This window comes from Onthophagus taurus, chromosome 1 (genome assembly GCF_036711975.1).
Source record: "Onthophagus taurus isolate NC chromosome 1, IU_Otau_3.0, whole genome shotgun sequence".
Taxonomy (NCBI): Eukaryota; Metazoa; Arthropoda; class Insecta; order Coleoptera; family Scarabaeidae; genus Onthophagus; species Onthophagus taurus.
Genome location: NC_091966.1, coordinates 13,229,733 through 13,290,680, shown reverse-complemented (window position 1 = coordinate 13,290,680; position 60,948 = coordinate 13,229,733). Strand labels below are relative to the sequence as shown.

The window sequence follows — 60,948 nt, the reverse complement described above, 5'->3', positions numbered from 1 at the left end:
GTTCTTCGACAACGACTTCAAAATTAACAGACCAACAGATCTAAAAAAAAAAAGGAAGAAGTCATAATTACAAGCTTTTACAAGTCTTCATATTATGTACTTAAATCTTTATGATAAAAGTATGGTTGAAAATAAAGAACTGTATTGTTGGTTGCAGCCTTTTTATATTTCAACGATTTGAATGCAAATATGATCTACAAAGTAGTAATTTGGATTTAAACGTTAGCAGATCGTGTTTCTTTCGTGGTTGTGACTACCGACTATGTCTAAATTCATGTTAAAATTAGTGGCACCAAGTCAAGGTACAATACAATTGCACATAGTAATTCTGGACATGGCTCAAATTAATTCTCAGGTGACGATATGTTAAGTAATAATATATTTTAATTATTATTATATAATTCGATTATGTTAATTTATGTAATCGAATGTAGTTAATTAATGTATTAACTTGTTTTTGTATATCAATAATATTTGAACATAGATAAATCATAATTCAAATTAATTTTTGACACAATTAATTTTTAAAAATTCTTTATTATGATTAAAAATTAAATTAAAAAGGTTACACTATAAATTGATTTTCGATTTAAAATAATTCATTCATTAATCATCCTAAAGTACCTAATACAATTTCTTTCACATCATTCAAAAATTAAAAAACAATATAATTGGTTTTAAAACTACAAAAAAATCAGTACAAAACATTTTCTGATCAAAGTATTTTTGTAAAAAAAAACACAATGAGACTCACACACAAAAGAAGTGTTCTGACGGAAAATATGAATGGGGAAAAAGCGGTGTTGGGAAAAAGTGAAAGAGAAGGATATAGGAATGAAAATGTATTAGAGTGAGTACTGGAGTTACCTGAGCGATAGAATTGTTTACAGTGTGGCTTCGAAACAGAGCGCCTCAGTTCAAGCAAAAACCGAGAGCTGGAATAAAACAGTCTTCTTCGGTCAGGTGCGTTCGAACGTGCGCGCTCGTTTCATTTATAATTCATATTCTAGTTTTTTTTCTTAGTAAGTACACAATAAAATGTTCACGATATCGCGCGTTATCGTCGATAATCATTGAAAAAATTATGAGAAGAGCAGCGTTTGTACCGGTTACTGAAAAAGAAAAGCAGGCTTATTTTGGACGGAATGAAACATGTTTTATTCCAGGGTAAGTTATAAAAATTGAATAAGAAAAGTTTGTTTTAAAGTTTTGATGTGACTTCATCACAATAAGTTTTCTTATTCTTGTATGTTGTTATTTCACTTCGTACTTCTTTCAAATAATTCAATTGGATTTATTATATTATAATTTACTTAAAAACTTCTTCGTACTTAAAAATCTACTCTGATCTACTGGTGAAATTCAAAGTTCTATTTAAAAGTTTGCCCTTTTCTTTTATGCAATATTTAAATGTTAGTGGAGACCTATAAATAGATCTTTTGTAAAAGTTCCCTTTCTGTTTGGTTACATGGGGGTGTAAAGAAACCGAACTATTATTCATATTGATTTCTCTCAAATTTCATGAAGGGTAAAAGTTATTATTGACTTAACCCATTAGTGTGTAAGTGTAAGTGACACTCGAACTTCAAATTTTTATATAGAACAGGATGATTAAAATGAAATTTAAAGATAAATTGGACTATTTTTGATTTTAATTTGGGTAGACTTTGATAATTTTTTGATAATAAATGCAACAATTTTGTATGTTAAATATTTTTAAATTTGTTATTGTTTTAATTTTCATCAAAATTCTAACAAAAGAAATGTAAAACTAGTGTAACAAAATTGCAGGTTTAAAAAGGAACAAAAACTTCATGCTTTGTTGTAAAAAAAAACTATTAACTGTAAAATATACCTATATCAAAAGAAATACATCATTGTATCGATTTCTTTGACACAACTACATTGCATTTTCCGGCCTCTAAACTAAAATATTGTTGTAAAAGATTACACTCAGCAAACAATAAAATCTGTCTTCCATTAAAATTTTGCATTTTAGTTCTAAAATATTATCGTCACTCATAATATAACCTTTGGTATTATGTTCTTTCCCACTGTTCTATCATTAAGAAGTTTTGTTCGTTTGTCCGAAATATACGCAGTGACATGGAGGTCGCAAAATCAAAAAGGAATGCGAATGTTTGAAACGTAATTTTTATTAATAATGCACACTCTCCCACTCTCTTCGTGGCAACGATTCTAGCAGATGGTTGATTTGGTCTTGTTGCAATTCATGCTTTAGAGCTTCCAGCGTCTCCGGAGGATCCATCGAATTCGTCTGTGTTCTCCCTATAAGACCCTAAAAATGTTCGACAGGCGAAAGATCAGGAGATTAGGGTGGCCATGGCCAGAGAGTGAGATTATTCTCTGCAAATCGGTACTTAAAATAACTTGTTTTTTGGGGACGGCCTAAAAATGTGAGTCTTCCAACTGCTGAGAATATGAACGAATATTTTGCTACATCCCGGAGGAATATCAAACAAGACCTACTTTTATAAGTTATGATACCACACAATATAGTTCCAATAATTTGGCGCACGACTCGCAACAAAAAATTGCATTATTTTCCACGTTTTCGTCTAATCCTCATACCTCCATCATGTATTCTTAAACAGAATCGAGATTTATCACTGAATCACGCCCTAACCCTCTAGGTCCTAGGTTCTAATCTAGTCGCAACTTACACCAGTTCACACAATAAGCTGTCGATGTTATGCCATTACTTGCAAAATTGCAAGCGTAAAGATCAGATTCTGCGAAGATAACGAAGGTGGCTAGGTAACTAAGAACGTCCTGTAAGCTTCGCTACCTAGCCATTTACCAGCAATTGATTTGTTATTGGAGAATAAGTCTTCTATTAGCATAAGTCGAAAAGGCGCTTCTGCATCTCATTCTTCTAGCTCTCGGTTCCTCTTCTGTGACGTTCGTGTCCATGCCAAAAAATACTTTCGCGCAAACCAACAGTATAATGTCGAATACGTTTCTGTCAAATACGCTTCATTTGCAGATGTGTATACGTTATCGGATTTTACGCATGATCACCTCTTAAAACAAACGTTACAAGCAAAAACAAAGTCTCACAAAATATACACCTGATAAAATTGTTAGAAAAAACTCTCAGATAAACCATTATCACGTAAGCCATATGAATGGAATTTTAATCAAGTGTTATCGTTTAGTAATTTAACATTTCCACCAAGTTTTGTCAAAACATTCTCGCCCCTTCTTGGTATTGCGATTACGATCTCACTGAGTAGAATATCAACATTTATTTTCTCGATGTTGTTCTGGTGTTACGTAACTTACTTATTTTCTTGAAATTTTTTTTATTGTCGTTGCTACTTTAAACTAAATATTCTTACCTTTTCCAGATTAATATTATTACATTTTCTTCTTCCGCAAAGTTTGTTTAATCTATTTTTTTTGTTTTATTTCTTCCTCGTCAATAAATATGATGTCTTATTTTCAAATTCAATTTTCTATTAAATTTCTTTTTACATAGAATGTTACATACACTTTTATGATATGAATTTTGTAATTATTTCATACAAAATTTTGTTCAAGATCCTGTATTATAATATTCTTAATGTATTATCGATTTAATATACTACATTAGATACATTAGACAAAACATAACATACTAAAAAGTTCATAATTAGGAAAACTGTATTATCTCCCATGTTTTGTGTTTTGTTAATCTAATAAATGAATAAATAAATGAACACAATTTTTAATATAAAATTTAATATGGAGATCAACTGTTTGAAAATGAAACATAAAACTTAAATATAAAAACACAAAAAAAAATGTAACGCAAAACTTGCTGAACGCCATTTATTTTTTCTACTCAATTTTTCCTATTCGCAACTGAAGTTAATTCCTAAATAATACAGCCTTCTTTAAAAAAAATCAAAAAAAGGTACATTCAACTAAAACTTGAATTTAGTAAAGAGTTTCCTCTCCTAGAGTTTCCATACCTTACCTTTGGAGAAAAGAATGATTTTTTTATGTAGCTCGAATGCAATTAAAATGAAATAAGACATTGTTACGTGAAAGCCATGAGAAACTGAAGTAGTATAGCATAATTATACATTTTGTCACTCTCTATGTGGCTTTAAAGGCCGCTAACGGTGCGCTGATTAGTATTGAGACTTCTTTAGTAATAATAACTTTTTACATTTATGAACTTGTAGATTTTGTTTTAGGTTACTTGCGAGCATATCATTACAACGCTACAACTTTTATCGAGTGCATAATGTGGTCGCTCGTACTTATTTGTTTCTTCTGAACTAAAGCCAAATTTTAAATTGTTAGTATCGGATAATTTCTGTCACTCTGGAGCAAAGCGACCTCCTTAAAATTATACCACGAATATATTAGTTTATGTAAGAAGACAATCGAGTCAGACGCTTCTGTCGTGGACACCGAAAATTGTATATAAACGGACCCCAAACATTTCTAGTATTGTGTTAATTATATTCATGGTGTATGAACTTTGGTAGTCTAAGATCACGGATTGTCGACATACGACTATTAATGATAACAAACAAGATAACAGTCCTAGATTCTTCAATATGATTTCATTATCTGTCGATGAAGTAGAAACCTATATCAAACTATTAAAAAGCCGCGGACGGTTCATTCTTAGGAGATCTTTAAGCTTTGTTTTAAAATATTTCCAGAAATTTAAAAAAAAAACTCAAATAACGCATTTTCAAAAAGAGTGACCGATTTATATAGAAAACTATCGACAGATTTTGGACAATATATCGATGGTTTTGGTACAACTTGACTATTTTAGTACTCAAGAATGTGGTACTGTCTTCTATTTCTTCCTAACTCAACTGTCTCGGATTTACCAACTTTTTAGTAGCTTTAATTTCATCATATCTCTTCAATAGACTATGTTATAAAAGCTATATCGGTACTTTCTGGTTCTGGTGTTCCATGGGATTCTAACCTACGCGTGTTCCTTTTTAATGTTTTCTTTAACGACTTTTTAAGATGGATTGATTGTAATGTGCTTTCACTAATAACTTGAAGATATTTACTTGGGTAACATTTTATGCAAACTGTATGGTTTCACAGCGTATACTACCATTTTAAGTATTGTGGTGACTTGATGAAATACGTAGAGATTTGAGATCTGGGTGAATTTCACAATGAGACAAAGCAAAAAAAATTGATACTATAACTACTGGGTATCAATTTTCTATGTGGTTGTCCGAACAAAATTGGTGTTCAGTTCTCTAATCTGGTATATAAGTTACACCTCCCATCAGCTCATTCTGGACAGAGTGCAAAAGAAGGTTTTATAATATTTGTGTTTTAAAACCTTTGGTATCTACCCGGAGCATACTGTGTCAAGATACAGGTACCATGATTCAAGCGCTCCATTGGTAAATAAAACATTTTGAAAAAAAAAAGTTTATGATGAATTCTGTAATACCCCCCATGTGCATAAATATACTCTCAATCAATGATCCCTGGCATGCAGCGTTTGCATGCTGCATCGGCTGTAGATTTATACAAGTTGTATCTTCAAAGATATCTATAAACACAAGATTGGGTGTCACTCCTATTTTTTAACAACAAACGTGTACTTGTGTTAAGATTATTCTTGACATCCTCCAATAACTGTTTTCCCTTAGTTCATGAAAGTTTTCTAGGTCGATCGGCGTACAAAGTTTTGGAGCGATCCATTATAATTCTTTTTCACTCCAAATTAATTACGTTGATATTGGCACTTCACGTTGGCTAACTTGCTTCATATTTCAGAAGTGATTTTCATTATTCGACGTATAGATTTGATAATCGAGTACATCGTTTACGAGTTATAACCACCGAAAAAAGGTAATTTTTGTATTATTATTTATTTTCGCAATGTTTTGGCATTTTAGCGGAATTCAAAAGAAATTTCGAATCGGGCATTTCTTCTTTCTTATTGGCCTAGAGTTAAGCTTTCGAATTAGATATTGTTTGTCAAAATTCGGTAGACAAGTTTTCTTGTTATAATCAAAATAATATACATGTGAAATCTTGTTTAATTGGGAGCTAGAAAAATTGGGGGATAACTTCGCATAGGTTAATAATACAATTCAATTTTTTTTAGGATCTTTTTGAATTAATTCCGTTTTTTATAATTTCCCATAATTTAATTAAAGACGATTAAACTCGCAGTTAACATTACTTAAGCTTTATCAAAAGGAATTCATTACTTTACACATTTTATTATAAATTGAGTGACTAAGAAAGACTGCCTCAAAAAACTGCATGGGAACAATTACTAATTCGCAAAACTGTTGTGATTTGCAAACATTCAAATTCCAATCTTTATAACAATTTATAATTAATACAATAATTGCACTTTTTCAAATACAATTATTACTGTAATTTTAACAATAGGTGCACGTGGTGGTATTCGCAATATGTTATAGAGAAAGTCATAAAATTTTTTTATTATGACATGAGATAATTTAAAAATTATTACTTTCATCCAATTTTCTTTATAGAACATTAGAAAATTGAATTTTTAACCTTTAATTTTAAACGTCTGAAAATAACTTTAAATTACCATAATCGATATTATTTACCAATAGTAATCATCTACGTTGAGAATATGTCGTTTCTTGGTCTTATAAGTATATAAATTTTTAATGGCTTGTTACTTTCGTTTTGTTACCATTTTAAAAACAATAAAACAAACCTAATTATTTTTATAAAATTATGAAAGTAGATTTATAATAGGTCTCTGGCTATTATACTTTCGTTTCGCGCAAGTTTCTACAATAAGTTCTACACAATAAATAACATTTACAATATTATAAAGAAAACCGCTAAATGATTTATTTTCTTAATGTAAATAAGATATAATGGGACAATCTCTCATTAAAAGCTTTCGAAGTCGTTTTATGTTTCCGTTATTACACGATATTATTTTCATTATTTACTTTTTTCTCGACATCAATATTTTCAAAATTACCACTGTTTACAGCAACAATAAATTGACACAGATTTCAGTGAAAGAACACCAGTTTAGGTTAATAGAGCAAAACATAAAAGTTTACAATTTTTTTTGCACTGTTCGCATTTCTTAATAAGATAAAATTGATGAAACAATAATTTCTTTATAGAGATAATGCAAAATAACGGTGAGTACAATGCGGATTAAAAACAAAAATAAACACAGGAAATAACTCTCTCAATGACAATGAGATAAAAATACAACTATTGTGGTTGTTTAAGGCCATTTGAAGTAATTAAATAAAGATTTTATTTAAAATGTTAATGCAAAAAATTAAGTAAATTTGTAGGAGTGACACCTATTTAGTATTTTGCACCACTCTAAGCGGTCATTAATCTATTTCCATGCTCGGTTATCCAATTTCGAAATTACGACTAATTCCGTCCGTTGAATGATGCAAGTCTGTATTTAGTTCTATCACGGGATATGTCATGTTATGTAAGGACTTGTTACGGTTTCACTGAACAAATTAAATTTTCTGAATCAATTTAAGTAAATGGGATAAAAAATTATTACATATTTCATACTTTGCTAAAAATTCAAGAAAAATCAAATTTATCTTATTTTGTATACATATTTTCAAAAAATGATAGTCATTTTAATTTAGGGTTCATTTTCACAAAGACGTAATGTCAAATTATTTAGATTCTTATATAAAAAGCGTTCTCATTTTTTTCACTTAATTTAATTATTGTGTTTCAATAAATACACGTTTAAGACCTTATCATTAAATATATCTCAGTTAAGTCACGAACCTCTTCTATATTATAATTAGTCTATAAAACAGGTATTACTAATCGTAATTACTTCACTTCCGCTATTCACTTAATAGCGGAATAATAGCTTAATTCAACTATAATTAGTAAAGTTCATTACATGTATGACGCTTACCTTATTTGTGATGTTTGATTTGTGAATTTGGTTACAAAGAAATTGTTTTCTAAATCTCATATTAATGGATAATCGTTTAGACATAGTAAAATACTAAGTAGGCAAAATGTATTAAGTATTATGTTTAAGTTGGCTAAGATGGGAGGTGAGTTGCGTAATAATCCCATATTTAACCCATTCTTCACGCTAGTTAACACATGCAACGTGCTTACTATGGTTTGTGGCAATTAGTTGCCATTTATCATTCGAAAACCAAATGCATGGAACAATTGTGTATTAATAAATGTGGGGGCACAATTTTTGCTACAAATATAGGAAATCGTCGATTCAAAGATATCAACTATTGTCTATTATTCAATGATTTTTTTTGGCAAAAGTGTTCAATGATTGAACCTGTTGTATATTTCAGGAGATTTTATTACAAATAATCAGTCACTGTATCCATAAAGATATGGATATATAATACAGATATATAAATAAAGTAATTATGGTAATTCATTAAACTCGTTTGGTTGTCCATAATGATTTCTTTTATGAAACGTTTTCTTCTACAGTAGTCTAAATGTAAGGTTTCAATGTTTTGCACCGTTGTACTATTAAATGTTACACCAACTTAGGCACAATGCAACGAAACAATTAGCACAACTTTAGCAGCAATTCGCAGAGTGTTTTGTTAAAGAGCCACCTTTGTTTCGGTAAACAGTCAGAATTAACAAGGAAGAGTTCAATTTGACACGTTCCAAAAATAGTCTGGCTTGGGATTTATTAATTCCAAAAATTTTACACATGTCAAAAGAATTACATAGAAAATATTTTACACCTGACAATAGATAAAAACAAGCAAGTGATACCAACAGAAACGAGAAATCATCGTACAAGATATTTTTTTTTGTCTCAACTATATAATTTTTTGTGTAAAAGAAAATTGTACTCTAAACAAGAACAGTTAGGAACAAACTGCCTTCAATGCCTAACTTGTGTTACCTCGCCAGAAATTGTTAATATGGTTATTAAGACGGCTGCCACCTAGCAGCCGTCTTAATGCTGTAATAGCTGCTAGGTGGAGTATTGATAGTTGAAATAGTGTTAACATTTATGTTATATCTCAGCTTAGCAATCGTCTTGCTTCCGGTGCAATCGATTTTTGATCAGGTAAACATTAAGAGTAAGCCTGCCATTATTTCCATGTCTTGTGAAACTATTTGTACTCAACAGCAATTCTATTGGTATTTTATTCATCATCATAACCACCCTGCCTCTCAATTCTATTGGTGTTTAGTTTTCTTTATATTTCAAGAAGTATTTTAGAAAGATTATCGTTGGGATAGGATGTTAAACTATTTGACAAGGTTGCCCTTTCCTAATATGAGAACACTAACAACAGTCTCAAAGATGTTCCTGTAAATGTATGGCTATTCGTTAATATCAGGAAACGTATTTTGAGAATAAAATTGTGGGTAAACTCCGAAGTGACGGAAATGGTATCGATTAGCCACGGAACGTTTCTATGGGGGAATTTTAGAAGTGTTGTACTCTGGATACCTTCAAGGGGTCTTATAATTTTCCTTCGATGCATTATTCATTTTCGGTCTTATGGGTGATATCTGGGAAAAATCAAATCCCAAGTTATTTAGTTAGTTATTGTCAATGTTCATTTAATTAAATTATTAATGAAATGAACATCGAACAATAATTAATTTAGCTATTAAAAAATTTGTATCAAAACCTTTCCTATTCCATAGAAGTTCAGCAAAAATATATCGAATTTTAAAAAGGGCGATATTGATAATTTTAGATTTATTTACATCATAAGCAATTTTGCAACGCTCTTTGAACGAGTAATAGTTAATACCTTGCCCAATATTCCATCCAATATTACTAAGTTAACCATTTTTTCGCAGTTCTAACAAGTTACCCTTTACAAAACTAGAACAGATAGATGTTTTGAACATAAATTTCCCAGCCATTTATTAAGCCGAGTTATATCTTGTGTTCTCTTGAAGTCTCATTTTTGGGATCGTTGGTGTTTCTGAATTATAGCGGTAATCAATTTGCTGATTGCGTTGTTAGTTAGAGTCATTTTGCTTGTAATGACTTGCATGCATTGATGCCTATGTGCATTGATGAAAACTTATTACTTCAAGAGTAAATAACTTAGATGATTACTGAAAGTACTTAATCAATCGGATGTTTGAGAGTATTTTGAAAATAATCAAAAAATTTCTCAGCTTGAATACTTTGATGATCTAATCATCTAATCCATGCTATACATGTCACAATAAAAGTAGCTATATGTTATTACTAATCCTAACAGTAGTGTAAGTAAAGTATTCAATACTTTTTTACTTGAAATAGATTACTTTTCTTCCTTTTCCTATGGCGTTACAGCCCAAATCTCTTCCAGAGCCACTCCCTTCCAACTCCGCACTCCCATCCACGTCTTTGCATCCTCTTCCACCGCGTTCTCCCACCTTTTCCTCGGTCTTCCGGTTGGCCTCTTTCCCTGCATTCGTCTAATTATCAATCTTCCATCCTGACAATATGTTCCGCCCACCGCAGCCTTTGGATTTTCGCAAAATCAGACAGTGGGGGTTCCTTAAAATGCTGATACAATTCGTGGTTGTACCTAGGCCTCCAAAGGTTGTTCTCCATAACGGGCCCCTAAATTCTTCTCATTATCTTCCTCTCGAAAATATTCATTAGCGTTAGGGTCAAGGATTCGCATAAGTACAAAGCGATTGGGCGGATAATTCTCATGTAGGCTCTCAATTTGGTCTTTCGGTGTATGCTTTGCAATTTGAAGCTTTGTATCAGCGAGAAGTACGCCTTATTAGCAGCTACGATTCTTTTGGTCTTCGGCTCCGTTCGGCGTTAGCTCCTCGTCCAAATAGGTGAAGCGGCCCACCACGCTGACATCATATAGCGTTGCTATGAGTGGATTTTTGCTATTTGCCTTCTTCTGTATCATTAATTGTGTTTTCTTCAAGTTAATCTCAAATCCAACCGTTTTCGCGCACTTTTTCAGGTTGGTATATGTCTCTTTTCTCGCTTGCTTTGTTCAGCTCGTTATGTTCATGTCATCCGTGTATGACGCTAAATGTACTGATTTGTATGTTCACTACCATTTCTCTTTTGACGTATTCTAGGGCTAAATCAGTCGGTTACCTGTCCCTGTACACGAACGCACGCCTTCGAGTCGGTTATTGTTGCTTTTGTCAGCCGAAATAAGTTCGGCAGGGATCCCCATCTTATACATGATCTTAACGAGCTTCTCTCTGTGTATACTGTCGTACGCCATCAACAAAAATGTTGTAGACATCTACGTCGTGCTCCCAAGCTTTCCAGATTGCTTGTTTCACCGTGAAGATCTGATCGGTGGTTGATCTGCCCTGTCTGGTATTCACCAATCAGGGTTTCTGTGATAGGCTTCAGTCTGTTGTTCGGGATCTGCGTCAGCACCTTATAGCCCGCATACAGCAGCGATATCCCTCGATAGTTAGAGCATCGCAGCTTGTCGCCCTTTTTATGTATGGGACATATTACGCCCCTAGTACTTTCAAATTGAAAAGAGATTGAAAATAATACCCATAAGTTTTACTATTAGTACTTAGCGTAATTTGTATTGGATACTTTTACTTGTTTGACATAAAAGTATTTATAAATGGATAAAATGTACTTTAAGTAATTTGTTTACTCTAAGTAATTTTATCTACATCCAGTACATTCATATCTAACCACTACTTGTATTTTGATGCAGTTGCGAATGTTCTAATCATAAGTATATATAGGAAGCATCATTGATGATCATATCCATATAAAATACATTCATGTAGTCATAGTGAATATGAAAAGAAGTGAGAAAGTAGAACGACATCATCAGTACAGCCCAGAGGAAATAATACATTGCTGCTGGACAACTGCTATCTGCTTCGGTTGTATGATCAAATTTTAAAGTTGGTGTTTGAATAACTAACTATGTCTAAGATGCTGAAGTAAACAAGGTTATCAAAAAAGTGTTCTCATGCTAAATGCCAATCAAATATTTTCATCATTACACAACAAATCATTCCAATGGTAACATTATAATTTACGCCTGCAATCAAAATGAAATTTCTATAGCTTTCATAATTCATATAAAAATCCATAACATTTGCTAAAGAATCACCTCCAGAAGTTTGTTAGTATTAAAACTTACAGTTTTTGGCATAAGAGTTTTTTAATCCATCCTTTTAAACATATCCATAACATTCAAACAAGCAGACTTACTTTAAACTAAAAAACTACAAAAATCAAGAAAACTTTTGAATTACCTTATTTTTCCAAATTTTCGATTAACTCAAAGTACAGAATCATGTAAATAAGTTCGAATTAGTTAAAAAAGTATTTAAAAAATAAATAATAAAATCCAATTAAGATTTTCTTAAAATCAACTTTTTGTTTAATTACAATCTAAATAAACAATTATGAACACAAATTTAAGTTTTCTTACGCCTTTCAAGTACAGTAGTCCTCAATAAACTTTCATTTCTTATTCCACACAAATTAATTTTCTCTATTTGTGGTTCTATGTTTTAATGATAGAGTCATCAGGATAAAATCAGATAATCAACAGGAAAACGCATTCGTACCTTGCGTTGCTTGGTACTCCCTTCGACCAACTAAAGGGAGTTTTTACTATACGCTTCGTAGTCGTTTGATATGGAAAATAGGGTAATTTCTTATAGAACAATACGACAACAATCGTACTAGAAATCGTAACGGAAAAAAAGTGTAATTTGAGATTACGGCCTTTAAGTAGGTGAACTCAACAGTAACGAATTGCTGCGTAGATTTGTCACGGTCGCATTAAATTATCGAGAGTGATCGGAACCATTGATTTGATTGACTGACTGCAAGCTACTTATTGGGTTCTAGTTTTCTTTCCGGCGAGTCATCGTTTTTCTTAAAAGATTGCTTTGTTCTATAATTTGCAATCAAAATGAAATCGATTTTTTATTTTCCTAAAACTTGTTTCTTCTTATAGATACACTGGACATTGCCCGACATTACGCTTTCATTATGGTCAAAGTTATGGATCAAAAACACAAGAAATAATATCGGTATTAAATCCATAACTTAAATAAAAAATCTTTATAAGAGTACTTTCTAGGAATTACGTGATAAAAGAGTCCTTCAAGATGCTCAACCTCATAATTATAGAGTTTCCGATCCGGGGCAGATTATATTAAGACCTTTAAAGCCGATTGAACGCACTCAAGGGCAAACTAAAGATTATTTTGATGATATCAAACACAAATATCCAAAATACATTATCGGATATACAGGTAGTAACCAAAAAGATTCAACATAAATTATAAAAATTATTTTTACAGGTTTTATTCCAACTTTAAACTTTAGATATGGAAAGTCTTATACTAGAACTGCTGATGATAGTATGTGTGAATTCGTTGAACATGTAAGAAAAACTAAGGAAGCTAGAAAAGATAAAGATAGAATGTATAGAGGAGCGAGTGCGCCGATTAAAATGAAACCAATTAGAAATGAAGATGAAGTAGCTCAAACTATGAAAGATTATGAAGAGTGGAGGAAATTTAAACGTTTGTTTTTGATACAAAAATGCATTATTAAATCATATCGATAACACACATTTTTATTTTATTGTAGCTAAACAAATTTCACCGGATTTTCCGCCAATAGCTGGATATACAGGTCACATTCCACGCATTAAAGGTAGTGAAGAATCATTATCTCAACGCTACAATGTAGTTGTAAAGAGAGGGTTAAATTTGTTACGCAAAGAACGAGAAAATCGAGATGCAATGAAGAAGATTGATATGAAAATAACCGATATTGTAGCAAATGCCGAAGATAAACTCTATCCATATAAAGATTTTAAAAATTAGTTTAATGATTTTAATGTGTACTTAAAGCTTTGTCACAATTTGTTAAGTTTTTTATGTTACTTTCTCATTTTATTCATTTTTTGTTAATTAATTATTAGGTACAAATTAATTTTAATTCACAATACTTTTTTAGAAGTCATCTTTCCAGTATTTTCAACGATATTGATAAAGATATCATTGCACCAAATCTGGCTTATTTCATATAAATTAGTGAAATTAAGATCAGGAAAAAAACTTTTATAAAAAATTGTAGTACGAATATAGTGCCAATAAAAAACGTTAAAATTATTGTCAATTTGTCATTTCTGAAACGTTTTAAAGTATAAATTATGTCATCGAAGAAAATGCAAAGAAAGAAAAACAAACCAAATCCGTTAAAGGTGAATAATTTGGTCAAATTTAAACGAAGATATTTTAATTGTTTGAAAAACGTATCGGAATACGTGAAAACCGCGTTTACGGCCGCAAAAGCTTTGAACTATTTCAATTCTTGTAGCGTAAGTAATAGATTTCTTGATGCATTAATAGCACCACGATCACTTAATATACCTCGAATCATAAATCATAAAGAAATAAATATTAATCAAACCGATAATGTACGCAAAAATTTAATGGACTGCTGTAGGTAAAATATATATTTCTTTTTTCTATTTTAGGTTGATTTTATTATCTTTTAGAGATATTGATGTTAATGGAACAAAGTTAAATTGTTTTATTGAAACAGAAACGGAAATTAAGAATAATAAAGCGAGATATTATGCTACACAAATATGGAATTGGAGAAGAACCATGCGAATTTATACATATTCAGTAATGTATAAAGATTTACTAAAGTAGTTAATTAAAACAGTTATTAGAATTTTTTCAAATATGACTACAGAGTCTTAAGAAGCTGTTGTTCCTTGCGAATCAATCCTAAATTATTGTTTTAATTTGACTAGCAAAAAATATTGCGATGATATTACAGCTGTTGTAATATAATCTAGTTTCCTTCTTAATTTTTTGCTGCAACATAAAGCGAGTTGTATAAGGAGTGCCTTTTTTGGTACATATTTAGGAAAGTGTCTTTTAAGCCGGGTTTTCAGAAGAAGAATTAGTGGTAGAGTATATTGGGTAAGTTCTAACTATCTTGTAAACTCGCCTAATGAAATCGTAACTGGTAGAGTACAGCAGTTGGTGGTAGTAGAGTAGAGTGGTATAGCACCGTGGAAAGTTACTCTACCACTTGTCGCCCCTCTTAAAAATACGCTAGTGACTCTACCGCTAATTCTACTAATGAATTTTTTTGGTAGTATGGTATTTTGTTGTCTTTTCTTTATCAGAGTTTGTCGAAATTGTAATTTGTTTCGGATCGCCGATTTTTTGATATAAATCAAAGGTATTCCAAACAGAAATTTTCAATAAATGGAAAACAATTTTATACCATTTTTATCCTTCTTTGTAGTTGTTAGAGTATCGTTGTAGTTTAGATAGCATTCATACTATCTTTGAAAATCTCCTTTTCTAGTTTTCTTTGTTTCAGTATTATGTATTGTAGAAAAAAGGCAAATGTCCTTTTTGCCATCTCATTTCATAATCATAGTTTTTTCATTATGATTAGTGGAAAAACTGAAATGATTAGTAGATATCGTTAGTATGTAGTTATCTCACCTTTATAAAGTTTTGCTTTAAAAACTCCATAGAATATTCTTATCAATTATGGCGCATAGTTCCACACAAGTTTGTATCTTTTTTATCACAATTCTGTTAATTGTGGAGACGTATAAAAATAATCTGTCGTTAAACAGTAACCCATAGCTAATAGATTGCAGCAGTGACAAACCCACTTGAGAAACATCAGCATGTCGTTATAGGTATCGGTGTTTAAAGTACTTCCCTCTGTATGTATGATTGCACATAGTAGATACTTTATTTCAAAACGATCTTTATTCAATAGTATACATTGGATCTAGTTGAGACAAACTGTCGCAACCTTTTTGAACAAAATGATCGCTTTGATCATTTAAGTTATATGTTGAAGACTATTCAAATACAATTATAAAAGTCTGTGTATATCATCTCTCTAACTTTGCCTATTTTGTTAGCATGCTGAACTGCCAATGAAAATCGTTAATATGAGTTAAAATTGATTAAATCCATGTTACCAGTGGAGAAATAAATGGTCAAGAAAAACAAGCAGTTTAACTGGTTAAACCAGTTAAAGTACATTGAAAAATTGTTAATATTATACACTTTTCCAAGGTGAAAACTATCAGTGTTCATATGCGCTAACAGTTTTAAGATAACGTATCATTTCATTATGTTCTTTTGCTCTTTATTTCAAACGAGGACAACATCATAGATTGAAAAGATGTTCTATAGGTTGTTTTAATATATAAATATTGGGTATCGAATTGGATTGCAAAAAAATTGCAACACCTCGTCGTCAAGCTAGAATCTTAACGAAACAACTGGATGCATGTAAAAAGTGGGTGATAAAAGCATCATCTCGATACACAAAGAATTGTTTGAAAAGTTTTTATATGGTTCTTTTGCTGTGAAACAAAAAATCTGTAACAGGAAAGTTCAAAACTGCATCACAAAGTAAATAACGATGCCTAGAATTGGTAGAAAACCGCGGTTTAACCAATTGTCTGACTTTGAAAAAGGGCGAATTGGTCGAAGATTGAATCGAAACCCTTCAACAGTGCTTCGAGCATGGACTGCGTGGTCTAAAGAACATAATCAACATTGTCGTCCTCGAGCGACTAACCAACGTAAAGATAGCCGCCTTAGACAAATGAGTCTTTGTCTTTGTGTGCTGTTGACTGGATGAGAGATCTAAGACAGATAGTCTTAGATCTTCCTACATCAATAAGTAGCAATTCTTCCCCTGGCCTGCTCGCTCTCCGTATTTAAACCCGATCGAGCATGTGTGGATATGATGAGTCGCTGTATAAGGCGTTTACCATAAGCAACAAACACCATGCAGGAACTTCGTCGTCATCTACAGCAAGCCTGGGATAAGATTCCACAATATACCATCATCTCATTCAGAGCATGACTCGCAGAGTTAGACAGTCGTGGGAATGTAACATTTTATTGACATAAATTGTTGGTATTTTTTTTCAATTGTAATGGTTTACTACTGAAATAAACACAAATTACTTGTAAAACTTGTGCTTTGTGACTCAGCTCTTTCGAGGCGTTGCAATTTTTTTGGCACGTAGATTAGTTGTGAGCTCCTTGGGTGTAGTTAAATCTGGATTCGACACACTTATCGCATTGTGGCTTTGATGTACATTATGTGAGGACTTGGTAAGAATTAACCTAAGGTTACATTTATATGTCATCTGAGAAGACACTTCATTCTTTATTGAACGATATTATTGAGTCTACTAGACAAGATTTACAAATAAAGAAATGAAGTTAAGAATATTATAGTTTGCTCAATATTGTAAAGATTTTATCAGACATATTACCGGTTATGTAACATATTTATTTATATTTTTTAATTATTTATATTTTAAGGTTGAAGTAATTAACAAAAGTTTCTTTAGACCCTGTATTAAAAGCTACATTATTATGTATAAGGCGTAATTTAATTATTATTACCATGTCTTATAACTTATCAATCGAAGAATTATGAAATTGAATTTTAAATTAATCTCTCATCTTACATACAAAAATCCTTTCGACGAAATTTAAAAGAGTGTTTTTAGGATACTGTGAGATATGTAAAGAAATACATTTCAAAAGCAATAGATGCAATGACTCCGAAAGATATTGAAATAGTTCAATGTTTATTACAAGAAACAATTTATATTTACTGTGATGTAATTACTTTATTTAATAACTTAGGACATACTAAATATATACCGATTTTCTATAAATTGCTCCACCAATGGTTTCTTATAATGGTAATTATTACTTTACTAGCCCTTTAACGCACTTTTTTATTTTTATTGGTAAAACTTAAAGTTGCCCAAACTGATACAACTGTTGCTTAGTTATTTTCAACAGTTGAAATCATATGCCCAAGATTTGCTCAAAAGGTTTTCTATTTTAACACGTTCATTGCCAAGCAGAAAATTGTGTTTCCCAAACATTCAGTATCTTTCTAAAATTTTCGTAACGCCGAATACTCCTTGTTAAAAAATTACACATATTTTAATAACAATCAAAATATATTCATTTTTTCCTTTTTTAGTACATAAACAAAATACATAATAAATAACATTTATTATGATCAATAAGAAGGGTGAAATTGTTTATGTTCAGATGACGATCATCATAGTTTGATACTCTGGTTAAGTTTAATCTGAGAAGCGTTTCCCTGATATGGCTACCAGAGCGGAGCGTACTGTAGTAAACACTGCCAATACGTTAACGTTTCACCAATACATTTGGTTTTCCATTTAAGAACACCAAACGATTCAAAACACTCATATGCGTACCGTTGGAACGTCGCCAAATTGAATGAAGAGGTCTGCTATGGTCTGCTGGCGATGTGAAAACAACTGCATGGACCACAATGGCGCTCGTTCGAAGGGCGAGGAAAATATACCTCCGAAGAAATTACCAAGTGGCCCCGCTTCGTCTCAACTCATCCCGCCGACACTTCACTTTTTCACTAGCTTTTATTTTAATGAACCATTTTTAAATTTTCACGGCGCCATCACTACGTATAACATTTTTATTAACATTCATTTTGTTAATCCATCAGATTGCATAATGTTTCACTTGCACTTAATTCATTTTTCATCAGATGCTCTGATTTTTGCCGCTGAAGATGGGGTAACCCAAAACCGGCTCGACTGTAAATTTATAATAAATAGCAAGTTAGTTTTTTGATGGTTTTATTTAATGAATATTAAGCTTGCAACATAGATAATACACTTGATACAATTATTGTTGTTATTATAGCAATAGTTTTGACAAACAAGTTTGGTGAATAACCGTTCAAATTGAATAAGAATTGGGTTTTTCCAATTTTCACCTTGCTGCCGGACACTTCCAAAAAAATTTTCCAAACAATCTTGGTTTAAATTTCTGGTAGAAATTGAAGTGAAACCAACCCGTTCTAATTTTTGCCGTAACATTTTTATGCGATTCATGATTTGATGGGAATTTTAAGCATTTAAGGGGTGGTGATATCCTTTCCATTTTTGTTGAGTACTTTTTTAATCTGCTATAAATGCTATCATGTTATCCAAATATTGTTGTTTATAAAGTTCTCCTTTATATGGACTCCTAAACTTTTCTGTTGAAGATGGTGATGCATTTAAAATGTCGAACAGATTATTGAATTTGAATTTCTATTGATTCTGCTGGTAATGCGCCCAGCGCGAGGTGTGTTTCTAATTATTACCACTAGCAACAGTTCTACTTATTATTTGTTCTGCAAATTTCACCTTCATTTTTTCAAAGTTAGTAGGCGATATGTATGAACTACTTAATTTTGATGTCTGTCTATTCCTCTAACGACAGCCCTTTTCATAAAATTGTACTATATAATTCCATGATATTTTTACTCGCTTGATTAAAAGATTATTTATGATTAGATTGTTACAAGTTGCCTTTAATAAATGTGGTGTGTCAAATATGTACACAATAGATCTATCTCCCACTGAAAAGCAAGTATTTTGTGGAGAAAGATAGAGAAGATTTAATAAATTTATAAAATTGGATGTCAGTAATTAGTCAGTCCACAAATAATGCAAGACGTTCCAATTGATGGTTCAGTCTTCATAAATCGACTATATCATATCAAAGTGCATTAAAGGGTTAACCATTAAAGTTGCAATATATATTAATTATATAAGTTAATAATACTTTTCTTTTTAATTTTAGCCTCTTTTAGAAGAATTCAACAAATTTATTTCCTGGGAAACGTTAATAAAAATAAAAACCTACCTTTTAGATCCCGACCAATTATACTCCATCCTCTTAAATGTTTTCTATAAAACTGAAGGTTAAACAAAAGTACCAAACAAATTTTATTTCTGTTATTAACAATAAACGTAATAAATTAAAGTCCTCTTATACGTAACCAGCGTTCTTCTTCTAATTTACAAGCACTTTTCCAACTGTTTTTATCAATAGTTGATTTCCCATCCCCAAAAGCAACCAATCTTGCTAAATCTAAAAGTTGGTGTAAATCTTGGGCGTTAATATCGTATTCACGACGATATTTCACAAAATCTTCCTCAATCAGCTATTACAATAAAACTTTTAAAATTAACTAAAAGTGTTTTATTATTTTTACTTACACATTCAATATCTTGCGGAAGTTCGTGTTTTTTATGTTTTGATAACGTTAAGTACTGACGTAAATCATTTAATAATTCTTGGGTTAATAAAAGTTTAGCAGCTGGGAATACTTCTGAGTATGTTTCAACATGTACATTATTTGGTTGAAGAATAACATGGTAATCAGACTACAAAAAAAAACAATCGCCTTAAATTTAAATTAAAAACAAAAAATAATAATCTTAAAAATTAATTATTAATTAATCTGTCCACCTTAGCATACACAAATATCTAAAACTCAATAAATACTTGCACCTGGTATGTGATTTTTGATTTAGGCCAAAATTAATAACTTTAACCATAATTTGATTAAAGATTAAATTAATTAAGGCCATTTTTCATTATTAAATTATTGTTTTATTGAATAATATAAAAATATAACTTACTGGCAACATTGATTTTCCTTCAGAAACAATTAAAATTGGAATATTATGACAAAAATCAACATTGTAGACTTTAAAATCATAACTAATTTCTTGGTCTTTAATTAATCGGTTTAAAGCTGCAATAGCTTGACATCCCGACGAGTTCAATCTTCCTGGAGACATTTGGGTCTCGTCAAGAATTAAATGTGTGTTTGGAGCTAGTTGAAGAACACTGCTGTTTAATCTATTTGCATCAACATCTTTTCTAAAATCAAGTAACAATAAATAACAACAAAAAATGTGATTAAACTATAGATTTACTTTGGAATAAAAGGTAATTCATTCATATTATCTAAAGTCATTGGTAAATAATGACTATGAGTAACTAACAATTCAATAATTTCATACAAATTTTTTCCAAATTCAGAAACTAATGATTGTGGAATATTTGAAAAATTTAATGTAAATTTTCCCAAAACAGCCAAATTTTTTCTTAAGTAAACGGTTGATATTAAATGATAAAACAAATAACTCCCTGCCAAAGAATCCCCAAACAAAATTTCTGTGAAAATCATTTTAAGCTCTGTACATAGCATAGTAGCTTTCTCCATGCTCAAATCAATTTCTGTATGAAATAGTGGATTAACATGATGAGTTCTACTCCAATGAACAACTTGTATTCGAGGAATTAATGAAGGCGGTGGATGATGTGCAAGAATTTCTGTTTCTTCGCAATCAAATAATGAATTTTCAAGCGATGTTTGAGTCATTCTTGGATCTAATGATATAAAACCGACAACATCCAAGATTTCATTAACTTTTATATCAATTTCTTCTTCATATATCTTTACAATACAAACTTTTCCACCTCTATCAGGTAAAGGTAAATTTAAAAGATATTCCGCAGAAAGTGGTTGATTAGATTGAGTTGGAAGGGATTCTTTTACAGATTCATCACACAATTTTTTTGAAGATTCAGTGTCATTTTTAATTTGTTTAGATTCATTTTCAGTTGAGTGAGAACTAGATTGCTCCATTTCTTCTGTAGATTCTAAACTTTTTCTTTTTGTATTTGCCTTGGTAACTTCAAGAGAGGGTTCAACGTCATTTCCATATTTGGTAATTTCAATCTGAATGATTTAATTTGAATAAATTAATTAATATAAATTAATTTTTATTAAAGTATAGTAAAACCTCGATATAACGAACCGCGTTAGAACGGACTTCGGATATAATGGACAAAATATTTTGAATGGGGTCATACACGATTTTTTTTTTATTATATTTTCTGAAAGTTTATATAAAAATATAGTTACCGTTATTTTTTTTTTTAATATTTTCGAACAGTCATTGTTAAAAAAATTATTGAAAATTTATATACCCATTTGCGCTTTTAAAATTCCCGCGTTGATGACGTACGATTCTCACTTTTACGTCCCCTGCTACCCGCTCAAATGCGAGAAAGAGATGAACGTCATTTAGGTTGTATTGAAAAGAGATAGAGTGTTTGTAGGTTATGTTTATTATATTTTGTTCATGGATGTAATAGAGACACTCTATTACATCCATGGTTTTATTTTGACACTGTCACACCGCAAGCGCTATCTAGCGGACAATTTAACTTGTTTTAGGCAGTGCGGTTCCTACGTCACAGAAAAGCCGCGAAATTATTTCGTTTGAATATTTGCTATTTTTTACTTCAAATTACGCAAAATATAAAATTGATCAAAATATTTCTTTTACTTTGTGTTCATGCATATACTTGCATATATCGTTTGACATAAAAATTTTCTCTAAATTTAATAAGTGTGTATGACCCCATTCATGCTATTAATAGGTATTATCTATTTAACACAGCACTATATTTACCGTGAAACCTATCCTTGCGGACACCTCTATTAAGCCGACAAATATTCTGGAACTAAACGTTTGCCTATTTCTTTACATGTAAACTCTAACAACCGGACGCGAACAATTTCTCTTGATTCAAAAAATTTTTTGACCGGATGTGAACCTCTAACAATGGGACAACGGAAAGGAACGCGCGCGCAAATAATATAAGTATATTGAAACCGGGGAATTACCTATTTCCGTTCGCTTTAGTGCGAAACTAAATCTTTCTTTTCTGTCGTATTTATTTAGTATCTGCGCGACAGCTGCTTGCTTTATGGCTTGATTTCTTTTTATTATGCAAATAGTGTGTGCTAGAAATTTTTGAAATGACGCCTTGTAAAAAACTTTTTAGTTTGCGTAAAAAAATAGAAGTTGTTAACGTTTCGGAAGAGGAACAATTATCAGTACGGAAGCTCGCCGAAAAATTTAATATCGGAAAAAGTCAAGCCGCAGAATTTGTTAAGAATATAAACAATATTCGTATGCAGTGGGAGGCAGGAAGCAATACTGGCCAAAATAAGCGTTTTTTGAAAACTGACGGACTTCAAATTGACAACGTGTGTTTTAATTGGTTTCCTCGTGCTCGTAGCCAAAACATTCCAATATCGGGACGTTTAGTGAAGGCTCATGGAATATCACAAAATTTAAATGTTGCCAACTTTCGGGCATCCAATGGTTGGCTAGAAAAATGACGTAAGAAACACGCGTTAAGTTTTAAGTGTATTTCTGGAAAATCAGCTGATGCCAATCAAGACGACGTAAATCAGTTTAGCACTAAGTTGCCTGCGCTACTCCTTGGGTATTGGCCAGAAGATGTGTTCAACGCCAACGAAACTAGCCTTTTCTTCAAAGCTTTACCGAACAAAGCACTTGTTTTTAAAACTAAAAAATGTAGCGGTGAAAAACTTTCCAAGAAAAGTCTTACAATTTTACTTTGTGCTAATATGTCAGGGCAAAAAGAAGATTTGCTGGTGATCAGAAAAGCGAAGCGGAAAATGGTTAGGCAAAAACGAAAAATTTTATTATTTTTGGACAACTCAGGGTCCCATCCTCGTGAGGTAAAGCTACAAAACATACAAGTTATCTTTTTACCTCCCAATACATCAACGTGTCAACCACTAGATCAGGGGATCATACGGACCTTTTAATTCTATTATCCAAGGTGAATACTAAACCACATTTTATTAAAAATGGATCAAGTAAGATCTGCTTCGTAGTTAGTGAAGTTCATAAATGTTTTGGCACTTTATTACATTAAAACAGCCTTGAATATAGTTTCGTCAGCAACGATACAAAATTGCTTCAAAAAAGCTGGTTTTCAGACAAATAATGATGATTCTACATCATTCGAATGGGATCCAGAAGATTATTTTATTTTATTTATATTCGGGATATATACAGGGAAAACCCCAATTAAGCATCCATTAAACAACTAGAACAACATTAAAATTAGAACAACAAAGAGAATAATCAGCAATAATAAAAAGAAAAATCAAAATATAAACTGAGTTCATAACAAAATTAAATTAAATTAATGACAAATACTCAAACTCAAAACATAACGTCTGAAAACTCTCAGTGAAACTACAAATAAATCAAAATTATTACAACAATTATTGTAGAAGTGCAATAGTACAGCATTGGTGTAGATTTAGAGGCAGGTAGCTTGAAGAGAGGCATCACTCGAGTGGTATAAGACGTTACATTAAGGCGAACATCCCGCAAGAGCACCATAGAATCAAGCAAACCGCAGACCAATCTGTATAAGAACATCATATCAAATACACAGCGACGATCCTTCAACAAATCCCAAAAACGAAGCAGCGCTGGGATATGTATAATAAGGGAGATTAAATTTGTGGACCAAATATTTCAAAAACCTCCTCTGCATAGCCTCAATTCGATCCACATACACGGCGTACGCGGGATTCCAAACAACTGAGGCAAAATTCAAAACGCTACCGACGCACGCCGTATACAAGGAAACGATGTGCCGCATATTGGTAAAAGAAGGAGATACACGAATAATAAACCTTAACCATTTAGAAGCATCCGATACAATTTGAGATGTAGTATTCACATAATTAGCTCCCAAGCGATATATAAAATTTTTAGGATATCTCTTTCTACTAAATGTAATTTGATAGCACTTATCATAATTCAGAAACAAATAGTTTTTGAGGCAATAGCCTTGCAGACGTTCAAGATCCTCCTCAAGCTGTCGGATATGGAACTAATCCTGGAAAAAGTAGCCCGCCTAAAGCAAAAAATTGGAGTGACGAAAACACTCATTAATATAAACTAAGAATAAAATTGGTTCAAGATGACTGCCCTGATGTACGCTTGACGTAACAGACGTGAAATGGGAAACATAATTGTTAACCTTCACTGCTTGGCGTCTGCCACAGATAAAAGAAGCAACCCATAATAGTAAGCTATTCGGTACGTTAAATTTATTAAGTTTTTCGAAAAGAATTTTGTGATGTATTTTGTCGAAGGCCAATCATTCACAGACTTCTGAACATAATTAACGAATTTAACCAAGTTTGTTTTTACCGACCATCCATGTAGGAAACCATGATGTTGATGAATGATTTGTGGGTGAATTCAGTGCTGTAAGTGGTTATACATTAGTTTTTCAAAGACCTTTGAAACGATAGGGAGAAGATAAATCGGTCGATAATTAGTGACCAAGTGTTTTTTACCAGACATGAAAATTGGTATTACAATTGCTTTTTTCCATTCCATAGCGAAGATAGATACTTTCATAAAGAAACTGAAAATGTGATATAAGAGTATAGCTAGTTCCTCCGCGCAACTGGTAATAAGCCTACCAGGCAAACCATCTGGACCTGGGCATAATTTAGGGTCAACTAGACTCAGGAGGTCTGAGATCTAACATCCTGTAGTGAGAACCAAGGACGGGACAGAAGAAAAAAACCGCTAGTGGAAGGTTGATCGTCAAGATTTCCGTCTATATAAACAGAAAGATTATCTGCCTTTATCTACGATAGTTCAAATTCAAAGGTGTGCCAATGAAATGAACATAATACAAGAAAATCTTGAAAATTATGTTCGAATCGACGATAATGCAGCAAGAGAAGAGATGAGTTTGAACATTGACCATGTGATTGAACATGATCCTGCACCAGAAGATCTCAAGTGTGACACTGTTGAAAGCAGCAACACAATTACTACATATAATGAGGCTTTCAAAGTAATTAACAATTTAGAAGCTTTTGCAAAAGACGACTACATTGCATTTGAACACTTCAAAACTTTAGATCATTTTCAACCTAGTTTTTTAAGCAAAAAATACTAGATATGCGTCAATGGAACATTTTAGAATTTGTAAATATGTAAATAACTTTAGTACGTATGTATGTACATTTGTACATAGTACATTTTTTAATAATTTTATATTTAAAGTGTTATTTGATTTTCCGTTTGTGTTTTTCCTGTTTTATTTTAAATAATACAACTATGTACTTTTATTCTAATACATATTAAAATGTCGTAGTTTTTTTACATGCTCTATTAGGCGGACACCTCCAACAAGCGGACAAAATCAGCAGAACCATGAGTGCCCTGCTTATGAGAGGTTTCACTGTAAATGCTAGCGCTCATAGATAGAATCCAACTCGAGTTATTCCTTAAGTTGCTCTATTCTATGTTCATAGATAAAGTCAGAGTATTCACAGAGTTGTCTATATGATGTATAAATCAAGGACGGTAGTTCTAGTTTTAATTGTTAATTAGTGCTAGATTGTTGTATACTTTTATTGACCTAAAACTAGAAACATTTGTGTTCAGCCGTCTTAAGAGCATGCAGCTAAAACTGAACATTTCTAGTTCTAGTATTAGTTGTTATTCAGCGCTAGACTTGTATATTTTTATTGAAACAAAAGTAAAACTAACTAATAGCTGGGTTAATGCAACAGTGTATCATAGCTGTCCGAATTTGTGTGCATTAAAATTATTCATTCAAACAGTTTAAAGTGCAAAATTAAAAAAAAAGTTTCATATAACAGACTTTTGGCTATAACAGACACTCCCTTCGCCATATTAGTCCATTATATCAAGGTTTTACTGTAAAAATAAGGTTCTTACATCAGTAACCCAATTATTTAACCCAGGAACAGATATAAGAACTAAAGGATGACGTTCTGAGGTTTTATTTCGATTACTGAACTGATTGATCATTTCATTATCCTAAAAAATTACAAAAAAGATTACAGAAATTCCTACTTAACATTATAAACTTGTTCATACATTACATTCAATAATATCTTGATATCGACCCGATTTATAAGTTACTTCTCCGGTATCCTTCTTTTTAATCTCATATTTATCAAGATAATACTCACAACTTCTCATATCTTGAACCATCCCTCGAAATCTCACCAAGGCACCATCTTTTAGCCCATCCATACTGATTGCATTTAAATAAGGAATCTATATGAAGATTATTTAAAAGAGTAAGACATGAAATATTTGCTTGAAATTTAAGTTTTACCTGATCTAAATTGTTTTTAATGTAATTAAGACAAACTTCTTCATTTTCCATGAAGTACTTTAACGAACAACCTCTTAAATCCATTTTATAACAAGAAAAATTACCACACAAAAAAAGTTTAATTTAAGGTTAGAAATAAAATTGGCGCTCAACTCAAGTATCACCAACTTTTTCGAACTAGTACTTAGTTACAAAAAGATGTTCCTGCTCAATTTCATTAAACAAATGTTTTTATAAGTTCAAAATATATATTTTAAATGTACAATTTAATTGTATTATTACTTGTATAGATTAAAGTTCTATATAAAAAGGATAAGATTTAATGTTTGTTGTTTAATTTTATGTTGGTATTTATGAAGTAAATTTGACAAGTTGCTGTCAAAAATTTGTGTATAACACCACGGCACGAGAGTTGTTGAGTTGAATTATAAATACTATTAAAAAATTGATTTGAGGTTGATTAAAACTATAAAGGTATAATTTGAAAAGAATATAAAATGGATTCACAAGGAGGACACGTAATGACAATAGCAAATAGTATTATTGGAGTTAGCATATTAGCAATGCCATACTGTTTCAAACAGGTAACTAAAATACAATTCGAATAATTTAAAAAATTTTTCACTCTGCATATTTTCAGTGTGGATTGATTTTATCCAGTCTAATGTTAATTGTGAGCAGTATTATTTCCAGACTTTCTTGTTATTTTCTTTTAAAATCGTCAGTTATTGCAAAACATAAATCAATTGAATCTTTAGGTATGTATTTATTATCATACTATCAATTTTAACCTAAATATTTTTAGCATTCTTTACATTTGGTTCATTTGGGAAACTAACTATTGAGTTAGGAATTATAGGTTTTTTATTAGGTACCTGCATAGCCTTTTTTGTTGTTATGGGCGATTTGGGACCACAAATTGTTGCCGATATGGCCGATATTCCAGTGACAGATACACTTCGAACTACTGTATTAATATTTTTGGCTGTATTTTGTGTCTTACCACTGGGCTTGTTGAGGCAAGTGGATAGTTTAACAGTTGTGTGTACAGCAGCTATTGGATTTTATATGTGTTTAGTATTAAAGGTACATTTTAATTTGGAAATTGAGTTACTTTTATTGTCAACGTTTGTTAGATCTTATAGTCTTTCAGATTATGGCTGAATCAGCACCACATCTTATGTATGGTGATTGGTACAACCATGTATATTTTTGGAGAACTGAAGGTATTTTACAATGTTTACCTATATTTTCGATGGCTTTATTTTGTCAAACGTAAGTATTACTTAATTTACATTTTAATTCATAAAATAATATTTTTATCCTGCTATTTTTAATCAACCTCAATGATTAAATTATTGATTAAGGTTGAATTAAATTAGTTCTAAATTTATTTGAGTGATTATAAGTGTTTATTCTCTGTGATTTATTTGATGAGATTGTAATCTATAAAAAAACAACTCTATTAAGTAAATTGATGATTAATAGATAAAAATCCGCAATGCTGATTAAAAGTAACATTGGTTACCTTAACAAGGTAACACAAGGTAATTGACTTTAGAAGTTATATTTTGTATTCTTATATGTATAAATAGAATGTTCAAGTTATACTTAGCCAGTGATTTAGAAGTTTGGGTTAGGTTGTAAATAAATGTACAGTATACACTCTACTAAATTACAATAAATAGCAATAGAGGCTAAGACCTCTTTGTTAATGTTTTGAGCATTCATCTTGTTTATCAATGTTAGTAGTAGAGCAGTTAAAACGCATGCAGGCTGTATGAAATGTCACCTTCGCAAACGTTTTGGAGCTGGCAATAAACTCTATATCACAATTTAGGACCCATTCAATTAGGCAACTTCAACATTTTTCGAAAATTATCAAGGCACTTAAGATGAAGCAAGTGTAGTAATGCAAAGAAACGCTTTATATTAGAGACGACTGTATCAGGGAACATGATTTCTAAGCTCCTTTAGTTTTCTCTTACGATTAGATTATCTTGATGTGCACAAAATGGAAGTTGATGCATCTAAACCTAACTCATAAAATGTTACTTTGTGCGGATGTAGATTGACGTTGATTTCACAAATTCTTCCTAATCCAGACATACAAATATAATAAACGGTCCAAGAGTAATGTCTAAATATTAAATAAAACGTTTGTTCTGTTTGTTTTGGTAATAATAACGCTCTGTATTTGTTCGCGTTCACTTTATTATTAAAACAAATAGAACATGGTGACAGGGGAAAGTAAAATCGATAAAAATGAGTGAATCAAATAAAGAAGACTCGCATAAAACGTATATACTGTTGAAGGGTATAAGTCAATCTATACCCTTTAGTATCTCTTCTGCAGGCAACTGCATGTATTTTGGAGAACACGCATCGTGTAGTGCACAGTTTTCGAGATCCTTGTATGTTGTAAGTCAGTTAAATGTGTGTATTTTTGAAATTATGGAGAAATTAACTGGGACTAAACGTAAAAGAGGTGTCGTTAATTCTGATGATTATAAAAGAACCATCATGAAAAATAGCCGGTATGTTCATTTATCGCAAGTGAAAGATAGTTTAAGGTTAGGTGCAGTTTTTATTCTAGGGCTAAGTGCAAAGAGTATGTTCATTACAAGGATTCAGTTATTGTTGCTAAGTGTGTTGGAACTCCTTGTCATTGTAAACAACAATGTTTTAAGAAAATCGATGATGACCAGCAGTTAGAAATTTTTACTAGATTCTATAATTTAGCAACTACAGATGAGCAAGATCTGTATTTATAAGGGTACATGGAAATAAAGAAGGTAGCTCAACGTCGTCCGCGGACAAATACAAACAGCAAGACATTAGAATTGCGTAATTCGACATTTAAATATTACGTAAAAATGCATTTTTAAGCTTGCATTCAATAAGTAATAAAAGATTACAAAATGGCATGACACCTAAAGATAAAAGAGGGAAACAGACTAGTGCTAATGCGATTAGTGCTATAGATAAAACACGAATTCACGAACATATTTCTTCATTTATTGTAAAAACGTCCCATTACTCATCAAAGGAATATCACTACCTCAATTCAGAATTAACGGTGAAAACTCCAAATACTAAAATGAAATACTAGTATTATAATAAACTATTTAAAGAAGATTTTGATCTTAAATTTGGTAGGCAGCAAGTAGATACATGTTGCACAACTTGAAAACCTTTCAATAAAAATAAAGAGTAAAAGTCTAAGCGAAAATGTTAAATGAGCAAAAAGTTTTATACGACTTTACATATCAAAATCAACAACATTATCAAAAGAAAATAATAATGTTGTAGCATTAGCTTTCGACTTCATGCAAAATTTGCAACTACCAAAAACTCCTGTACAGGATCTCTTTTATGTAAGACAATTAACCGTCAGTTTGTTCTGTATTCATAACATGATGACAAGTGAAGTTGGGTGCCCAATGAAGTTTGTTCTTTTCTGTATCAAAATATTGAAAATTATACACCTGATAATGTCAAAGAGTTACACTTGTTTAGTGACAACTATCCTGGACAGAACAAAAATAACACTCTTATTCGAATGTATCTTTATTTGACAGATACAGGTAGATTCGACTAAATAGAACAATACTTTCCTATTAGAGGACACTCATTTCTACCTTGTGATAGAGATTTTTCCCACATTAAGCGAAAATTAAAGAAAGTAGGAACGTGTTTATACTGTAAAACAGTACGTAGAGATAATAGCGAACTCTACTTCAAAACAGAAAGTCATGATTCATGTAATAGATGGACAGGATATTATAAATTTTAAAGACTGGTGTTTCTGTCGAAACTTCTAGAAGAGGTATAGGAAAGGAAAACAGTACCATTCGGAATAGGAAGGATAATGGAAAAGGTGTCGTGGTTGCCAAGGAGTTCTGTAATGGTATCATATTTAGCACTTTTTGTTTGAAATTCTCTAACAATATAACTGGCCCAATGCAACTGAGCAATCCTTCCGGAAAAGTTGCTATAAAACCTGATAAAATGGACCATATTAAGAAGTTTGCTATGTATGTCGAAGATTCTCCAGAAACAGCCATGTTTTGGAATGAAATTTTTTATTGGCCTACTATAGAATAAGGAAATGTATTTGAGTTGGTATTTATTAAGTTTAGTTTTTGTTCATGTATTTAGTTGAATAAAGTTTTTCTTGAAAAATATCCGTCTTTTTTATTAACTTTGGAGTTAACTGCAGGAAGGGTATAAGATTTTGATAATTAAATCTTACTAAAAATTAATTACACAAATTGATTTTTATGATCTATGGCAAAAACAACTGATAATAGTTGATATTTTTGCTAGCCAAAAGAAACTTTGCAATTTAAAAATAATAATGCCCAAATTTAAAAAAGACATTTTTTGTTCGTTTTTCTCAAAACTAAGTTTTATTGGCATATATCCTTTCTGCAATTAACAATTCAATTGGTAAAAGACGTTTTTATAAGCGGAATTATAAACAAAGACTTAAAAGAGTCGTTACTGCAAGTAACAGATTTAGATATGGAAAAATTTAGAAATATTTAGGACCCGAGAAACGACAAACAAACAAGCAAAACAAATAGAGAAAGCAGATAAAATGGAAAAAGAGATGCTAATATGAAATTAGAATTTGCCTTGTCCCACAGGATTTGAACAAAGCTATTAAAAGATCACATTATCCATTTTCGAGGTTTGAAGAAATATCAGCTAAATTAACGGAAGCAACACGTTTTACAAAATTGGACGCAAAAACGGGATATTGTATGATTCCACTAGAATCAATATGAAGAAAGCTCAAAAATTTGCACATTTCAGATACCGTTCGGATATAGATTCCTGAGAATGTCTTTTGCAATCAATTGTGCAGGTGTAATATTTTATAGAATTATATCTCAAATATTTGAAGACTGTAAAGGTGTAGTAACGTTTCAGGACGACATATTGATATACGCAAAAAATGAAAAGGAACTGAATGAAAAAGTGTTGCAAAAGAATAAATAGAACACCGTTAAAAATTGTCCCGCTGATCAAAAATATTCAAAAGCATCAACATGTGTTAGAATTGGTCAAAATGTATTAAAAAATATTTACAAAGGGAAAAATGTCAAAAAAATATTATAAGGTGTCAACAGGTTCATTTTTATTCTATTTTTAGAGTAATTGTTAACATCAATGCCGAATACCTTTGAGATATATTTGCTGCTCCATTTTTCACAACAATAATAACGTATAGATACTTTGTATCAACTCATTTTTCTAAGTCCGTCTGAAATGTCCGAGGATGCGTTTATTCTGGAGGGCCAACACAAGATTCTTTTTGGCCAAAGAAATACTACGGCTCAATAATATGACAATATTTCAAGAAACACGCTACAAATCCATGTTTCACTCCCTAACAGTACTGGTTTAAAGTTCATTTCATATCTGCAAATCATTCTCAGTTTTAGCATTCTGCAAATATCTAGGAGTAACACTATGATTCTTAGTCTTCAGTTTCATTTGAGTTTTTCCACAACGTTGACTTTCTTCTTCCTAGCTCTCTTCACTTCGTACGTTTACCATCACTGTAGCAGTTTTGAAGATGTTATAATAAGTTTGGTGTATCGATAATCGACTCTGCATTCTTGAAGTGCCATCAACTCAATTGTATCGAAAGCCTTGTGAAAACCGAGGAACGCCAAAACCAACGGTCTGTTATATTCTATTGTCTTCTCGATGAGTGCTTTAATACTTTGGAGGTGGACATTTGTTCCAAATCCTGGACGAAAATCCGCCTGTTCTACTGGCTGATATAAATCATACTTATTTTCTAATCGAATGGTTATATTTGTGTGAAGAATGTATAAAGATGACTTTATTGGCCTATAAATCTCTACTTCAGCTATGTCACCCATCTTATGGAGTAGGATCACGATAGAATTATGCCATTTATTGGAAATCGTGTTATTGTAGAGGCAGAGGTTAAAATGATCTCTTAATATAGAGTAATCAAGTAAGCGTTAGCCTCATCTAGTGATTTGTTATTTTTGTTTTCCTCAAGGCTGCTTCTATCTTCTCTTAATATCAGGTATTTCCTTTGATCCTTGGTTGGTCGTAATCTGGTTCGTAATTCTCGCGAACCTCAATGTTATTGATTGCCTCTCCATAAAGTTCTGATAGTGATGTGAAAAAAATCGCTGTTGGATGACTCATTGAAACAGAATCTTTGTGCTAAGATTCAATTCAGTTCAATCATTTTTTGTTATATTGGTTTTCAGTTTTTTTGTTGTATGTTAATTCTATTTCCTTATTGCTGGTATTAATAGAGATATAAAGCAAACATTCTAGAAAAAAATATAACAAAAATGCGTGTATTTCAACAAATTTACGTTTAAATTATATTCTGTTCCGTTTTAGGCAACTATTTGAAATATACCAAGCAATTCCTAATGCAAATTTGGATCGAATGAACAATATGATACGTATGGCAGTAAATATTTGTACCTGTGTTTACATATTTGTCGGCACCTTTGGCTATATAGCCGTTTGTGATCAACCTTTTACCGGAAATATACTCTTAAGTTTTAAATCATCAGTAATAACAGAGATAATAAAGATTGGTTTCGTATTATCTGTTGCTGTCAGCTTTCCATTGATAATATTTCCTTGTAGAGCAAGTTTATTTTCAATGACATACGCTCAGGTAAAATAAAAATTATTTTCTAAACTATTTTTTTTTAATGTATTGATTTTTAGGCGTACAAATCATTAGAGTATGGAAGATCTTATATTCCTGATTCGAATTTTCGTTTTTTAACAGTCGCAATTATTTCAATTTCATTGTTAATTGGAATATTAATTCCAAACATTGAGCTGGTACTCGGATTAATTGGATCCACAATAGGAATTTTAATTTGTGTTCTGTTCCCAGCGACTTCTTTTATTTGTTTATCAAAGAAGAATACTAATGAACGAATTTTAGCTCAGGTTGGCTTATTTTATATTTAATAGGCAAAAATCACGTTTATTTTTTTTAGGTGATGATATTTATTGGAGTATTAGTCATGGTTTTAGGCACTTATGCGAATTTAAGCGTTGAAGTTGAAGCTCCTAATAAAATAATTGTTGATAAAATCGAAGTTGTTGATCCCATTAAAGATCTGGATAACGTAGCAATTGTGGATATACCAACTACAAGTATGCTTTTTCAACTAATTTATATTAAATGTCAATCAAAACATGTTTTTTTGTTTCAGTTAATATTGTTGATCTTCCGAATGTTAACAGTAAAAAGGATGATCTCATTGTACAACCAGAAATATCAAACGAAGTTATTCATGAAGTACGTCATGAGCCTCCTCAACCGGTTGAACCAGAAGCTGAACCACAAAAGGAACCAAATATACAAATACCAAAAGAAGTTGTTGAAGAACCGAAAATTCAAAATAAACCAGATAAAACAAAAGAAATAATTTCAAAAGAAATTATTTTGGATATCCCAAAACCAGATAATGTTCCCAACCTTGATAACAAATTAAAAGAGAATCCACCTAAGGATAATTCAGAATTGGATATTGAAGCTATTAAAAAAGAAGAAAAAGAAATAAAATCACAACAAGAAGAGGCGAAAATTAATGAACAAAAACCTGAAGGAAAACAATTAGAAGATGTGAAGGTTGAGAAGAGAGAAGACAAAAAGCTTGCAGAGCAAGAAGTTAAGTTGGATCAATTGCACAAGCAACAGCTTGAATTATTTGCACAACAACAGCAACTTTGGGCAGAAATTAGCCAATCTAAAGCTGAAAAAGATATGATTAAGGAGATAGAAGAACAGAAAAAGAAAAGTATCAAAGAAATTAAACAATTTGCTCAAAGCGTAATGGGTCATATGGCATCAGATTTAGATAAAACAACTGAAAAAAATATTTTAAAAGAATTGGTGGAACCTAAAAAAAATAAAAATGAAGAAATAAATAAAGAAGTTGATATTGAAATAAAGCCACAAAGTGTGAAACAGCCTAAAAAAAGTGTATATGCAATGAATAGCAATGAAAGTAGGAGTAATAATTTGGGAGTACCTGAAAATTTTGTTCCTATACCAATTGCTAAATCGAATTTATCTATGTATAATCCAGATATTAACAAAACTAATTTAAATCAAACAAAATTACAAGAGAAAGAAACAATTACTACATTAAAAGTGGATACAGCCTCAATCAAGAATAAAATAGTTTTAGAAACTCCAGTGAATGAAAAAAATAATTCTATTGAACAAGATATGAAAAAAGATATCAAAATAGAACAAACAACATCCAAAGAAAAATTAGAAAATAACTCTGAGAAAGAAGAAGACCCAAAATTGGTTTTAGAATCGGTTAGGAGAGATATTTTATCGATTAATTCTTCACGAAACAAACGCCAGGTGGACAGTTTGGAAGAAAACGATTTTTCAAATGAACAAGAAATTGATGAAGTATCCAAAAATTGTAATAAAACTCCAAAACCACTTGAATCAAATCCAGCAATTCCAAAAGAAAATTTTTTAAAACTTAAAACAGATAATCTCAATTATGATGAATTGAAAGAAAATGTACCAAAGGATGATTCAGAATTAGATATTGAAACTAGTACAAAAAAAGAAATTAAATTACCACAAGAAAAACTAAAAATTGACGAACTAAACCTGAAAGAAAGACGATTGGAAAAGGATAACTTTGAGAAAAGGGATGATAAGAAACACCCTAGTGAGTTTTTTACAAGGCAAGAACAACTTCGAGCAGAGGTTAATAAAAAAGACGTGTTAAAACAGATAAAGGAGCACGAAAAGAAAAGTATTAACGAAATTAAACAATTTGATCAAAGTGATATACCAACAACGTGAAATACTTATTTGGATGTGTTTACTTAAAACAAGGACTGAAGAAAAAACCCTTCAAAAGACTGTGATGATGAATAAATAGAGTATTTGTACAAATTTTATTTATTGCAGCACTAATTTGCATAATCTCTTCTTTTCTTTTCTTTTTCAATAACATTAACATTAATTGACCACTGCACTAAATTCTTTTTTCCAATTTCTTATTAGTCTTAAATATCTAATGTAATGTAAGTTTATGTTAGACTGTCTGTATGATATAAATTATTATTAATGCATATTTTTAATTATGTAAGATATATAAAATAAAATAAAATTAAGTTTAATTTTATTACATATTGTTTTTATATTTGACGGTAATAACTTTTTAATTACAATAATATTCCTCTTAATTAAACGGCTGTAAAAAAATCACTTATATGATATTGTTATGTTCAGTGTATATTTGATGACCTTAATATTAGATGTTGGGTTTCAAATGGGGTAGGGAATGCGTACGCACGACATCCCACAGCAAGAGATGAGTGGTGCTACAAAAAATACGATGGAAGGGCAGTGGCACGCAGGGACTGCATGGAACGGCGTTTATGGAAGGTTTCTGTGGCCAGAGAAAGATGAGGCGAGATAGTAAGGGAGGCCAAAATTCACATAGGATTGTAGAAGCCAAATGAAGATGTATAGTAGATTAGTTTACAGTATGCGATTTATAGGTAAAGGGAAGCTTGAAGTTAAAAACGTTTAAGGTGTTGTAGACCTATATCATAAAGTTTCTTGAGGCGATGGAAGAGGAACTCGAGTAAACTTAGAATAAAACTCTAAACAGTCTAACCCAAAGGACTCTGCCATCGCAATTTATGGCTTCTGCAAAAAGCTTGGCCATATGTCACTAAAAGAAATTCTTCTAGTGTCCTCTTTAATGCCAGGCAAAATTGTCTATGTTGGTGTTTTGTACAAGTACTATCCTTGTGAAAGAAAATCCGATGGAACTAGGGCTTATTATGGAAAAGGTTGTTTTTTCTGGAACAAATGATTTGAAGACACTTATTTTCAGTACAAGGTCAATCCAAAGGTCTACTAAAACGAATATGATGACAAGCCTTTTGGTGAAAAAATAGACGTAAAAAGGTTGAGTGTGTTTGTCATATTCAAACCTTATGAAAAAATCCAAAAAGCTACCAGATGGCAGATACAATTGCAAAATTATTATGGATTGCAATCAAGAAAAACACAGGTTCTGTAGAAAAAATATGGACTGCCAAGTTTCCTGTATTTTTATCAGATACAGTACCATCACATGAACTTTGTTCAAAGCTTCATCTTTTAGATAAAGATAGTACAAAGTAGTGGTGGAACGAACGGATAAACGGCAACTATCCGGCCATTTTTTAAATCCGGCCCGATACCGGATAGTTACCAAATATCCGGCTTTGGCCGGATATTAAAAGCCTATTACTTAGTACTCCACCATTCACTGGAATTAGTATCTCTTTTAGGTGTTGAACACTGCAGATAATAATCAAATTCAACCCCAATAGGACTTTTTCCATTTAATACAACTTTATTTATATCAGGTTTGTCATTAGCAACCTCATTGTTACAATCCCAATACGATATATAAAATCTCTTGTTGAAGTTTCATCTAGTTTTCTTCTTTTCGCTTGTAATTCATCATCACATTCATTACTAACAGAACTGTCGCTGTTATCACTTTCTAGTATTAGTTAAAGTATCCTCTTTTTAATGCAAAAAGCCGTTTTGAAAAATCACTTTCAGTTCTTGAGAAATAAATTTTTGAAATGATCGACAATTTTTTCGAATTTTGCAATTTTCGCCAATTAAGTTTTAAAAATTCTTATAAAATCTAGTTCCTGGAATATGAGTATGAAAATCTCCCAAAGTGTTAATAAAATTGTCTTCTTTCCAATGAACCAACCCGTTTTGAAAAATAACTTTTAGTTTTTGAGAAAACAATATTTGAAGCTTTGATAAAATTTTCGATGTTGCAATTATCATCGATAACTTGCAAAATTCGCTATAAAATTAATTTCTTGAAGGATCCTTGTGGAAATACCACCAATTATTAATTAAAGTATCTTCTTTTTAATACAACAAGCCGTTTTGAAAAATCGCTTTTAGTTTTTGAGAAATAATTTTTTGAAATTATCGATAAGTTTTTCGAATTTTGCAATTTTCGCCGATTAACTTTTAAAAATTCGTATAAAATCCAGTTCCTGGCATATAAGTATGAAAAGTTTCCAAAGTGTTAATAAAAGTGTCCTCTTTCCAATGAACCAACCGGTTTTGAAAAATAACTTTTAGTTTTTGAGAAAACAATATTTGAAGCTTTGATAAAATTTTCGATGTTGCAATTTTCATCGATAACTTGCAAAATTCGCTATAAAATTCATTTCTTGAAGGATCCTTGTGGAAATATCACCAATTATTAATTAAAGTATCTTCTTTTTAATACAACAAGCCGTTTTGAAAAATCTCTTTTAGTTTTTGAGAAATAATTTTTTTAAATTATCGACAATTTTTTCGAATTTTGCAATTTTCGCCGATTAAGTTTTAAAAATTCGTATAAAATCCAGTTCTTGGAATATGAGTATGAAAATCTCCCAAAGTGTTAATTAAAGTGTCTTCTTTCCAATGAACCCACCCGTTTTGAAAAATAACTTTTAGTTTTTGAGAAAACAATATTTGAAGCTTTGATAAATTTTTGATGTTGCAATTTTCATCGATAACTTGCAAAATTCGCTATAAAATTAATTTCTTAAAAGATCCTTGTGGAAATATCACCAATTATTAATTATAGTGTCCTCTTTTTAATGCAACAAGCCGTTTTGAAAAATCGCTTTTAGATTTTGAGAAATAATTTTTTGAATTATCGACAATTTTTTGTAATTTTGCAATTTTCGCCGATTAAGTTTTAAAAATTCGTATAAAATCCAGTTCTTGGAATATGAGTATGAAAATCTCCCAAAGTGTTAATTAAAGTGTCTTCTTTCCAATGAACCAACCCGTTTTGAAAAATAACTTTTAGTTTTTGAGAAAACAATATTTGAAGCTTTGATAAATTTTTGATGTTGCAATTTTCATCGATAACTTGCAAAATTCGCTATAAAATTAATTTCTTAAAAGATTCTTGTGGAAATATCACCAATTATTAATTATAGTGTCCTCTTTTGAATGCAACAAGCCGTTTTGAAAAATCGCTTTTAGATTTTGAGAAATAATTTTTTGAATTATCGACAATTTTTTCTAATTTTGCAATTTTCGCCGATTAAGTTTTAAAAATTCGTATAAAATCCAGTTCTTGGAATATGAGTATGAAAATCTCCCAAAGTGTTAATTAAAGTGTCTTCTTTCCAATGAACCAACCCGTTTTGAAAAATAACTTTTAGTTTTTGAGAAAACAATATTTGAAGCTTTGATAAATTTTTGATGTTGCAATTTTCATCGATAACTTGCAAAATTCGCTATAAAATTAATTTCTTGAAGGATTCTTGTGGAAATATCACCAATTATTAATTAAAGTATTCTCTTTTTAGAGTTGCTTCAATCAGCATCAAAAAATTTTACATATCTTATCAGCTTTCTTATTAATTTCATTTTTATTCAAATATCGCAATAATGTGGCCGATCTTCACGAATTTTTCTAAACCAGAGTTGCTGGAAAATGATTGCAAGCTGAACTTAAAAGGGCAATGAGTCTTGCAATAATGTAGGTTGAGAATATATTCTAAAAAAGTTTTGTTAGATTTCCTACTCTAAATTTGATGAAGCTCTTATGAACCTGTAACTCATTGCAACGATGGACACATAAAACCCAAAAAATTGCAACAAACTTTTTTTATATACAAAGTATTAATTCTTTTCCATTTATAATTATCTAGTAGAATAAACTGTACACAATTCTTCGACCTAAACATATTAAGAATTTTATTCATTAGTTCCTATTTTTAATAAACTAAACAAAAAATTCTCATCCGCATATTTTTAGGTCAGTAGTTTTTGACTTTTACGCAACCCTGTCGCAACAATAAGTTCACGACGAACTCGTCCGAGCCAAATGTTTCATAATCTAAAGAAATAAATACTTTTAATCAAGTTCCGTCTCCCTTAAACTGTATTTGTTTTATTTTAATCGTTCTCATTTTTCATCATTCAACTTAAATGAATATAAATTCTTTGAAATTACTAATAAAATCTATTTTTCACCATTTATTTTTTACTTTTTTAAAAAGAAAAAATGTATATTGTTTTAATTGGATTAGTTTTATAAGAGTGAACGTGATCGTTCAAAAATATCCATAAGTTCCATCGTCCCAGATAAATCCTAATGTCAGTATTTCTGACCGGATGACGTAGCGGGCAGTCGTGTGTTCGCCTGTAACATCGAAGCTGAAACAGTCCTGGGTTTTCAGCCGGCTTTCAGATGCACCGCGACATGAACCAATTCGTTTTCGTCCCGATATAGCTCCGACTCGTTGTTGTGAGTTTAATCCGTAGTTTTTTTAGTTTTTTCTCGCTTATTAGTGGAAAATGTGAACGAAGAAAAAACTTATTGTTTTAAAACTTTTTTTTAAACAACTTTTAATTGGACTTCTTCAGTTTCATTAAGAATTTTCTAAGGTAAGAAGGACGAAGAGCACGTTTCGCCTATTGTTAGAACCGGCAATGTATAAATACGACGAGGTCCGGATGTCGCAATAGAATTAAGGAAATTTTTTGACTATTATTGGTACTACTAGTTTTATTGCATAGTTGCTTTGTTAAGTTGAAATTTTAAATTAAATTGGGTATTATTGTTAAAATGTGGTGTTTTTGTGTTGTGTTTGGAAATATTCGAATTTATATGTCGTTAATTTTAAGTTTTGTACTTTTATTCAATTTTTTAAAGTTTAATTCATAATAATTAATTAATTTCTTTATGATCGTTTTTAAACTTTTACAACTGTTGTAATAAAGAACAGTTTAAACAATTTTTCCATGTTGTTTAAAATATCAACCTTATCATATTGTAACTTTTTAAAATAAAATCTATTCATTGTTTAATTTGACCAAGATTAAAGCAACGTTTTAGAATAAAATAGGAAATGTTTAAAATCTGTTTAAAAAAATCAATAAAATCTTTGCCAATAACCTTCTGGTATATTATTAAATATATTACTAGAAGTTTTAACTTGTTAATGCGTGTCAAAAACAGTTTAACGGCCAGTTCAACGTCATTACTTAACTAATAAAAATTTTCAACCGCTAACAAGACACTTTGAGTTATGGTAGTCCTTGCATTACTTGATTTATTACATTAAGTTTATAGTTTCCGTAAATTTTCTTTAAAAAAACAAATACTAATTAAAGAACAAAATTACACTTTCCAATAAAAATTGTCTTGGTGTCGAAAAAATAGTGTACTAATTATAGAAGCTTGTATTAAAAGTAGTGTTTAAGATACCACGATTTAAAATAAATCAAAAATTGATGTGATATAGGTACAAAATTTAAAAACAGATATCTTCGCATCTCTATCATTGGCCTTTTTTTTCTTGCGTGTTATATCTTTCCCTTGAAACTTTGTCTTAATCTTATCATCTGCAAATCCAAGATTCTTCACAACTTTCTTACCTTTAGTGGAACTTACAGTTTTTTCACTCCCTTTCATGTGCTTCTTATTTTACTTTCTGTCGTTTTTTTTCTAAAATATCTTTCATAGCACACTACTGGTTATTGAGCTGAGTGTTTTTTTCTGCGAGTTTGTTTACTTTTCAGTTGTGATAGTTTGGGAACATTAACAATATCTTCAAGTGGGATTGAGTTATCCAACAAGTGATCAGTCAGGCGTCACTGTTACGCCACTTTGCAAATTTCTAATAGAATTTTCAGGTAGTGATGTCGTTACGAAATGTTCATCAAATTTGGTTGTATCTATTGGCAAAATACCAGCTGCCCGAAAGCCATTTGCTGCTATCCCTATATTATTGATACGATTGAAAGCTTTCGTGAAAAGTTCGACCACTTCATACTGTGTAATTTTTCGGCATATATTTGAAGCCATGTACAAGTCGCACTCTTTGTTGTATGAAGTCTTGCGAGGTCCAAAAAGTGTTAAGTGTAGTGATTGCATACGATGCGATGTGTGCGGTGGAAGGGACTATATTATTCCATTTTGGTGACAAAGCAGATAGCAAGCACGACTAACATGATTTTCATGATTTTTCAGAATAAGTAGAATTGGCTCTGCAACAGTTGGCTTAGCATAGGAGATGAAGTGGTGTAATCAATTTACGAATAGGTTCTCGTTGATCCAACCCAAATCGCGAACAGCTGCTATCATATTAGCATTGCCTCCACACAATAACTGGGCATTCATACCCTTCCTCTTAAAAATACAAAACGGAGCAATATATTTTCGTAAAGCACTAAATGCGCAAACGACTGTTGTTATCGTGTCTTTTTCACCACACTTTCGGTGCAAAAATTCTTGAATTTCATTGGACATTAGATATGTCCGTCTCATCAACACTATAAATACGGTTAGCATCAAAGTGGTGTTTTGTTGCAAACCTTTTCATGCCATTTGGGATGTTTTGTCAAAATTGTGCTTCAAATTATTTATTTCGACAAATTTGAAAGCTATTTTCTGCATCATTTCTATGGTTAAACCATAAAATAGCTTACTGCATTTTATGATATGTTCTTCTAATTGCTTTTTTTTTAAATATAGCCTTCCTTAAAGTTTTTGGTTGCTTTATAACTTCTTTCTTCTTTTGGTTTTGTCATAGGCAGAACGATAATATTAAGACTCTATTACATTGTTTTTTAATAGAAGAAAAAATGAATATGAAATACAATATCCGATAAATGTCGTTCTTCCAAGCTGAGGCAGTGCTGCAGACGGTAAAGTTCCTCATCACATCTAGTACGGCTTCTTTTCAATCTAGAAAAATGTGTGGTATGTCACGATGCAGTTCAGGTGCCTTCATAGAAAGAAATCACAATGAGTGAAATCGGACGAGCGTGATTACCATGGAATATATGTTTTACGGATTCCGTTTCAGCATCAACGTTTGGGGTGGAATATTTAACAACAATTTACTAGGTTTACATGTACTTGATGGACGTGTGAACGCTGTAAATTACAGATTTTTTTGGACAATACACTTTTTGGTTTACTTGAAGATATACCTCTTAATTTAATTCAAAATATGTGGTACTAGCACGATGGTGCCCCACCTCATCGCGGAAGAGTAGTTGTCACGTGGTTAAACCAATATTTTCCAAACAAGTGGATTGGTAATAATGGTCCATTTGCGTAGTCACCTAGATCCCCCGACCTTAATCCATTGGATTTCTACTTATGGGGTCATATGAAACAAATTCTGTATCAAGTAGAAATTAACACACGAGAACAGTTATTAAACAGAATACAAATGGCTGCTACTGAAATAAGAAATTAACCAGACATTTGAATTCGGCTGAAGAACTCTTTAATTGGTCGTTGTGAAGCATGTATTCTAGCAGAAGGAGGCTATTTTGAACAATATTTGTATTTGTTGTTTTAATTATGATATAAAAATTAAAACTTTAAAGTGTTATAATTTCATAAATAATTGAAATAGGACATATGTTCATTAACATTTTTTTTTGGTAATTGGATTAGCTATCATATGTCAAAGTTTGATGGTGAGCTAATAAATCACACTGTATAGATAAGATAATTTTGACAAATACCACATAGTGCCTTATATTTATTTTTTAAACCTTTACAAGTGTAAACTGTAATTTCAAGTATTCCACACTGTTTGGTTTACTCCCACACGTTCCTATTTTACACTCTACTATCGATCGCACAGCTATCAATCAGCCTCGGCAATCAACTATTCACATAATTCTAACGTAAGATACTCCAATCACACAACACAGCATAAAATGTAACCTCCCACTCTGGCCTTTATTTTGTTTACTAACATTAAATTTCGTTACATCAAAACGTAAAGAATGATTAATTACGTTAAAAGCATTTAAAAAATTAAATTAAATTAATAATTATTATTGCTATGCAAAAATATCAAAAAGTAGATCTTACATTTCCGGTACAAAGATATATTTTTGTTATTTTTCTTTGTTATTTATTTTAATTTAAAAACAAATAATTTTTGAATGTTTTATTTTCAGATTAACAAGATATGGGAAGCTTATCAAAAATAGCTATTGGTGGCAGTATACATCGAATACGAGAGTTTGAACTTGAAAAGGTGATTTTTAGAACATAAATACTTAGGTCTATTTAAGAAATTCTAAGATATTAACGTGTTGATATTTTTTATTATAATCTGCGGGTATGTATAACGTCTAGCCAGGAAAACTTACGATTTGATTTGGCGCTAAGCCAGTATATCGAAGTGGTAATAAACCGTTTGTGTAGACTGTAGTGAATAAATGAACGTTATTTTCAAATTGAAAATATTTTTATTTCATGCGAAATTACACGTTTTCCAGATAACCTCACATCAAATCTACTAAAGACGAATTATTTAATAATAAACGAAACAAAGTGTATTGTTTTGTTTCAATAAATTATTTGGCCTGGTGTTTTTAATTTTTTATTTGATTGGAACGCTTAAGATATTTACATACTTTCTTCAATAGGTGCTCAACCGAAATACAATTGTCTTTAATGTTTGCCAAAGAATTTTTTTGTCTCTTTCGAGTATTTTTAGAGGCGCGATTAAGATATTCGCTTTGACTGGTTGCCAAACTAATTGCAAAAAGTAAATTTCGAGTTACGATGAAAAATTTTCACGATTTGTTCCGATCGTTTTATGTGATTCGTTGTTTATAACACCAAATTATAAAAATAAACATTTCAAATTCGACAAGCATAATATTTACAGGTGAGTTTGGCAGACGAGTTCGACATACTACAAATCGTCGGGGAAGGTTGGTTTGGAAAAATATTGTTGGTTGAACACAAAGCGACTGATACAGAAATGGTACTGAAAGCCCTTCCGAAACCTTATACAGCTATAAAAGACTTTTACAGAGAGTTTCATTATGGATTGCATCTGGCAGCACACAAAAATATTATCACCACGTACGATGTAGCTTTTGAAACTGCAGGATTTTATGTATTTTCGCAAGAGTATGCTCCGTTGGGTGAGTTTGAATCCTTTGTATGTATATAATTTTCAGTACCCTTGAATGTTAATTTTAGATTATTTGTATTTATAGTTTACAGTGAGACAAAGATTAATGTTTCAGATTTAGCTCAATTTGGATAAATCCCAGACATTTCTAAAATGACACTTATTTGGGAAATTTTATTCGCAGTTAATAAATATAATTAGATACAATAGAACTATCAATAGAAAATTGTTTTGTATGAGAAAATACAACAATTTAAACTTGAAATTTCACTACAACACTTAGGAAAATAAATAACAAGTGGTCTATTTTTACTTAGTTGAGTGCTGCCAAACATTTTCCACAATTTGAACGATAAACTTTATTTAACCTTGATTGCGTCGAAAATATTCGCTTACCAATTAATTTTGAATTAATTTTCAGGTGATTTAACGTCGAATGTCTCTGAAACTGGGATTGGGGAGCTTCATACGAAAAGGGTGGCAAAGCAATTGGCTGCTGCTTTGGATCATTTGCACAGCAGAGATTTAGTGCATCGTGATGTGAAACTTGACAATATTTTAGTGTTTAAATCGGATTTTTCGCGTATTAAACTGTGCGATTTCGGGGAAACTCGTCGTGTTGGGGCTTTAGTGTTAAGAAGAAATGAATGGTTACCTTATGCTCCTCCTGAAGTATTACAAGTAGCAACAGACGGCAATTATATGTATGTTTTATTTCATATACAGGGCCAGATTAACCACGATGCACCTAATAACTAATTTGAGTTTAGAAACATAATAGTATTTGAACAATTATGAAAGTTTTTGAAAGTATTGAGCGAAGTTGCAGTCGATACGAATAAACCGCATCAATCGAACAGAACAGTTTTGAGCATATTTTCTCTCTGAACCGTGTATCTGTCCCAGATGACCTTATTGTAGTAAACCGCGTTCAATGGGTTCAAAAATTCAAACGGTTCTGAACATAATCTGTGACCTCAAAATAATCCCTAAATTGTTCAATTTTTGCAATCAATATTGTGTTGATGCATGGTAACTTGGCACATAGTAACTAACAGTAACAATATTATTAAACCCACTCTATCGGACTGTAGGAATTCTTGAAAGAGTACCATACTAGGTAGGCGATCCGTGTATTACAGAATAACACCTTTAACGGGATAAATTAATTTAATCTCAAATAAAATCTTCAAATGCTTATAGGCCTACCTCTCCGGGAGAACCAATTATGACTTTTACGATGGATATGTGCTTGAGATGTGTAGGTATTACTATCTCTAAACAGTTGCAAAATTCGAACTTAAGGCTACTTCTTTTAATGATTTTCATTAATGATTTGATTACGTTGCTGGGTTCACTCGCATATGCATGGAAAATTATGCACATGTACAATAATAAATTCATGTTCTCGTCAAAACAACCTATGATTTTTATTTTATCGTAATTTCCGATGAGGATAGGTACTATGAAGAAGTACGGCAATTGTCGACAACTGTTTTGTAATCTTTCCTGTGAATTGGTGCCATACAACTGATCTTAGATCTGTTCTGAATGCGGAAGTTTAATTAACTTATTAATAATTAGACTCAAAGATTTCCCTAATACAAATCTACAGTTGTTAGTTGTTGAAATCTCGGTATTAAGAGGATCTTATTCATTAGAATATTTATCGCATACCACATCATATCCAAATATTTACTCAAGGTGTTAGGGACATCATATGCTGCAAATCGGGAAACTGTGCCAATTCATATAAACGGCGAGAAGACGTCGTGACAACTCCAGAACAACTCAAATAGTGCAATTTCACTAACCAGCAAGGTTATCAAGTCCTCAATAATACTTTTTGTTTATATCTAGCATTAGGATAATTTTGTAGTTATATTTGTGTTATTAAAATGTTATCCCATTCTTCTATAGCTTTAATAGGCCTCGATGTGTTAGAAGAAACTTTAAACGGACGAGGACTACTTATTTTTATCCTTATAGCATCAAACTTACTTAGCGTGCGCAGGTTTATTTCAGGTACATTATTGGTAAAATTTAGATATAATAATAGAGACGGGACTCACAACCCAATTACGACTGTGAGTGGTACCATTAATCCCAATTGCATCTTTCCCCTTTACCAAACCAAAAACCGTTCAATGTTCATCTTACGTCTATACGATCTACAATCCAATGGAGATAATCGCTAAGCAATTGTAATTTCATACTGTGTAAGCTAACTCCTCAAAAATCGGAGAATCCATGTTTACTCTCTGATCAGTGCGGACTCACACGTGTAGGGTTGGATTGCGTTTAAGGCGGTCCGACTGTCGGTGAAAATGTTTATGGATGCACCTTCATCTTGGTTCAAAACGGCGCAGAAGTTTATAGCAAGAACTTCTGCTTGAAAAATGATTATGTCCGAGCTGTGGGGCACTTTAATGCTGCTATTCGGTTCACTAATGCCCATACCTACTCCGGATCCAACTGTCTTTAAAGCATCGGTATACCAGGCAAGGCTTCTCTTTTAAGTTGAGGCTCAGCCTTCGTCCAATCATTTCTGCTTCTAAATATGACCTTATACGGTTGGTCGAAATTGTATACTGTCGGTATAAGCTCCGTTCTAATTTCAATCAAATGGTTTAGGTATGGGTCCTTGCGGAGTTTGAGATGTCCTCTGAGGTTACCCTGCATCAACTTGAGCGAAGAGCATTTTTTCAGTGATAAAGCACTTAAAACTGCTTCTTTTGTATGTATAAATGAAATGGTGTGAGACCGGGTAGAGCTTCAAGAGCAGCCGTCGGACAAGATCTCATTGCACCCGTTGTACATTGTATTAAGACATGCTAATCGCTGGATTTGTGCCAGCTGTCTTATAATTTGTTTTTGGCCACCAAACCAGTGAGGCATAGGCGACCATGGGTCTGATTCAGGCAAACCACGAAATGAATAAGAATCCTAGCTTTTGAGTCTTGGCTCAAACTCTCACGAAAAATAGCCAATTTGTCGTCTTCGATTATTCTTCAAGTAATGATTAAAATTGCGTTGGTCAAGGCAAGGTTTGTAAAGCGTATGGTACAATACGCTTTACAAACCTTGGGTCAAGGTAGCTGTCATAAAGTTGTGTATCGTTTGCATACATATGTACTTGGTAGAACCTGACGCTAGCATAGAAATTAAAGGAGTAAATAAAGTATAACATGGAATAGAAAATCAACTACTAAAAGCTTGAATTTATGAAGATTGAAAATAATTGATCGCATCGTTTCTGCTCGATTAAATTTTGAATAGGGGTATTTGGAATTTAGAAGTTATTTGAAAAATTCAATAGAAATCTTTTGGTAACCTTCTGAGAATAGATATTTTTTAACTAAGAAACATAGCTCATATCGCTCATTGTACACTTGACTCAGGTGATTCTAATTCTAAACATTGGATCTTATGTTCAACTTTTCTTCGTTACCAAGCCTGCCAAACAAGTTGTCTTATTCTTCAAAGGACAAAAAAACTTGTTTATGTTGAGGAATCATTTTCAAGTCTACATCTCAACTAAATGCTACATAATTTTTTTCTTGTTTTTGTGTATTCTTATTTGTTTGATGGCTTATTACGACAATCGTTCACAAAGTGTCCAGGTTTTAGCAATTATTGTAAAAGATCCAATTTTTTGTCTAGTATATCTGCTGATTTGTATTATCAATTAACTTTGACAACAGATTTATTAATGTTGTATACTTTGCAGAAACAACCAAGTTTGTCTACACTGACCGTACTTCAATGGTAGAGTACTGAAAATCTTAGTAAATATAGCAGTTATTCTTATGTTTTCTCCGTTTTCATTTAATTCTTCTAGGAACATTTTTTGCTTTTCCTATTAGCACATATCACTAAGTCATTCGTTAACATTTTGTAGTGATAAAATCTCTCGTGCATAATAATCTTGCCTTTTTCAGATTTATCTGCAGATATTATACCCAATTATTATTGACTTTTACTGCAGTCTCACAGTTCTCCACCAAACTTCTCGGCATTAAATTTAAGACAGACATCATAATAAACATTGTTGGCAGACATTCCTTTCTCCATTCAAGTAACATTTTATCGAAGATTGGTTACACAACCTTATTTTTTCGTTTTGATGCAGATTCCCATCCTAACACGAGTTAGGATTCTCGTCGCATTCTCATAAAATATTTAATATATTTTAATAACCATTAATATTAATATTTTTAGGTAAAAGTATTAAGTGTTTGTATGTAGGTCTAATCTGGCCCTGTTGGTATTATTTAAAGAATTCGGAATTCCAACACATTTTAATATTACGTACTTTCTAAATCCTTTTTAAAACCTTTTACAAATTAAACTACAACGAGTTATTTTTAGTTGTTTTCTTATACCCAATAAGAATTTATCGCAGTTCTAAATTAAGTCTCAAGTAGTATTCACATAAACAATCATTTAAAACACCGATTACTCTATGTTTTCGTTCATTTTCTCCCATCACATCGTTATCTAATTGTTGTTACTTTTTTTAGGGCTTCAACTTCTCATGATGTTTGGCAGTTTGCCATTGTAATTTTCGTATGTTTAACCGGTTGTCTTCCATGGCAAAAAGCTGCGAGTGACGATCCAAGATATTGTCGTTATCTTTCGTGGCAAGCCACAACGATACCATTAAAGAAACAACCGAAGCTATTCAAATTGGTTTCGTCGAAAGCCCAAAAATTATTTAAAAAATATTTAGAACCTAAACCTGAAAAAAGACCTCTAGGATTAGCTGAGATTCATAGATTTATGGATGATCGGTGGATGTCTAAAGTAGGAATGGAGAAAAATAATGAGGTTGCTATGGAAGAGGAAGGTTTATGTCCATCGATGTATAGTTTTCATAGTAGTCCCGAAGAAAAGAATAAATTACTGTTTTCCTTGACTCAATATGGACTGGAAACAACTGTGGATCGATCTGCAAAAAAAGATAGGATAAGGGCGTGGATTCAAACGAGTGTTATTGAAGAAGAAGATGAGGTTGAACATGAAGAAATAACTGAAGAAGATATGAGGATTATTGATAATCAAGCGGGACCAATAGGTGAAAGAATAAAAGAAAGGGGACCGATTTCGAATAATATGACAAGTGGGGAAAAGAAACAAAGACGGGCTTCTACAATAAGTGTTAAAGCACCAACAGTTTATACACCACCCATTGATCCACGAATTCCTTTAGAAAAACAAATGGAAAGAAAAAAAGTACATTTTAATAAGAACCCTGAGGACTCTTCCGGCATAGGTTCTATGACTTCTTTAGCTAATGGTAACATGAACCAACTCCAATCAATAATCAAACCAGCGCAAATTGAACAACTAAATGAAATGCAAAATCAAACGAAAGAAATGGGAATTTCCCACAAAATAAATGTTCAAGTTCCACAATCTAATACTTATTCTATACCAGTAAGTCCACCATCGCCACCTAGAGGTGCTGCACAACCTGGTACTAGCCAAAACATAAATGGCAATTTTTCTATTACCAGGAATTCACCTAGTATGAAAAAAATAGTAGTTAGGGATGAACAAAAATATTCGATATTTGGTAGTAAGAGTTCTTCTAGTAATTCCACTGCTAATTCAACAAATCGTTTATGATAAAAACTTATATTGTTAGTTAGAATTTTTGATGTTAAAATGTGAAAGGAAAGTGTTAAAAAAGAAACTTTTAATAAAATAAAGATTTATTTTATGTCCATCCTCTATTCAGAAATAATTATTTAACTTGAAATTTTTATTCCAATTATTATAAATAAAAATTAAAATTAAATAATTATTTTTGAATGAAGGAAAACTTATGTTTTATTTAACACGAACATCAAATTTGGACGCTGCCAAGCCAAAACAACATAAACGCCAAAATGGTCATTATTTACTTAGCTACATCGTTGAACAGGATCTTTTAAATCTGCATCCAACAATTAAATCGATATAATCGCAAACAAACTGCGATCGCTACATTATTGGTTTAAAGTTTGCCCAATTGAAAAAGTTTTTTTCGAAATTGCTATTAAAAGTTGACTTTTGTGGAATAGTTAGCAGAAACTACATTTTTTGTCTATATATAGACAAAAAAGTATAAAACATAAAAGTCTGTAGCTGTTTTAAACCGACACTCTGCTAAAAAGTAAAAATGAATTTGGGGAAAACGATGATAATTTAATAGAATGCTCAATAAAAAACCACTTAGAGTGCAATGCTTTTTGAGTTTAAGTTGGTAATATTAACGTTTGATAACCAAAACTTAATTTGAAATTAGGCATCATTTCAATTCTATTCAAATATTGATTGTTTAAAAGCACGTAATAGCGGTAAAAGTGGCAAAACTATAACATATGCGCTAAAACACGCGTATATGAATTACTTATTTACATTACTACTACTATTTTTGACTGATACTGTTTCTGACTGTTTTCACTTGATAAAAAAGTGTACTTTTCATTTTCATTGTCAATGCTACGGAGACAACCAAAAAATCATGTAGATAATTGCTACTTTTGCTTGATGAACATCGTTGGTATTAATGCAAGAAAACTAGCACAATACAAATATCATGATGTATTATCAGTGTTCAAGCCATTGCCAGGTTATCCAGGTGTAAGTTTAAGTGCCCAGCAAATTTTGACTACATCTCTATCAACCAGTGATAGTAGTGATCAACATGGCAGGAAACCATTTAATAACGCAAAGTAAACTAAGTGATTTCTTCAGTGAACTCTTCAGATTTCACAAAATTAGAGCTCGAGTGTCTCTCAGGATTCATTTCCTGCACACCCACCTTAATTTTTTTCCCTAAAAACTTAGGCAATTGGAGCGCCGAGCAAGAAGATCAGTTACATCAAGACATGGTTAAATATCTCAAAAACTAGAATCAATGTTAAAAGACGGATTGTAGATTCGGATTCAGCGTCTTAACTAACATAGAAATAACATTTGTTTGCTCAGGTCCAAAACCATGAAATAATAATAAGAATTGTTTCCAGTGGATTACAATACATAATTCACATAGAGATAATAATAACAACTCAGGTATATCCCAATTGTCTTTAACTCCTACCTCTTTCCCCAGCCTTCCTGGGCATCCTTATGTTCCCTCGCTGCCACTACCTCACCCATCCATCTCCTCCCCTCCGCTTTTTCTCTTAGCACCTGTCTCCAGGTCATCACCTCCTCTTTCAGCTTACCACACCCTACCAGCAAATGGTGGAAAGACTCCTAGGCCTTCTCACACAGTCTACACCCTCTCCAATATCTATTGGCCCTCTCTTCGTTACCACACCTAAATCTGTAATTCTCTTGCATTCCCACCAATTCACTTTTCAATCTAAAGAAGGTAACATCCCAGGAACCAGCGAAAGTTTGTACCGCGACATCTCTATGTCCAATACCCATCCACGAATTCAGACGGACAGCGTTCAATTCCCTACATCAACTATCACACCCCGAAATTAACGCCATGGCGTAGTAGGGCGCGTTTTTGATTCTTTTCTGCACTTGCCATGTTACTCGAAATCGGTCCTCTTTCTTTTATTCTATCGCCTATTGGTTTTGCTTGATTATCAATGAAATCGTGTTATTTTGGCAAGTACTAAGTCCTAGTAAAGTTTCCCGATTAAAATCTGAACCTACATTTATACAGGAAATGTAATCTATACATTATATTTATTTGTTATGTAATTTTAATTTTTAATGTAATTTTGTGTATTTTTTATTAATTTCTTAAAACATAATTGTTTTCATAAAGAAAGACTATAAAAAAATAGAATTCAAGAAAGATGGTTTATTTCTTTTTTCAAGAAACATGATATTTATTTCACGATATCAACAATAATAAAAATGGATTAGATTGCATTCTCTTTAAGATATGGTTTTGTCAATAAATTCTCGATTTTTGGAAATTGATGCGTAAACATTTGGATGTTGCGGACGAAAACATCCGTATCCCCAAGAACCTAAGCCAATTAATATCGGTTTGACAGACGTTACTCCAGCTGAATCTTTAGTGGTTTTCTCCATAACCAGCACCGTACCTGGTTCAATCTATAAGAAGAAGAGAAACACAGTTTTTTGTACTCCACAACAAGAATAATAATAACCACAACAATAGCAACAATAAGAACAACAAATAATAAAAAAGGAAAACCTTATCAAGGGGTTTTGGGGAAAAAACTTACGAGACAAGTATCTTCGCCACCGGTAATTCCGTCGGTTCCACCCCCTGCACATATCATATTTGGCGTGATGCCATTTAATCCGTACAAACGACGACATTCCTTTTCCGAAACGATAACTAATTCAGTAGAGCTTAAATTGTCATGGGTCGCACTATTCCAGCCTGTCGCGATGACGTCAGTCAACGGTTCCACATCCTCACCGGCAGCAAGCATGTCAATTGATTTGATCGTATTGGAAAAGACGAGGAACGATGCTAGTTTTAAAATGGCAATATCATAGTCAAGCGTTCTCGGACTATAATCGGGATTTATGTTGATTGAACTAACGGAAACTACTCGTCCATCGCGATTGTTTTCGGTCGAACCGACGCGAACACTCAACAGATCAAGAGATTTCCTACAAAAAAATTGATTCGTAACAAAATTATTAAATTTATCAACTATTGATATAAAAGCTATCATCAACTTACCGTACAATACATTGACCTGCAGTCAAAATGTATTGACTTGAAACGATTGCTCCGCTACAAATATGTCTTCCGCTATATTGTATGGACGCTTGATAAGGATGTTTATCAATTGTGGTAACAAACGAAACGAGACTTTCGAGACTTGGTGCAGAATCTTGTAATCGAATAAAATACGTATATATACAGTGTCCGCCAAAAAGTCAGCAACACCCGTTTCATTTCTGTTCCATTGCATCTACGTTTCTGAAATTTAGTTTATATAGTTTAGTTTATAAAGTATTTTCAAAATGGTGGCCACTTCCGGTCCCTCGGAAGTAGACCACAACTTCGTTATTTTAAATGGAATGCTATAGTTTTTATTGCACCTTTTAATTATATGCGAAAAATAAGTTGAGTTTGATAAAGGTTATTGGTACCTAGCGGTTCTCGTTTTCGTGTTATTTTAATTTTAAGTTTTTCTTGGCAATTTTCACCATACCTTTTAAAACTCCATATCTCAGTAAACGTTCATTCAAAAAAGCTCTAAATTGGCACGATTACTCTTCAAATGCTGTCAAATATATTGTCATTTGCTGTATCACAGTATCTTATACAGACTGGTCATAAAGTGAATTACCTTTTTTCCGCATTCAATGGCAAGAAAGTCGAAAATTTTAAATGGTACGTCCCATATTTTATTAGCTAAGCAGAAAGGGAGTTTGCCATTTATTAGGCCATGATATTTTGACAGTTTTTCGTTTAATTTATTTTTACAATTAACTTTGGTTGATAATCTTTTAGTTTACTATCTTTGATGTACCAAAAATAACAAATAGAAGAACAAATAAATGAAATAATGAAAACAAAAATTAGGTTTGGATAAAAAATTTAATTCTCTCTTAGGTAGGTTAAAAAATATGGGGCGTTCCATTTAAAATTCTCAGCTTTCTTGGCATTGAATATGGAGAAACGGTAATTCAATTTTTGACCACTCTGTATAAGATACTCTGATACAACAAATGACAATCTATTTGATATCATCTGAAGAATAATAGTACAAAAACTTAAAATCAAAATAACTCGAAAACGAAAAATGTCAACATATTTTTTCGCATACAATTAAAAGGTGTAAGAAAAACTATAGCATTCCATTTAAAATAACGAAGTTGAGGTCTACTTCCGGGGGACCGGAAGTAGTCACCATCTTGAAAATACCTTAGATCGAAAGATCGGTATGAGCCTCCCATATAAGCTAAATTTCAGAAACGTTGATGTAATGGAATAAAAATAAAACGGGCGGTGCTGACTTTTTGGAGGACACTGTATATCTGTACCTTAGGGGTAAAGGATCGTAACTACAGTTTTTATCAATATCGAGTTAATTATTATAAAACTTATTATAATAGTATTAAATAGTATAAACCTTTAAACCTTGTTTTCTAAAAAACCTAAAATAATGGAGATACAATCCTTTACCTCTAAGGTACAGATATGTACAGGGTGATTCACATAAGAACTGACACAGAGCAGGGACATGTAGTGGACAATAAATTACCATGATTTAACGTAAGTTACCTCTATACTAAGTTGTACACCTGAGGAGTTATAGGCCTTCAAAGTTGACTCTTACATTTTTTAAAAGTTCAATATCTTCGTAATACATTAAGCTAGAAAACCCAAATTTGGTATACGTTATGTGTGTACCAAGGGTATTAATTAGTAGCAAATTGAACTCAAGTGAGGCATTTCAAAGGGTTGATTAAGGGTAATGGTACCCTAAATTTTGACAGATTTTTTTAACCTTTTAACGGATTTAATACATTGCTACTTCATTTCATGATCAAAATTATTTGACAACAAGGTTTTATCAAGGTTTGTAAAGCGTATTGTACCAATACGCTTTACGAACCTTGGGTTTTATAACCTATTTGTAAAGTTTGACGTACAATTTCACAGCCGACTACTGAATTTTCGATGATTTTAAGTAGCATTAACGAAATACGTGTCTTTAGTTATTTAAGTTTTTTATGAAAACGACAATGATTTTTAAAAAATAATACGAGTAAAAAAAGTTGTAGAATTAAGTTCCACATGCAATGAGGTAATAATGTATTAAATTCACCAAAAGGTTAAAAAAATCTGTCAAAATTTAGGGGACCATCACCCTTAATCAACCCTTTGAAATGCCTCAATTGGTCTCAATTTGCTACCAATTAATACCTTCGGTACACTCATAACGTATACCAAATTTGGTTTTTCTAGCTTAATGTATTACGAAGATATTCAATGTTTTAAAAATTTAAGACCCAACTTTGAAGGCCTATAACTCTTCAGGGGTACAACTTAGTATAGAGATAAATTGCGTTAAATCATCTTAATTTATTGTCCTCTACATGTCCCTGCTCTGTGTCGGTTCTTATGTGAATCACCCCTGTATATAAGTTATATGTCCAAACAAAAGTTAAGTTAAATATAATATATTAAATTAAAATAAAATTAGTTTATGTATAGTGTATTAAATAGAAATAGAATTAAAAAAAAACGTCAAATATAACTTACTGTTAGATTGGGTATATACAACGTTCCATGTGATTGCATTAATCAACATGCCTAACAAAATCAAAGTCTTCATTTTTTTTTAGTCGATAGATAGGTTGGTTGGCTAACTAATAGCACTCACTGGTGATGTGAAAGATTATGTGAATTCTTCTTGAGATCCAAACTCTTTTAAAAGGATTCGTCGTGTTCAAGGTTATCATTGTTCGAGGTAAAGAAATTTAAAAAACCATCAATAGCGAAAAACAAGATAATTCAAATTCGAAAGAGAGCTGACCGCCCGTCTGACCTTTTGTTTATGTGTGTGGGTCGATTCGCACTGTGCTGCCGTTCACGGATCATTCTCGCTCCGATCAAATCTCGCTGTGTCTACACCAGTAGCGCCCAAACTTTTTTTGTACGCGGGCCACATTGGTTCCAGAGTTCCAGGTATATATATATTGCGCGGGACAAAATCCGTGCATAGGTAAACGGTACTCGGATAGGTTGAGCAACCCTGGTCTACATTACTAGTCTCACAATCAGTCTGTCTCGATCCATGGGATCCATGGTCGACATAGGACGTTGATAAAACTCGCCAAAAAATGGCATTTAATTTTTCAGTTGAAGAATTAGCGATAATAGCCATTGTTTTGGGTGAACAGGAGACAATTAAAAAAAGAATACAACGTAAAATGAAGAGAAGAAGAATGTGGTTACATCCCAGTTTATTAACGAGAAAAGAAGGCGAATATCATACTTTATATCAGTGGTGTCCATAACGTCGATCGCGATCGACGAGTCGACCGCGAAGCGGTTTTGAGTCGATCGCCAATAAAATCATGAATCTGAAATATCTATATCTGGGCCTCAGAGCAAAAAATAGAAATAACATCGAGTGTAAAACATTCATGCGCTACTCGATCAAAATGTTAGTTGTTTTTTGATGAGGAAAGATTTTTAAGAAAAACAAAATACTATCGTAAAAAGAATGCTTTTAGGATCTCAATAAAAAAAAATTTTGGCATTCCATTTAAAAAAAAAAGTTGACAGTCGCCATTTTGAAATAATTCGTCCAATTGAAAATATAATATCACCATCGTGTAGAGAATGTCCTAAAACATATTACTGCCAAATATTTTTAAAGTAGTACCCATAGTGTGGCTAAAAAAAAATAAGGCGCTTACTCTGAATCAGGCTGTATATAAAATATTTTTTGAAAGTGTGAAACAGTCAACTAGTCTTTTAAAATTTTCGCTAAACTTACCATACACACTTTTTTTCTCGAGAAAAAAACACTTATAGAAAAGTTGGCAACATAATTATAGTGTAATTATTTATTATTTATAATCAAATGTTATAAATAAATTGCACGCATAAATATTTAGAAGAAAAACGTAACGTCTCGTTGTACGACCGATAAAAGACTGCGGTTGAACAAAAGTGTATTCACACTGTCGGTATAAGTCATGACAGGTCTGATCTCGCTTCAGTCAAATATTCTTTTCGACGAACCGGCACCGGCACGATATCGGATCGGAATTAGAGCGATACGATATTGTGAGAATGTTTGACCGGACCAAGAACGGAACGAAATCGGAGTGAGATTGAACCGTGAACGGCATCACAGTGTGAATCGGGCCTTATGTATATATTTGTTTTTTGGGGTCAATTGCAAAGATTTGGGGTCAAATAACAAAAATTAAAATGCAATGTTTCGGACTTAGAATAATTTAGCTAGAATTCTTTATCTTATCTGATGGGGTCGCGAACGACTGCAAATTTCTGGGAACCAACTGTGTGGGAACCAAAATTATTAAATTTATCACTATTGATATAAAAATGTCAAATTTCGTTAAGTTTCTAAACTATTGATACAAAGGCAAATCATCAACTTACCGTTCAACACATTGAGCTGTAGTCAAAATGTATTGATTTGAAACGATTGCTTCGCTACGAATATGTCTTCCGCTATATTGTATGGACGCTTGATAAAGATGTTTGTCGATTGTTGAACCAACAAGCAAAACGATAAGTTTGACCAAAAAATTCTCGAGACTTGGTACAGCATCTTAATGTAATCGAATAAAATACATACATAACAGGGTGTATCTGAATGACTGCAACAAACTTTAAGGGGTGATTCTTTAGTGAATTTTAAGGGTACTTTGATATATGAACCATGGACGACTTCGGCTCCCCTAAGGAGCTACACCCCTCCAAAAATGGCGGAAAATTTTGGTTTAATTTTTTTTCTCAAAAACCATAAACGCTAGGAAAATGAAATTTGGGGAATATGTTTATAGTCTTTCACACGGCGATCGGTTTTTATGACTCTGTCACTTTCCTACTGTAGTTGTAAAACGAACAAAGACGGGGTTGCAACTGGTAGTTTCCCATTGTAAAATGCTGGGATTCGTCACTCAGGGTCGCATCAGGAACACACTTTACACAGGAAAAAATATAGAGTAAAAATCAACTCTAAAACATGGTTCAGATCGGTCCAATTTATTTAGAGTTATTTTTTTGCACTATATAGTGTAGGTGAATAGATTAAAAATTTACACTAAATAGTGAGAAGATGGTGTTTATTAAATAGTGTAAAATCGTTACTCTATAACAGTGTATTATATGTAATCTAGCTAGATGTTGTCGTGACTCTACTTAGATACATTTCTAATCTAATCAGTGTAAATTATTAAAAATTCGCTCTAATTTTACTCTATTAATTGACAAAATATCACTAAATAGTGTGTATCTTCCACTTATTAGTGCTAATTTTTAATAGGAAGTGGAGTATTTTTAGGGAAGTTTTACGTTTATAATAAAAATCAAAATTATAAAATATTTGTTTTTATTTTTACTTGTAATATATTGTTATAACTTAAATTTAAAAAAAATAAATTCTGTTTATATACATATAACATATATAATACTTAATTCATTTTAAAGTTTCCACCGAGTCACCATCAAAACTGCACCTAATGAGTCTTCTATAAGTTTCATATGTATAGTTGCACCAAGTTGCACATTTTTACCAATCTTCACAAGGAACTTGTATTTAAAATCCTCCGGAAGTTCCACTAATTTCACATCATGAATGTTTTATTTTGGCAAACATAATTAAAATAAGAATAATCGTTCTTTCTTTCTATATCGCGTAAATCAGGTCTCGAGACGCTATCGAGTTCCGATCACGTGGTACCGACGAGTAATCCCGAGCAAAATAGTGCGGTGCCTACGAAGTACCCGAAGGAAAAGTACACATCTAGTGTAAAATTTAATGTTTTATATATTATATAACTTCACTAACATAAGTAAAAAAGAACTCTCCTTTAGAGAACTGTAAAAACTACTCTATTAAGTGAATAATATATGAACTCTATATTAATATTAAATATAGTGTACATTAGAGTTATTTTTACCATGTGATATTACAATTTTTACTCTAATTCTTTTTACCAACTACTCTAAAATTTTTACACGACACGATTTTTTCCTGTGTACTTGCAAATTGTAGAAACATAATAGGGTGATACATATATAAATACCCATTATTCTCTTATTTGTTGTGTTTCTAATATTAAGTACATATTTTTTTAAAGAAATATTTTGACAAGGCATGCATTGTCTGATTACAAAAGAGAGCGGAGGATAATTAGATTCTTTACAATTTTGTATTCTATTATTTAGACATTCCTAAAAGTCATATTTTTTTCTAAGACTTTTATACTAGTTTTTATAATTAAATTTTAGTTGTTATAACTAAACTTTGGTTTTTTATAAAATTTTAGTTTAAAAAAAATTTAAGTTCGACCCTGTTCTTGTCTGACTGTCATAAATCTTTTCAGGTACTCTAGCCGGCAGAAATCACCCCGGCTTTTATTTATGACTGTCATAAAAACCAATCTGGATGTGGAAAGGTATAACTCATAACATCACGTTTTGACTCTAATTGTACTTTCAACCTACCCTTCTAAACTACTAAACGTAACCACCTCCGTTCAATTTATGCCTAGATTTTTTTTATGAAGATGATAAATACATTCGAAAAATTTCAGTTAGATAGATAAAACTATTCTAAAATTTTTTTGTCTCTCTAAAATTTTTCCAAAAACAACTAATTTTTGAGAAAAAAAATAATAAAGCAAACGCTGCCCGTTAAACAACGGGGTTGTCGATCAAAAGTTAGAATGAAAAAAATAGATAGATAGAAAAAAATAACGTGCAAAACTGATAACAGTCATTAAATGATATTTCAATGCCTGAAGCAGTTGTAAATGATTATTTTTTCCCATGGCACACTACAATATAACACAAGTGACTTTAAGAGAATGTTCGGAAACTATTTTAATGTTTTTCTCTACTACAATTACAATTAATGTTAATGTATTGTACAGCAATGGGTTCAGAAAAAAAATCTCTATTCAATAACATGATGAAAAACATACCGAGCAATTTGAAAATCAAAAGTTGATAATCGTTTGAAATTGAAGATGGCGTTGGAAAAAGTTTATTTGTAGCATGAAGCATAGTATTCATCATACCTTTTCATTTGATACCACCCTCATGAAAATCGGAATGTAAATGACAGAGTTACAGCTTGCGGCATCCTTGTGTGACAACCTGCATATACAGGTGTCTTTTCTCTGCTAATATTATATTTAAAATGGATGTATTGTACATCAATGGATTCCGAAAAACAAACTCTATCCAATGACGCGAAGAAAAATATACGCAGCCATTTAAAAACAAAAGTTAATAACCGCTTGAAATTGAAGATGGCGTTGGAAAAAATGTAAATGACAGAGTTACAGATTGGGGCGTTTTTTATCTGACATCCTGTATATAACAATTGCCAAAAA

General features: G+C 31.8%; 6 protein-coding genes across 9 annotated transcripts; 4 read left to right on the top strand and 2 right to left on the bottom strand.

Annotated features, from left to right (window-relative positions):
• Positions 1-888: 888 nt before the first annotated feature.
• Positions 889-14,106, top strand: LOC111413785 (ciliary microtubule inner protein 2B-like). The gene is made up of 6 exons (XM_023044892.2): positions 889-963; positions 1,024-1,167; positions 12,939-13,014; positions 13,065-13,239; positions 13,288-13,512; positions 13,580-14,106. Exons 2-6 carry the CDS (start codon positions 1,085-1,087, stop codon positions 13,816-13,818), a joined length of 798 nt encoding a protein of 265 aa, XP_022900660.2. The 5' UTR covers positions 889-963; positions 1,024-1,084; the 3' UTR covers positions 13,819-14,106.
• A 41-nt stretch (positions 14,107-14,147) lies between these two features.
• Positions 14,148-19,849, top strand: LOC111413787 (uncharacterized). The gene is made up of 4 exons (XM_023044893.2): positions 14,148-14,443; positions 14,496-14,628; positions 17,520-17,717; positions 19,651-19,849. Exons 1-4 carry the CDS (start codon positions 14,148-14,150, stop codon positions 19,774-19,776), a joined length of 753 nt encoding a protein of 250 aa, XP_022900661.2. The 3' UTR covers positions 19,777-19,849.
• Positions 19,773-27,044, bottom strand: LOC111413784 (mini-chromosome maintenance complex-binding protein). Of its 2 annotated transcripts, XM_023044890.2 has the most exons (7): positions 26,884-27,044; positions 26,640-26,822; positions 26,478-26,579; positions 20,796-21,604; positions 20,496-20,739; positions 20,070-20,237; positions 19,773-20,014 (listed from the first exon to the last, which is right to left on the bottom strand). In XM_023044890.2, exons 1-7 carry the CDS (start codon positions 26,965-26,967, stop codon positions 19,829-19,831), a joined length of 1,776 nt encoding a protein of 591 aa, XP_022900658.2. In that variant the 5' UTR covers positions 26,968-27,044; the 3' UTR covers positions 19,773-19,828. The 2 variants fall into 2 exon arrangements, with proteins under 2 accessions (XP_022900658.2, XP_071053247.1); XM_071197146.1 differs by lacking the exon at positions 26,884-27,044 and having other exon boundaries at positions 26,645-26,723.
• Positions 27,045-27,252: 208 nt separating this feature from the next.
• On the top strand, positions 27,253-35,839 carry LOC111413788 (putative sodium-coupled neutral amino acid transporter 10). Of its 3 annotated transcripts, none has more exons than XM_023044894.2 (8): positions 27,253-27,467; positions 27,524-27,641; positions 27,689-27,969; positions 28,037-28,158; positions 33,286-33,571; positions 33,625-33,855; positions 33,906-34,065; positions 34,125-35,839. In XM_023044894.2, exons 1-8 carry the CDS (start codon positions 27,381-27,383, stop codon positions 35,747-35,749), a joined length of 2,910 nt encoding a protein of 969 aa, XP_022900662.1. In that variant the 5' UTR covers positions 27,253-27,380; the 3' UTR covers positions 35,750-35,839. The 3 variants fall into 3 exon arrangements, with proteins under 3 accessions (XP_022900662.1, XP_022900664.1, XP_022900665.1); XM_023044896.2 differs by having other exon boundaries at positions 27,391-27,467; positions 28,020-28,158; XM_023044897.2 differs by lacking the exons at positions 27,253-27,467; positions 27,524-27,641 and having other exon boundaries at positions 27,894-27,969; positions 28,029-28,158.
• A 4,312-nt stretch (positions 35,840-40,151) lies between these two features.
• On the top strand, positions 40,152-50,617 carry LOC111413810 (serine/threonine-protein kinase meng-po-like). Its single transcript, XM_023044918.2, has 5 exons — positions 40,152-40,378; positions 43,922-44,001; positions 44,641-44,902; positions 45,314-45,596; positions 49,416-50,617. The coding sequence occupies exons 2-5, from the start codon at positions 43,933-43,935 to the stop codon at positions 50,521-50,523; spliced, it is 1,722 nt and encodes a 573-aa protein (XP_022900686.1). The 5' UTR covers positions 40,152-40,378; positions 43,922-43,932; the 3' UTR covers positions 50,524-50,617.
• A 2,070-nt stretch (positions 50,618-52,687) lies between these two features.
• On the bottom strand, positions 52,688-56,425 carry LOC111413812 (trypsin-4-like). Its single transcript, XM_023044920.2, has 4 exons — positions 56,108-56,425; positions 53,570-53,723; positions 53,100-53,496; positions 52,688-52,965 (listed from the first exon to the last, which is right to left on the bottom strand). Exons 1-4 carry the CDS (start codon positions 56,178-56,180, stop codon positions 52,783-52,785), a joined length of 807 nt encoding a protein of 268 aa, XP_022900688.2. The 5' UTR covers positions 56,181-56,425; the 3' UTR covers positions 52,688-52,782.
• Between the last annotated feature and the right edge of the window lie 4,523 nt (positions 56,426-60,948).

Coding starts and splice junctions, on each gene's coding strand:
- LOC111413785 (XM_023044892.2), top strand. CDS start 1,085: ATGAGAAGAGCAGCGTTTGTACCGGTTACTGAAAAAGAAAAGCAGGCT. Junction 1,168..12,938: donor GAAACATGTTTTATTCCAGG/GTAAGTTATAAA, acceptor TTCTTCTTATAG/ATACACTGGACATTGCCCGA. Junction 13,513..13,579: donor AGAGTGGAGGAAATTTAAAC/GTTTGTTTTTGA, acceptor ATTTTATTGTAG/CTAAACAAATTTCACCGGAT.
- LOC111413787 (XM_023044893.2), top strand. CDS start 14,148: ATGTCATCGAAGAAAATGCAAAGAAAGAAAAACAAACCAAATCCGTTA. Junction 14,629..17,519: donor TGCGAATTTATACATATTCA/GTAATGTATAAA, acceptor GAGTGTTTTTAG/GATACTGTGAGATATGTAAA. Junction 17,718..19,650: donor ACCAATGGTTTCTTATAATG/GTAATTATTACT, acceptor TTTTAATTTTAG/CCTCTTTTAGAAGAATTCAA.
- LOC111413784 (XM_023044890.2), bottom strand. CDS start 26,967: ATGGATTTAAGAGGTTGTTCGTTAAAGTACTTCATGGAAAATGAAGAA. Junction 26,823..26,883: donor TTAAAAACAATTTAGATCAG/GTAAAACTTAAA, acceptor ATCTTCATATAG/ATTCCTTATTTAAATGCAAT. Junction 20,015..20,069: donor TTCCGCAAGATATTGAATGT/GTAAGTAAAAAT, acceptor TTATTGTAATAG/CTGATTGAGGAAGATTTTGT.
- LOC111413788 (XM_023044894.2), top strand. CDS start 27,381: ATGGATTCACAAGGAGGACACGTAATGACAATAGCAAATAGTATTATT. Junction 27,970..28,036: donor ATATGTGTTTAGTATTAAAG/GTACATTTTAAT, acceptor ATAGTCTTTCAG/ATTATGGCTGAATCAGCACC. Junction 33,856..33,905: donor ATGAACGAATTTTAGCTCAG/GTTGGCTTATTT, acceptor TATTTTTTTTAG/GTGATGATATTTATTGGAGT.
- LOC111413810 (XM_023044918.2), top strand. CDS start 43,933: ATGGGAAGCTTATCAAAAATAGCTATTGGTGGCAGTATACATCGAATA. Junction 44,002..44,640: donor GAGAGTTTGAACTTGAAAAG/GTGATTTTTAGA, acceptor TAATATTTACAG/GTGAGTTTGGCAGACGAGTT. Junction 44,903..45,313: donor GCAAGAGTATGCTCCGTTGG/GTGAGTTTGAAT, acceptor ATTAATTTTCAG/GTGATTTAACGTCGAATGTC.
- LOC111413812 (XM_023044920.2), bottom strand. CDS start 56,180: ATGAAGACTTTGATTTTGTTAGGCATGTTGATTAATGCAATCACATGG. Junction 53,724..56,107: donor TGTATATACCCAATCTAACA/GTAAGTTATATT, acceptor TTCGATTACAAG/ATTCTGCACCAAGTCTCGAA. Junction 52,966..53,099: donor GTGGCGAAGATACTTGTCTC/GTAAGTTTTTTC, acceptor TTCTTCTTATAG/ATTGAACCAGGTACGGTGCT.